Below are 72089 nucleotides of genomic sequence, written 5' to 3'. Positions count from 1 at the left end.
GAGCTGCGGCTGTTTGGCACTTTAGCCTGGGCTGCTTAGTTTTGTAGGATGGAAGGGTTGTATGCCCTACACTGCTGGCAGCAAGTTTTACAAAATTGGTGGCTGACTACATTGAGTACTCGCAACGTGTCTTTAAGCCTCGTCCCAACTTCACTCGATTAGGTCCAGCAAGGTGGTCTTCCCCCTCATCACGTTACATTAAGGTGAATGCGGATGCTAATATTGTGAGTGAGGCCGGGGTTGGTCTGGGTGCTGTGCTACGGGACGATTCTGGTGCACCTGTGGCAGCTAAAGTAAAGAGATTGAAGGCACGATGGAGTGTGGAACAGGCGGAGGTGGAAGCAGTGAAGTACGGTATGCAGTTGGCAAACAGGCTGGGATTCGCTAAGGTGCTAATGGAGTGTGATGCAGTGACTGTAGTCCAAGCAATCAACAACAATTACAAAGGCTATTCTCCTCTGCTGCTGTACTACGAAGACATAGCTAGGATGAAGCTTAGTTTTGATACTTTTCAATGTTCCCATGTTCGTAGAGCCGGTAATACTTTGGCCTATCTTGTAGCAAGATGGAGTACAAATGAGATGGAGTTTGTATGTTTGGACAATTTTCCCCAAAGTCTAATAACTTTGGCGGAACTTGAATTACTATAATAAACACCGCCTAACGTTTCCCTCAAAAAAAAACTGACTGCTCTTGCTTGTACTCAGCAACTGCACCTCAAACTTGCAATCAAAGCACAAAAAAAGAGAACTAGGCTGCAAACCAGACATTAGCAGACCCGAGGCTCTGACTCAGCTAGCAGCAACCACGACATTGTTAATTTACCATTGCAAAGGTAAGTATTAACTAGTATTAAATACCCCTTCAACAACTTGGTGTGAATATCCCTTCCTTAAAACATCCTCCAGATACTCTGCCTGCTTATTATTTTGTAGCAAAACTTGTCACAAAACATGTTAAATTCTTAAAACTGCGTGCTGTAATTTCAGGTTTTGGAATGTTGTGACCTCGAACATCAATGTTGTTCTGCACCTACATGAATTATGAACTTGTGCAATTAAAGACCTACAATAATGTACCATATAACTGTCATATTGTTGGTGCTGCTACATTTCCTTACTTTCACAGTAGATATATTAAAACTGTTCTGTTACATTTGCTGTTACATTAACAACAAATCAAGGAACTGCTGTCGGCTTTTTATTTACTTTTCAGCTTCTTTAATTTACTTTTGAGTTTTTTTAATTTACTTTTTAGTAAACCTATGTAGGATTTGAACCTACATCCATGTGCAATGACACATTGCTCTACCGTTTGAGCTAATAGGTTTTCTTTTTGAAAAAAAGTTAAGAAAAAATTACGATTGAACTCCATTATTATTAACTTTACTTTTAGAGCGATTTAGTTTACTTTTGCACAATTTTAGTTAACTTTAACATCTTCACGAATTTAATTCTGATCTTAATTGACTTACTTTTACCAAACTTCGATCTACTTTTGAAATAGGATTAAAGAATACTTGATGCGAGACTCTAGAAAACTCAAAAGCAGACCAACATCAAAGCCGAGAAAAACCATGCTGCAAAACAGCCCCTAGCAGATCAAAATGTACACCCGGGCAGCAACTAAACAACTAACCCATAACAATTAATGTCGGTCTACTCAGGCATAATAAGAAGAAACTACAACTGCAACCTTATTGAACAAACCAACTTGCTACACCACCAAACAACATTTAGCAACCAAACCAAAAGCAGACCAGAACCAACCAACCATCTCAAACCCACACCAACCCAACACCTAAACTCCTTCAGGATATAGCAAACAAGCTGCAGCACCTAACAAAGAGAACACAACTCTCTGACTATAAGCTAACAACAATTAAAAAAATTACGCAAAGATCCTTGATGATCAAGCATCCAGGTTCGTAGAACACAAGAAAATAGGTTGCAGAAGAACTCCAGTCCAAACGACATTAGGCCACCACAAGAATAGATCAACTATCCACCAAAAAACACAAGGCAACACTGGCAACAGTTTGTTATTATTGATTTACTTTTAGAGAGGTTTTGTTTACTTTCATAGAGATATTGTTTACTTTGTAGAACAAATCAGTAGATCCAATCTAATTGAACTAAATTGGCAGCCTATACTTGAGAAATTAGGAATTGAGTCACAAAATAAGTGTGAAAAATCACATAAACATTCACTCAAAAAACAAAATTAGAACAAAATCGAGCTCCAAAATTCATTAAAAAATCAGGTAAAATAATTGAAATAGAAAACAACCAATTCGTTCGCAACTTATTGTTCAATAGCTTCGAATTTTTTGCTAAAAAATCAATGAAACGTAGAAAATTTCAATTAATACCTGGCTTCGAGCTTGAATATGCAGTTACGTGGGAGGAATTGACCATCGCAAATGAAATTGTAGTCAAAAGTTTGATGGAACCCCAAAATTGCAGTAGGAAATTACAATAAAATGTCAGTAAAATTGATTTTGCTAAAAATCGAGTGAAATTGTACAATATAAACCCTAATTCGATCAAATCAAAATTTAGAAATTTAAATCAACTAAATTCATATCTTTTACCTCTATCTTTGATAAATTTTGCAGAAAATTCATCAAATTCTGCAAGAAGCGTGCGAATTAGCAGATAATTCTTAATGAACACCGAATTCGAAGAAAAATTGATGAAAATTAAGGTGAGGAATCTGAAAAATGTTTCGAAGGGAGAGAAGTTTGTTCATTAGCTTTTCTGGGTGAGAAAGAGGTAGAGAGAGAAAGTTACGTAACAAGATTAGGACGGGGGAGGATTAATCGCAGCGGTTGATCTTCTCATGATCCGACGGTTCTCATATTAGGAGTGGTTCTCATCTTAAGAGAACCTGGTCCTATATATATATATATATATATATATATATATATATATAAAAGCGCGAAACCAATAGCGTACCTCCTCTAAAACTATTAAAAAAAATGTAACAGATCTAAACTATAGAAGTAACATACCTAAACTAAAAAAGTACCTCCTCTAAAATTATAAAAAAAAAATAACATGTCTAAACTATAGAAGTAACATACCTAAACTAAAAATGTACCTCCCCTAAAACTATTCCGTATAAAAAAAAAAGTAACATGTCTAAACTATAGAAGTAACATACCTAAACTAAAAAAGTACCTCATTAAAATTATATATAAAAAAAAATAACATGTCTAAACTATAGAAGTAATACATAAACTAAAAAGGTACCGTCTAAACTATAGAAGTAACATACCTAAACTAAAAAGGTACCTCCCCTAAAACTACTCCGTATAAAAAAAAGTAACATGTCTAAACTGTAGAAGTAACATACCTAAACTAAAAAAAATACATCCTCTAAAATTATTAAAAAAAAGTAACATGTCTAAACAATAGAAGTAACATACCTAAACTAAGAAGGTATCTCCCCTAAAACTACTCCGTATAAAAAAAGTAACATGTATAAACTATAGAAATAACATACCTAAACTAAATAAAGTACTTCATCTAAAATTATAAAAAAAAAGTAACATGTATAAACTATAGAAGTTACATACCTAAACTAAGAAGGTATCTCCTCTAAAATTATAAAAAAAAGTAACATGTCTAAACTGTAGAAGTAACATACCTAAATTCGCAAGTGTGAACTGGTCTCACCATCAGTTGATGGTGAGGACAGTCTCATATAAGAATTATATACGAAGTATATATATAGATTTACACTCAAATGAGATGGGAGCTTAAAATGAGAAGAATGAGAAGCAATCTCGTACGTTCGCTATGATCAGATCTAACAGCTCCTAAGTGTCTACTACCGCGTTTTAGTAATGGCAAAATTGTAAATATTTAAAACAAATGAGAAATATTTTCACTCCCGTTCTCTCTCCTCGTGCTTTACTCTACAGCTCCATATTCTCTCTCCTCCATTTTCGCTCACTCTCTCCTTCGTGATTCTCTTCCCATCGCTACCGTTTCCTCACCTGCTGCAACCACCGCGTCGCCACCGTCTCCACGCTGCCATCATCCACGATTCGCCTCCTCTTCTGCAATTTGTGAGTTTTTTTGCTGATTTTTGTAAATTTTAGGGTTAAGCAATTAATGAGAGTTAACTTAGATCGAATCCTATTTGATTTTCTGTCGAATTTAGTGCAATTAAGTAGGTGTTGTGATTGATTTTCGTAGTAAGTTTGAATAATTATTTGCAACTCGAATTGCATAGTAAATTCAAAGTTTTTTTTTGCAGTGGTTAACTTAGGTCCAATTGTATTTGATTTCCTGTCGAATTTTGGTGCAATTAAGTAGGTATTGTGATTGATTTCGTAGTTATGTTTAAATCGAATTGGATAGTAACAGGAGAGCCCACCAATTTCGTAGTTTGGTGCAATTTCATACTTTGGTTTTAAGCCTTTAACTTTTATCAATGGCTTCTGCCCTACCCTCAGCTGGATTGATGAACAGCCCACCAATATCTTTCCTAAAAATCAGAGCCAACTTCAATAAATCTCCATCCTTTGCTAATTTTGCACAGAAAAGCCCCAAATTTCTGAATTTGGTAAATCTGAAAAGGGTGATTAGAGCATCAACTTCAAATGGGTCTCCTGGGCTTTACTCTTCCAAGCAATTGGAGTTAACAGTGAAGAACGTTGACCTGGTTTTGGAAGATGTACGACCTTATCTCATTTCTGATGGTGGAAATGTTGATGTTGTGTCTGTTCAAGATGGAGTCATAACCCTTGAACTTCTAGGTTTCCTCTTCTCTTCTATTCTTTTTCAATTGAAAATACCTTCTTTTTTTGCATATTTGGTTTTTGATTATCAATTTTTCTTTTAACCCCATATGATAAGCTGCTGATTATCATTAAGTTTATTGCCTTTTTAGTTTTAGAATTGTCATACTATTATATATGGGTGTGAGCAAAGGTGAAGTCTTTGATCATGATTATGTGTTTGCTGTTGTTAATTTATCCAACTTCTTTGATTAAGGGTTATGGTGTTAGGTTTTTGTTAACTACACTTGCCTATTCAAGGTTCCTATTTGGGTTTGATTATCAATTTTTCTTTTAATCCATTTGGTAAGCTGTTGATCGTCATTGATTTAATTGCCTTTATAGTTTAGAAGTTGACATACTATTATATATGGGTGTGTGCAAAGGTGAAGTCTTTGATCATGATTATGTGGTTGCTGTTGTTAATTTATCCAAGTTCCTTGATTAGGGGTTATGGTGTTAGGTTTTTGTTAACTTAACTTTCCTATTCAAGGTTCATTTTTAGGTTTATATGTGCGAAATTTCTTCTGCTATTTGAAAGCATTCCATAATTTGCAGGCAATGTGATATACTTGTTTTTGGCTGCCTATTTCATGAAAAGGTATTTGACCTTGGCGATTTGAGGTGTTAGTTATAGGAGGAGAGTGTATGGTGCTCATTGACATTTGAGAGTATAGTAATGAGATGCAATGGACAAGCAATTAGGACGAGTGATTAAGCGGTTGGATCCTATAACATGAACAAGTAGATTATTAATTGTAATTGGATTACTTTTATGAATACATGAGTACATACATTTATATATAACTGTTGCAGGGGGCCTACTGTGCAACAGATTAACAACCCGATTGATGTCAGATTGTCCTATTTGTTATGTGATACAGAATTTTCAGAAATGTCAACTGATTTGTTTTGTTAATTACCTCCTTTGAGCATCATCAAGGATGTTAATTTGTCCTATTTGTTTATGCTAATTGTATGAATCAGTGCGCTGCATTTTCTTGACCAATAACTTGGAGATTTTAACCTTTCTTGGACATTCTTCTTCATCTACTAGAGAGACTATGGAGTTGTTATGGGCTTTGTAGTCAGAAGTGTTTCTATGAAGACAAGGGTCTCTTTTTAACTAGACTAGCATCTTTTCCTCAAAATTGAACAGCGAAGATTGGCTTCAAATGTTCAGTTATGCTGGGTTTTTTTTTTCCTATCTTCGCCTTTTCTTCCCTTCTTCGCCTTATTAAGGCTTTAGTTGTTTTTGTCTATAGGAATTGGAACTCGCCCTGTAGTCATGGAATTCATGAAGCAAATTGGTCTAGTAAGTCTATTATGGCCCCAAATTATTTTCATGGTCTTGCACTCCACTAAATTGTGTGCAGCTATGATGTGGATATTTTGTTTTATTGGTTGGTTATATGGCAGACTAACGGACATGACTAATATCGAGAAAAACAGCTAAGATCACCATACATAGATTGTAATCAGCATGAAACTGCTCAAGAGTTGTGCAGTTCTCTAAGCTGTCAAAGCACACCAGTGAAATAATTTAGAGAGCTTGTTCTGAATAATATCGAGAAAACCAGATGGTTGAAAATAGGAAAACTCGATAGGCAATTCATCTTCTAGGTAGTTACCAGAAAGATCAAGAACCTCCAACACGTCCTACTTACTTACCAATGGACTACGATATTGATTTACTTTTTTCTGGGTTTTTGCTTTACTTTTGCTGATTCTATTTTAAAACAATATCCTACTAGCTCAATAGGTAGAGCATTGTGCAAAGGCACAAAAGATGTGGGTTCGAATCCCACGTAGGTTAATCTTTACTTTTTGTATTTTTTTTATTTACTTTTGGATTAGTGTTATTTACTTCTTATCAATTCATGTTCTTTTTGAGCTATTATGTTTTTTTATTTGGTAAATTAGAAAACTTTATTACAAAAAGGTAGAAAATAGCAGAATCCAAGCAAAGAAACAACAAACAACAAAAAGGGTGCACAGTTCGCAACGATAACAAAACAACACAACTAGCAGATGCGAGAGAGGAGCCAGTAGCACAAACAAGAATCAACAAGACCAAACTGCAGCAGAACTCAGCATAACAAGTCACTCCGCAATAGCAGCCCTAACAACTAGCAGCTGCTAGACAAACAGAAGCAATAGCTGCACTTGAAACAACCTGCAATCAGCAGAACAACCCAGCAACATAAAGTAGGAGCTGCAACAAACAATCATACTCATACTGCACACTGTAGAATCACAGCATATCTACAGCAGCAGGCAACAACAAAAGAAGCAACAACTACAACGAACAAACCATAAACTACAACATCAGACCGCAACAACCGTTATCAGTACAAACATCCTGCAAACACCTCTTATACTGAGCAAAATTTTTAAATCGAAACTATAATATTTGCTCATTAAAAAACAATGAGTAAAATTTTAAAGTCCACAACCAGAATAGGTGCAGGAAAGATATAATATTTGCTCATTTAGATACAATGAACAAGCTAAGGCTAGGTGCAGGCAAGATATAATATTTACTCATTTAGACACAATGAGCAAAAGTTTAAGTTCACAACCAGAATAGGTGTAGGCAAGATATAATATTTGCTCATTTAGATAAAATGAAAAAGCTAAGGCTAGGTGCAGGCAAGATATAATATTTGCTCATTTAGACACAAATGAGCAAAAGTTTAAAGTTCGGGTTTTAATATTTGCTCATTTAGACACAATGAGCAAATGTTTAAAATCCGAACTTTAATATTTACTCATTTAGACACAATGAGAAAAAATTTAAAATCGAAACTATAATATTTGCTCATTTAGATACAATGAACAAAATTTTAAAATCGAACTTTAATATTTGCTCATTTAAAAACAATGAGCAAATATTTAAAATCCGAACTTTAATATTTGCTCATTTAGACACAATGAGCAAAATTTTAAAATCCGAACTTTAATATTTTCTCATTTAGACACGATGAGCAAAAGTTTAAAGTTCGAATTTTAATATTTGCTCATTTAGACACAATGAGCAAAAATTTAAAATCTAAACTATAATATTTGCTCATTTAGACACAATGAGCAAAAGTTTAAAATCGAACTTTAATATTTGCTCATTTAAAAACAATAAACAAATGTTTAAAATCCGAACTTTAATATTTGCTCATTTAGACACAATGAGCAAAAATTTAAAATCGAAACTATAATATTTGCTCATTTAGACACAACGAGCAAAAGTTTAAAATCGAACTTTAATATTTGCTCATTTAGACACAACGAACAAAAATTTAAAATCGAAACTATAATATTTCCTCATTTAGACGCGATGAGCAAAAGTTTAAAGTTCGAATTTTAATATTTGCTCATTTAGACACAATGAGCAAAAATTTAAAATCGAAACTATAATATTTACTCATTTAGACACAATGAGCAAAAGTTTAAAATCGAACTTTAATATTTGCTCATTTAAAAACAATGAGCAAATGTTTAAAATCCGAACTTTAATATTTGCTCATTTACACACAATGAGAATAAATTTAAAATCGAAACTATAATATTTGCTCATTTAGACACAATGATTAAAAGTTTAAAATCGAACTTTAATATTTGCTCATTTAAAAACAATGACCAAATGTTTAAAACCCGAACTTTAATATTTGCTCATTTAGACACAATGAGCAAAATTTTAAAATCCGAACTTTAATATTTGCTCATTTAGACACAAATGAGCAAAAGTTTAAAGTTCGGGTTTTAATATTTGCTCATTTAGACACAATAAGCAAATGTTTAAAATCCGAACTTTAATATTTGCTCATTTAGACACAATGAGAAAAAATTTAAAATCGAAACTATAATATTTGCTCATTTAGATACAATGAGCAAAATTTTAAAAGTGAACTTTAATATTTGCTCATTTAGACACAATGAGCAAATATTTAAAATCCGAACTTTAATATTTGCTCATTTAGACACAAATAGCAAAATTTTAAAATCCGAACTTTAATATTTGCTCATTTAGACACGATGAGCAAAAGTTAAAAGTTCGAATTTTAATATTTGCTCATTTAGACACAATGAGTAGAAATTTAAAATCGAAACTATAATATTTGCTCATTTAGACACAATGAGCAAAAGTTTAAAATCGAACTTTAATATTTTCTCATTTAAAAACAATGAGCAAATGTTTAAAATCCGAACTTTAATATTTGCTCATTTAGACACAATGAGCAAAAATTTAAAATTGAAACTATAATATTTGCTAATTTAGACACAATGATTAAAACTTTAAAATCGAACTTTAATATTTGCTCATTTAAAAACAATGAGCAAATGTTTAAAATCCGAACTTTAATATTTGCTCATTTAGACACAATGAGCAAAATTTTAAAATCCGAACTTTAATAATTTCTCATTTAGACATAAATGAGCAAAAGTTTAAAGTTTGGGTTTTAATATTTGCTCATTTAGACACAATGAGCAAATGTTTAAAATCCGAACTTTAATATTTGCTCATTTAGACACAATGAGAAAAAATTTAAAATCGAAACTATAATAGTTGCTCATTTAGATACAATGAGCAAAATTTTAAAATCGAACTTTAATATTTGCTCATTTAAAAACAATGAGCAAATATTTAAAATCCGAACTTTAATATTTGCTCATTTAGACACAATGAGAAATATTTTAAAATCCGAACTTTAATATTTGCTCATTTAGACACGATGAGCAAAAGTTTAAAGTTCGAATTTTAATATTTGCTCATTTAGACACAATGAGAAAAAATTTAAAATCGAAACTATAATATTTGCTCATTTAGACACAATTAGCAAAAGTTTAAAATCGAACTTTAATATTTGCTCATTTAAAAACAATGAGCAAATGTTTAAAATCCGAACTTTAATATTTGCTCATTTAGACACAATGAGAAAAGATTTAAAATCGAAACTATAATATTTGCTCATTTAGACACAATGATTAAAAGTTTAAAATGGAACTTTAATATTTGCTCATTTAAAAACAATGAGCAAATGTTTAAAACCCGAACTTTAATATTTGCTCATTTAGACACAATGAGCAAAATTTTAAAATCCGAACTTTAATATTTGCTCATTTAGACACAAATGAGCAAAAGTTTAAAGTTCGGGTTTTAATATTTGTTCATTTAGACACAATGAGCAAATGTTTAAAATCCGAACTTTAATATTTGCTCATTTAGACATAATGAGAAAAAAAAAATTAAAATCAAAACTATAATATTTGCTCATTTTGATACAATGAGCAAAATTTTAAATTCGAACTTTAACATTTGCTCATTTAGACACAATGAGCAAATACTTAAAATCCGAACTTTAATATTTGCTCATTTAGACACAATGAGCAAAATTTTAAAATCCGAACTTTAATATTTGCTCATTTAGACACGATGAGCAAAAGTTTAATGTTCGAATTTTAATATTTGCTCATTTAGACACAATGAACAAAAATTTAAAATCGAAACTTTAATATTTGCTCATTTAGACACAATGATTAAAAGTTTAAAATCAAACTTTAATATTTGCTCATTTAAAAACGATGAGCAAATGTTTAAAATCCGAACTCTAATATTTGCTCATTTAGACACAATGAGCAAAAATTTAAAATCGAAACTATAATATTTGCTCATTTAGACACAATGAGCAAAAGTTTAAAATCGAACTTTAATATTTGCTCATTTAGACATAATGAGCAAAAATTTAAAATCGAAACTATAATATTTGCTCATTTAGACACAATGAGCAAAAGTTTAAAATCGAACTTTAATATTTGCTCATTTACAAACAATGAGCAAAAATTTAAAATCGAAACTATAAAATTTGCTCATTTAGAAACAATGAAAAGTTTAAAATCGAACTTTAATATTTGCTTATTTAAAAAACAATGAGCAAATGTTTATAATCCGAACTTTAATATTTGCTCATTTAGACACAATAAGCAAAAATTTAAAATCGAAACTATAATATTTGCTCATTTAGACACAATGAGTAAAAGTTTAAAATTAAACTTTAATATTTGCTCATTTAAAAACAATGAGCAAATGTTTAAAATCCGAACTTTAGTATTTGCTCATTTAGACACAATGAGCAAAATTTTAAAATCCGAACTTTAATATTTGCTCATCTAGACACAATGAGCAAAAGTGTAAAGTTCGGATTTTAATATTTGCTCATTTAGACACAATGAGCAAAAACATTTATCATACTTTTGCTCATTTTGATTTTGATTTTTTCTCATTTTTTATTTTTACTTATTTAGTTTAAAACATGTACGAAGTACTTGCTATTTAGAATAGGTATTTTTACGAACAACATTTCTAATAAAATATGATGAATGTTTTTCCAACCAAGAATTCGGACCATTCAAGTAATTTGCTCATTTAAAAAAAAATTTGCTCATTTAAACTTTTTTTTTTTGCTCATTTTTTTTCTTCTCATTTGACTTTTTTTTTTTGCTCATTTCGAAAAAAATGAGCATAATACTTCGTATGTTTTTTATGCTTATGAGCACAATGAGTAAAATTTTCATTCTCTTCTTTCTCTCAATTCTCTTCATTCAAAAGAGACAACCAATATTTGGTAATCAGTTAATCACTCCATAACCTTCTAGAATTACCCACCAAACAACAATACAATTATGCAAACACATAGACGAATTGAGGAAAAACAATACTCCAATTTCACAGCTTAAAGAGAAAAAATAGGGGAAAAAAAAAAGAATAAAGAAAGATAACACATGGGTTTTCCTTCTCCCTTCCTTGATGTCAGCTTTACTTGCTTAGTTGCTTAGATAATTAGAAGGAGTAAGAGACAATTGAAGAAACAACTACAGGGGTTCAAAATCAAACTAAAATCTAGCTTTAAATTCATGCTAAATCGACAAAGTCCAATCCAAATTTCCGATAATCCACTTCCAATTTACAGAAATTCTTGTTGCAAACACATTTGTAATGTTGTTCGATTTGATGATGAAGCTAGCAAGCAGTCGGTGTGTATCAAACAACGATCTCTATGGAAGAAATTGTAAGCATCTGATGCTTTGCTCTAGCTGCAGTAGAAACACGGCAGAGATCGATTTGGTCTGATTTTCTTCAATCACATAATCGAAAAATTGAAAATAAAATGACAACCATTCAACAGAATGAACTGAGAGCCACAAAGAGAGAGGAGAGAGAAAGGGGTAAAATATGAAGGAGAGAGAAAGAGTGGTGTGGGTACTGGGGTGGGATTTTGTTTAATTACTTATGCGCAACTTTCTTATGTTTCTGGCGAATTATTTGGCGAATTTTTGGACGTTGGATTTAATTACAATACACGGTTAAGACTCTTTCCTATTCTTCTCATTTTAAACATCTTCTCATTGGAGGGGACTATATATATATATATATATATATATATATATATATATATATATATATATAGAATCGAGATCTGGTGAGAACCACCCCTTAAGATGAGAACCTACCTTATAATGAGAACCTCTAAAAGTAAACACAACATCATAAAAAGTAAACACTATATAATCAAAAGTAAACATAACATTGAGTAAAAGTAACACAAGATCAGAAAAAGTAAATACATTATAGAGTAAAAGTAAACATTAGATCAGAAAAAGTAAACACAACATTGAGTAAAAGCAAACACAATTTCAGAAAAAGTAAACAAAGCATCAAGTAAAAGTAAACACAAAATCAGAAAAAGTAAACACAACATCGAGTAAAAGGAAACACAAGATCAGGAAAAAAAAAACATCAAGTTTTTTGTAAACACAAAATCAGAAAAAGTAAACACATCATCGAGTAAAAGTAAACACAAGATCAGAAAAAGTAAACACAACAAACCTAAAACATTTCATACGAAAACCCAAAAAATCATGCAAAATTTCATACGAAAACCAAAAAAAGTAAGATTCAATTACCTAAAGAGGAAAATCTTAGAGAAATTTCAAAATAATTGTGAATTTTTTTTCACAAATCCGAACTCATGAAACGCAGAAGAGAGAAAGAGAGAGAAAACTGAATGAGGAGAGAGAAAGCTAACTGAAGAGAGAGAAAGAATTATGGGAATCCCTTGTGTGGAAAGGAGGTCATTCAACGACGTAATTTACCAAAATACCCTTAATGAGCTGATTTGAGCCGTGTGATTGAATTGATCCGACGGTTATAAGAGGTTCTCATTATAAGGTAGTTCTCATTGAACCTATATATATATATATATATATATATATATATATATATATATATATATATATATATATATATATATATATATATATATATATATATATATATATATATATATATATATATATATATATATATATATATATATATATATATATATAGAAGAAGGCTCACGTGAAAGAAGTGCTCATACGGTGAGAAACGTGAGAAGCGTGTATAGCCCTACGATCAACTGAATTGAACGGTAAAAAACAGGCGCGTGTAATTAATGGCAAATTGATAATTCAGAAATTTTTATTCCCAAGCTTCCAACTGTCACGTTGTTGTACCCACAAAGTTCCACATAGAACCATTTTCTTCTTTCTCTCTCCTCAAATATGAGCTGCCCACTTCTCTCTCCTGCACTTTTATCTCCTCCAAAACCAGACAACTAAAGAAAATCATCTTTGCAATCCTATCAACCTCTGTAGTTCATCGAAATCCATCATGATTGATTGATTGCGATCAAAATAAACTACTCGAATCTCATAAATTGCTAGCCCATCTTTGTGACCTTGAAGAATGAAGAGATTACTCGATCAATACTTATGGTAAAAAATTTAGTTTAATTTGGAGTTCTACTAATTTAGTGGATTTAGTTAAGAGTGCAATGGTGCTTTAGTAGGAGTTAGGAATTCCAATTATTTTTTTGATTTCTTTTCATAATTGTATCTCTAGTATAAGGATGATGTATCACTAGTACGTTACCGATGTATCTGTACTACATTTGTTGATGTATCTCTAATATGCAACCAATTTATCTCAAAATTTCCTGATTCATTTTATCATAAACCACTACCGAGATAACTCTATGTGTGATTCTTTATCTTTCCTCTAAATGAATCTCGAACAACTTGTATTAGTAAGAACTTGAATTGATCGGATTCGTCATACTCTACATCAAGTGCCACCGATACGTCTTTTGGCACCTCCTCTCACCCATTTTTTTCATATTCAATTTGAATGCAAATGTGAAATCCATATTTAAATGGAGATGCAACAGATTTTGAGCCAAATAATGGAGAAAATGTCAATTGATTATATGGATTTTCCAGGATCTTTTTTTATTAAATGAAATGATACTAGTGTATCTCGAAATTATTTTCAATGTATCTATAATGTCCTCGTGATGTATCTGCTGTGGATGAATGTTGTATCTACCATGGATGAATGTTGTATCTGTCATTGAAAATTGGGAGGATGAAGAAAATGGAAAACAAGAAACTCCATCTTATCGTGACCATACCATATTTTATCCAAGGAGAGCAGAGGTTGCCTGCTAAGAAAGAGGTGGCCAGCTTTTCATAATATTTGATGAAGAATAACCACGGGAGTAAAAATTTAATCTGGACCGTATATTTTCTAATCTGACGGATAATGTTATTTCTCACGCTTCTCACCACAAAAGCACTTCTCACCGGATCCTAACTATATATATATATATATATATATATATATATATATATATATATATATATATATATATATATATATATATATATATATATATATATATATATATATATATATATATAACTTCCTCCGTTCCGAAAATATTGCACCATGGTTGACTTTTCCTTATTTATCCATTACTTTGACTCTTAATATATCAAATCGTATACAAATAAAAATTATAAAAAAATAATATTTAGAAAATATATATCAATACGAATCTAACAAGACGCTACCTGACTAAAATTTCCTTACGTATGAATCACAAAAAATGGTCAAAGTCGTAGTGCGAATAGTGTAAAAAATAAATGGTGCGATATTTCCGGAACGGAGGAAGTATTAGATTTGATAAATACAACTATACAAGTAATAAATTATGTAATCCCTCTGTTTTATAATTATATTCTAATTAAGAATTTGGACACTATTTACAATTGAAGATAATTTTCAAAATTATTTCCAATACATAAAAAACACATTTGTGTTGGTTCTTGTTTGATTCGTATTGATGGTATGATTATTTTAATAATATCAAAATTTATATCTTTTTGCTAATGTATATTTAGAGATATAAAAGATATAAAATATGGATTGACAAACATGAAAAGTATAAATCAAAACATCATTACAAAACAGATAGAGTAAGATCGAACCAATGAGGTATTAGCTTGGTGGTTAGAAATGAAGTCTCCATACCATAAGTTTCAGATTTAAAAAATACCCGCTCTACCATTTATAATTTTTATTGTCCTTATAGTTAAAAAATAGGGCCCCTTTAAAACTTGTGGTGATGAATGTTTAAGGGCAATTGCAACTTGCAAGGTCCACGTTCTACTAAGAGTACTAAGACTACTAATGTGACAAATAAAGATAAGGAAGTTTGAACAAACTCTATATATATAGAGAGAGATACATGATCATTTTGTTATACACACAAGTACACAACACAACACAACTAGCTTTAGCTTTTCTCCAATATAATCATGGATATTTTAACTGTAATATTCTTCATACTCTTTGCTCATAGTATCATATTGAGTCCTACTACCGTAGAGTCATGCAACGCCATTGATAAAGAGGCGTTACTTCAATTCAAGCGTGCGATCAAACACGATGGTGGCGGCCATCTCTCCACATGGATCCCGAACAACGACTGTTGTACTAAATGGAATAAGGTCGAATGCGACCCTGCCACCGGAAGAGTAATTTCGATCTCTCCATTTCACATTACGGATCCGTTTGAGTCCGATATCTCTTACTTAATAAACGGTACACTCTCCCCTTACCTTGGTAATATTACCTATCTTCAATCACTTGACCTTTACCATATTAACACAGAGTACTTTATGTATAACATCCCGAGCGGGTTAAGAGGTCCCATCCCACCCGAACTAGGTCTGTTATCACATTTAACTTACCTTGGTTTATCTTTTAACATTTTTACCGGTCCAATACGTACCCACTTCATTTGCTAACCTTCGACGCCTAAAGATATCGACCTTAGCTATAATTCTTTCTCCGGTGATGAGATTTTAAAAAGTATTGTCAAACTAAAGCAGCTCACTGGTATAAATTTGTCACATAACCGGATTGGAGGGGTGATACCGAATTCTCTAGGTAAACTGTCCAATTTGAGATACATAAACCTTAGCCATAATAAATTCATGGGAACTATTCCGGCCAAAATGTTGAATTTGAAATCGCTACAGAATTTTGATGTCTCTAATAATCAACTCAGTGGAAGAATTCCACAACATAATTCAACTAAAATTCCTGATTCCGCATTTTCAGGAAATTCTGATTTATGTGGTGCCCCGTACCCTCCTTGTAAGCGTTAGTTTGTGATACCTGCTTATTTATTTTCAGTGTTTTCTAAAGCGCCTGTAATCGACCCAATTGGGCATGCCCCGCCCCATGAATAAAATATGATATAAGTTTTTATTAAATGTAAAGCACTGAAATGAGTGTGAAAACTATTATAGGCGGATCCAAAGGAGGCATATCTACCATTACTTTGGTTTTCCAAGCTAAGGTTGTTGTCAGTGGTTTCTAGATGATTGAGTTCAATGCTGCACATCAACCTTATATTTATGTTGAGTAGAACTTGGTACTTTTGGGTTTGAAAGTTTGTTGCTCGATTAATTATGCAATGGTGAAAATATTATCTACGTTGAGGTTGTTGGGTTCTTGTAATGGTGGTGATGTGTGGTTTTTTGAATTGTTTGACTAAGAATCTAAGATGGTAAACGATAGCTTCTTTTATGCTTGAAATTGGGTAATTTAACTGCATAGTTTGGTTTCCTTATCCTTTCATTTTTCTCTCTCTCTAATTTTTTTTCTCCCTTATCCCTTCAACCACTAGTAGAAAAAACCCCTTTTGCAGCCCCCTTGTTGCAGCGTACAAGTATTAATACGCTTCAACAACCAGTCGGTCAACGCGGGTCAAACCCTTTAAAGGGTTATTGCAGCGTACAAATTAATTGCCCCCTGCAAAAGAGATTTTTGCAGCGTACGTAGTAAAAGCCCCCTGCAATAGGCCTTTTATTTTGCAGCGTACATGGTAAAATCCCCTTGCAATAACATGTTTGTAAATTTTTTTCGCTGCAACTTTAACTCAGACCAATCATTTCTATCATTTCTATCTCAAACCTCGTGACTAATTTCGAAATTCATATCCCACTCTCAATAGTCCCTTCTTCTTCTCTCGGCTTTCCCTGCGTCTCGCTGGTGGTTCTCACCAGTGGCCGTCGCCGCTGGGTCTCTCCCGTCGCCGGTGGCACTCCAGCAAGAGTCTAATTCCTCGCCTCTCACTGGTGGTTCTCTGCTCGAAAACCCCCAGAAAGAGTCTATTTCAGCCCGCGCGCACCGTAGACCTGGCCCTTCTTCTTCGATCTTCACTCAGCTCTACCGGAAACACCGCAGACCTTGCCCCTTCTTCTTCTTCGATCTTCCTCGCTGGCCGCCTTCTTCTTCCCTCTGCGTTTTTCTCTCTCCTCTGCTTCTCAAAAAATTAGGGTTTGTGAATTAGAATTTGGGGATTTGGGAGTTAGGGCTTTTCGTATCGGTGGCAGAGCACCACTCAGAACCACTCCACAGCAGCGGCATGAGTGACTGACGACAGCCCACAGTGGTGGTCGACGGAGCAAGCCGAGATTACTTGAGAGTTGAGACGAAACGGAGAGGCAAGTAATATAAGCAACTTAGTAGGTTTAATTATTTTCTTGTGGATTGATTTGTCTTTAATACTTAGCAGTTTTGGAAATTCGCATCATCCGGATTCACTTAGCTTGCTGGTAATTTCCCTATACTCAAAGATTTGTTTCAATCAGTTGTTTGCAGTTTGTTTTTATTAAATCTTGCTGTTTTTTTTTAATTAAGAAGTATAAGTTAGATTGTTCTGGATTTGAGAATCTGATAACATGATAGATTGAAGAATGATGATGGTTTTGGGTATAATTTGTTAGGAAAATGCCTTTCTGGGTTATGTTGCTAGTATTTCGTGGGTCTTGATCATCTAATATTCATCGTATAAATCAACAGGGTAAACGAATCGATCGTTGCTGCTAGCCTTTTGCCCTTTTACTTCGAAATGAATCATTGTTTTTAGTTTCAGTCGAGTTATTGTTAACGATTAGTCACAACATATATAAAATAATAGAAGGTCTTATTCATGTTGGCATATGTTGAAAAATACTTGTTGCTTTCTTTCATCAAGTTATTTATTAAGCTTAATAGAAGCATATCCGATCGACCTTTTATGGTAATTGTGATATATGGATCATATAAATGAATCTAACTTGAAATTTTGGTAGACATGTACGATGGAAGCTCGTCCTTTTCAACTGGTGAAAGAACGACGTGTTAGGTTATGATACATATGACAATTCATAAATCATGCGGAAAAACCATAAAGCCAGGAAAACATATTATTTACACATAATCATTTAGCATAGTTTAGATGCATACTCTTTGTTGCGTGCCTTCCCTAGCTGCGCCCGAACCGAACAAGAACAAGTCTTTAGGACTCCAAGTGTCGTCCCTCCGTAGATAGTCCACAGCACGTCCGGATCCGCCTTAAGATTGACCAACTAGAATCGCCCTTAAGGTACTACTTATTTTCGGCACTTTATAGGCAATTATGTAATTGAATTTTGCTCTCAAAAACTCACTTTGAATACTTTTATTCTCTATGTAAATATGTGACCCTAGGCACCTATTTATAGAGTTATGGAAAAGGATTTGGAATCCTATTAGGATACTAATTTATTTAATTATAATCCTACTAGGACTCTAATTAAATAAACTAAATCTTTTAGGATTAGATTAATCATATGAAAAATCCCGGCAGCTTTAGGATTCGAGTAGCACACAAACACACACGCACGCACAGCAGCCCACGAGGGGCGCCATGCGCGCGCGCGCAGCCCGCGAGCTCGCAGCCCACTGCCGCAAGCCCACACGCTGCCGTAGCCTTGGCGCGCGCTGGGCCTGCCTTGCGGTGGGCCTGGCGCAACCTTGGCTGGTGCGTTTGTGGCGCGCTGGCTTGCTGGGCGATGGCCCGGCTTCGTGCTGGGCCTTCGTCTGGCAGGCCTCGTCCGATGCTAATTCGTACGATACGCTTCCGATTAATTTCCCGATTCCGGAATTCATTTCCGATACGAACAATATTCAATATTTCCGATTCCGGAATCAATTTCCGTTTCGAACAAATATTTAATATTTCCGTTTCCGGAATTATTTTCCGATTCCGATAATATTTCCGATTCTGACAATATTTCCGTTTCCGGCAATATTTCCGATTCCGGCAATATTTCCATTTCCGATAATATTTTCCGATACGTACCATGTTTCCGTTTCCGGCAACATCTACGACTTGGATAATATTTATATTTCCGATACGATCCATATTTCCGTTTCCGGCAATATCATCGTTTCCGGAGTATTCATTTCTTGCCTGTGACGATCTCAGCTCCCACTGAAACCAAGATCCGTCGATTCTGAATATCCATAGATGGAGTATTTAATGCCATTAAATACTTGATCCGTTTACGTACTATTTGTGTGACCCTACGGGTTAAGTCAAGAGTAAGCTGTGGATTAATATCATTAATTCCACTTGAACTGAAGCGGCCTCTAGCTAGGCATTCAGCTCACTTGATCTCACTGAATTATTAACTTGTTAATTAATACTGAACCGCATTTATTAGACTTAACATTGAATGCATACTTGGACCAAGGGCATTATTTCCTTCAGTCTCCCACTTGTCCTTAGGGACAAGTGTGCATTTCCTAATTCCTTTGTCGCTCGATGCTTGCTCTTGAACATAAGGTAAGAGTTGTCATCCTTATTATGTCCAGAGGTGTTTCTCGGTTTCAAAGTTCAACTGATCAAATAAACAGATAATCATAGCCTATGATTCATCCGAGCACGGCCATGCATTTCACAGTTTCTAGCTCTCCGAGTGGCCTTGTACAACTTTTAAGCATCTCATCCCGATTTATGGGAGGACAATCCCAATCTTGTGATCTTGAGATTAGACTTCGTTTGATAGGTGATTACCTGAGCGTTGCCTTTATAGCCTCCTTTTACGGTGCGACGGTTGGTCAACGTCAAAGCAACCAGTTCTCAAACAAGTAATCTCAAATCACTCAGGTATTGAGGATTTAGTGTCTAATAATTTTAATGAAATTTACTTATGACAGATTTTCATCTCTTACAGTAAAGTTTCATAGGTCTTGTCCGATACTAGTCTTCCCAAAGTAAGTATCTATGCAAATGATTATGACATTGCCATGTCCACATAGTTCAAGAAACAGAACTACTAGTCATCTTGCATTCTATTCGTCTAACGTTTTCTATGCGTCCAATTTTATAGAAAACTCCGACTAGGGACCATTTTCAACCTTTGACATTCAAGTCCACTTGATAGACATTTCTTAGTCACAGGACTGGTCCTGACAGTCTATCTTGAATATATCGTCAAATTGAAGGGACTCATCATTTAATAAACCACAAATTAAATGGAAAAATGAATTCTTTTCATTTATTGTGAATGATTAACCAATAATGTTTTACAAAGATTTAAACTCTAAAACTTTAAAACATTAAACAGGGTCATCAAAGCCATTCTTCAATATGCTTGATTCCCATAGCTGCAGTGTGCGAGTTGTGCTTCGCCTGCGGCAGAGGTTTAGTCAATGGATCTGATATGTTGTCATCAGTTCCAATCTTGTTTATCTCGACTTCTTTTCTTTCAACGAACTCTCGTAGAAGGTGAAATCTACGAAGTACATGCTTGACTCTCTGGTGGTGTCTAGGCTCCTTTGCCTGTGCAATAGCTCCGTTATTATCACAATACAGGGCTATTGGTCCTTTAATGGAGGGGACTACACCAAGTTCACCTATGAACTTCCTTAGCCATATAGCTTCCTTTGCTGCTTCATGTGCAGCAATGTACTCCGCTTCAGTTGTAGAATCCGCAATGGTGCTTTGCTTAGCACTTTTCCAGCTTACTGCACCCCCGTTGAGGCAGAAGACAAACCCAAACTGTGATCTGAAATCATCTTTGTCGGTTTGGAAACTTGCGTCCGTATAGCCTTTAACAATTAATTCATCATCTCCACCATAGACCAGGAAGTCATCTTTGTGCCTTTTCAGGTACTTCAGAATATTCTTGGCAGCAGTCCAATGCGCCTCTCCTAGGTCTGACTGGTATCTGCTCGTAGCACTGAGTGCGTACGCAACATCCGGGCGTGTACATATCATAGCATACATTATTGAACCAATCAATGATGCATATGGAATCCCATTCATTCGTCTACGCTCATCAAGTGTTTTTGGGCACTGATTCTTACTTAGAGTCATTTCATGAGACATGGGTAGGTAGCCTCGCTTGGAGTCCGCCATCTTGAACCTATCAAGTACCTTATTGATATAAGTGCTTTGACTAAGTCCAATCATCCTTTTAGATCTATCTCTGTAAATCTTGATGCCCAATATGTACTGCGCTTCTCCTAGATCTTTCATCGAAAAACATTTCCCAAGCCAAATCTTGACAGAGTTCAACATAGGAATGTTATTTCCGATAAGTAATATGTCGTCGACATATAATACTAGGAAAGCAATTTTGCTCCCACTGACCTTCTTGTATACACAAGATTCGTCTGCGTTCTTGATGAAACCAAAGTCACTGATTGCTTCATCAAAACGTATATTCTAGCTCCTGGATGCCTGCTTCAATCCGTAGATTGACTTCTTTAGCTTGCATACCTTTTTAGCATTCTTTGGATCCTAAAAACCTTCAGGCTGTGTCATAAACACAGTTTCTGTTAAAACGCCGTTTAAGAAAGCAGTTTTGACATCCATCTGCCATATTTCGTAATCGTAATATGCAGCGATTGCTAACATTATCCGAATAGACTTTAGCATTGCAACTGGTGAAAAGGTTTCATCGTAATCCACACCGTGGACATGCCTGTAACCTTTTTCAACCAATCTAGCTTTGAAAATTTCAAGTTTCCCATCCTTGTCCTTTTTCAGTTTGAAAACCCATTTGCTTCCAATGGCTTGGTAGCCATCTGGCAAATCGACCAAATCCCATACTTGGTTTTCAGACATGGAGTCTAATTCAGATTGCATGGCTTCTTGCCATTGCTTGGAGCTAGGGCTCGTCATAGCTTGTTTGTAAGTCCCAGGTTCATCACTTTCAAGTAATAGAATGTCATAGCTCTCGTTCGTCAAAATACCTAAGTACCTTTCCGGTTGAGATCTATATCTTTGCGATCTACGCGGGGTAACATTTCTAGATTGACCATGATTCTCACCAGATTCTTCTAAAGATCTCTGAGTTTCATCCTGAATGTCATCTTGAGCATTCTCTAGAGTTTGTTGTTCGACTCGAATTTCTTCGAGGTCTACTTTTCTCCCACTTGTCATTTTGGAAATGTGATCTTTCTCCAAAAAGACACCATCTCGAGCAACAAACACCTTGTTCTCAGATGTATTGTAGAAGTAATACCCCTTTGTTTCCTTTGGATAGCCCACAAGGATACATTTGTCAGATTTTGGATGAAGTTTGTCTGAAATTAATCGTTTGACGTATACTTCACATCCCCAAATCTTCAGAAAAGACACATTTGGAGGTTTTCCAAACCATAATTCATATGGAGTCTTTTCGACAGCTTTAGACGGAGCTCTATTTATAGTGAGTGCAGCTGTATTTAGTGCATGTCCCCAAAATTCTAATGGAAGTTTGGCCTGACCCATCATTGACCTGACCATGTCTAGCAAGGTTCTGTTCCTCCGTTCCGACACACCGTTCCATTGTGGTGTTCCAGGAGGAGTCAATTCTGATAGAATTCCACATTCTTTCAGATGGTCATCAAATTCATAGCTTAGATATTCACCGCCTCTGTCAGACCGCAGTGCCTTAATCTTCTTGCCTAATTGATTCTCTACTTCACTCTGAAATTCCTTGAATTTGTCAAAGGATTCAGACTTATGCTTCATTAGGTAGACATAACCATATCTACTGAAGTCATCAGTGAAAGTGATAAAGTAGCTGAAACCACCTCTAGCATTTGTACTCATTGGTCCACATACATCTGTATGGATTAAACCCAATAGTTCATTTGCTCTTTCTCCAACTTTAGAGAAAGGTTGCTTTGTCATTTTGCCAAGTAAACATGATTCGCATTTACCATAATCCTCTAAGTCAAATGGTTCTAGAATTCCTTCCTTTTGAAGTCTTTCTAAGCGTTTCAAGTTTATATGGCCTAATCGACAATGCCACAGATAGGTGAGATATGAATCATCCTTTTTGGCCTTTTTGGTATTTATGTTATATACTTGTTTGTCGTGATCTAATAAATAAAGTCCATTGACTAATCTAGCAGATCCATAAAACATCTCTTTAAAATAAAACGAACAACTATTGTCTTTTATTAAAAAGGAAAATCCCTTAGCATCTAAGCAAGAAACTGAAATGATGTTTTTAGTAAGACTTGGAACATGGAAACATTCTTCCAGTTCCAAAACTAGCCCGGAGGGCAACGACAAATAGTAAGTTCCTACAGCTAATGCAGCAATCCGTGCTCCATTTCCCACTCGTAGGTCGACTTCACCCTTGCTTAACTTTCTACTTCTTCTTAGTCCCTGTGGATTGGAACATAAGTGTGAGCCACAAACTGTATCTAATACCCAAGAAGTTGAATTAGCAAGTATACAGTCTATAACGAAAATACCTGAAGATGGAACGACTGTTCCGTTCTTCTGATCTTCCTTTAGCTTCAAGCAATCTCTCTTCCAATGCCCCTTCTTCTTGCAGTAGAAGCATTCGGATTCAGAAGTGGGTTGACTGACTTTCCTCTTTACAGATTTGGCGCCAGTTTGCTTAGTTGGGCTGGCCTTGTTTCCACCTTTCTTAGCATTCCTCTTCTTTCCAGATTTCTTGAACTTGCCCCCACGCACCATAAGCACATCCTGCTTATCACTTTTGAGCGTCTTTTCAGCGGTCTTCAGCATACCGTGAAGCTCAGTGAGCGTTTTGTCCAGACTATTCATACTGTAGTTCAGTTTGAACTGATCATACCCGCTTTGAAGAGAATGGAGGATGGTGTCTATAGCTATTTCCTGAGAAAATTGCTGATCCAGCCGACTCATATTCTCAATGAGTCCAATCATTTTGAGAACATGTGGACTTACGGGCTCGCCCTGTTAGGTTATGATACATATGATATTACATAAATCATGCGGAAACAACCATTAACCCAGGAATACATATTATTTACACATAATCATATAGCATAATTTAGATGCATACTCTTTGTTGCGTGCCTTCCCTAGCTGCGCCCGAACCGAACAAGAACAAGTCTTTAGGACTCCAAGTGTCGTCCCTCCGTAGATAGTCCACAGCACGTCCGGATCCGCCTTAAGATTGACCAACTAGAATCGCCCTTAAGGTACTAGAATTTTCGGCACTTTTGAGCAAGATGTGTGATTGAATTTTTCTCTCAAAAACTCACTTTGAATACTTTGAAACTCATTTTAAATTGTGATCCCAAGCCACATATTTATAGGGGTATGGAAAGAGAATTGGAATCCTATTCAGATACAAATTAATTAAACCTAGAATCCTACAAGAACTCTAATTAATTAATTTATCAAATAGAATTAGGAATTTAATCATTAACCGAACTCTGCATGTTCTAGGAATCGTGCATGAACACAAACACTCACGCACACACACACGGCAGCCACGATGGGCCGCCCATGCGCGTGCGTGCGAGCAGCAGCCCACGCAGCGAGGCCTACGCGAGCTACAAGCCCACGTAGCTCCTGCGCGCGCTGCGCGCGCTGTGCGCGCTGCCACGGCCTGCTGGGCCTGGCCTTCCGCTGGGCCTGGCGTGGCCTTGGGTGTTCGTGTGGCGCGCTTGGCTTGCTGGGCGATGGCCTGGCTTCGTGCTGGGCCCTCGTCCGGCAGGCCTCGTCCGATGCTTATTCGTACGATACGCTTCCGATTAAATTTCCGATTCCGGAATTCATTTCCGATACGAACAATATTTAACATTTCCGATTCCGGAATTAATTTCCGTTTCGAACAAATATTTAATATTTCCGTTTCCGGAATTATTTTCCGATTCCGATAATATTTCCGATTCTGACAATATTTCCGTTTCCGGCAATATTTCCGATTCTGGCAATATTTCCATTTCCGATAATATTTTCCGATACGTACCATGTTTCTGTTTCCGGCAACATCTACGACTTGGATAATATTCATATTTCCGATACGATCCATATTTCCGTTTCCGGCAATATCATCGTTTCCGGAGTATTCATTTCTTGCTTATGACGATCTCAGCTCCCACTGAAACCAAGATCCGTCGATTCCGAATATTCATAGATGGAGTATTTAATGCCATTAAATACTTGATCCGTTTACGTACTATTTGTGTGACCCTACGGGTTAAGTCAAGAGTAAGCTGTGGATTAATTTCATTAATTCCACTTGAACTGAAGCGGCCTCTAGCTAGGCATTCAGCTCACTTGATCTCACTGAATTATTAACTTGTTAATTAATACTTAACCGCATTTATTAGACTTATCATAGAATGCATACTTGGACCAAGGGCATTATTTCCTTCAGTCTCCCACTTGTCCTTAGGGACAAGTGTGCATTTCCTAATTCCTTTGTCGCTCGATGCTTGCTCTTGAACATAAGGTAAGAGTTGTCATCCTTATTATGTCCAGAGGTGTTCCTCGGTTTCAGAGTTCAACTGATCAAATAAACAGATAATCATAGCCTATGATTCATCCGAGCACGGCCATGCATTTCACAGTTTCTAGCTCTCCGAGTGGCCTTGTACAACTTTTAAGCATCTCATCCCGATGGACAATCCCAATCTTGCGATCTTGAGATTAGACTTCGTTTGATAGGTGATTACCTGAGCGTTGCCTTTATAGCCTCCTTTTACGGTGCGACGGTTGGTCAACGTCAAAGCAACCAGTTCTCAAACAAGTAATCTCAAATCACTCAGGTATTGAGGATTTAGTGTCTAATAATTTAATAAAATTTACTTATGACAGATTTTCATCTCTTACAGTAAAGTTTCATAGGTCTTGTCCGATACTAGTCTTCCCAAAGTAAGTATCTATGCAAATGATTATGACATTGCCATGTCCACATAGTTCAAGAAACAGAACTACTAGTCATCTTGCATTCTAGTCGTCTAACGTTTTCTATGCGTCCAACTTTATAGAAAACTCCGATTAGGGACCATTTTCAACCTTTGACATTCAAGTTCACTTGATAGACATTTCTTAGTCACAGGACTGGTCCTGACAGTCTATCTTGAATATATCGTCAAGTTGAAGGGACTCATCATTTAATAAACCACAAATTAAATGGAAAAATGAATTCTTTTCATTTATTGTGAATGATTAACCAATAATGTTTTACAAAGATTTAAACTCTAAAACTTTAAAACATTAAACAGAGACATCAAAGCCATTCTCCAATATGCTTGATTCCCATAGCTGCAGTGTGCGAGTTGTGCTTCGCTTGCGGCAGAGGTTTAGTTAATGGATCTGATATGTTGTCATCAGTTCCAATCTTGCTTATCTCGACTTCTTTTCTTTCAACGAACTCTCGTAGAAGGTGAAATCTACGAAGTACATGCTTGACTCTTTGGTGGTGTCTAGGCTCTTTTGCCTGTGCAATAGCTCCGTTATTGTCACAATACAGGGCTATTGGTCCTTTAATGGAGGGGACTACACCAAGTTCACCTATGAACTTCCTTAGCCATATAGCTTCCTTTGCTGCTTCATGTGCAGCAATGTACTCCGCTTCAGTTGTAGAATCCGCAATGGTGCTTTGCTTAGCACTTTTCCAGCTTACTGCTCCTCTGTTGAGGCAGAAGACAAACCCAGACTGTGATCTGAAATCATCTTTTTCGGTTTGGAAACTTGCATCCGTATATCCTTTTAACAATTAATTCATCATCTCCACCATAGACCAGGAAGTCATCTTTGTGCCTTTTCAGGTACTTCAGAATATTCTTGGCAGCAGTCCAATGCGCCTCTCCTGGGTCTGACTAGTATCTGCTTGTAGCACTGAGTGCGTACGCAACATCCGGGCGTGTACATATCATAGCATACATTATTGAACCAATCAATGATGCATATGGAATCCTATTCATTCGTCTACGCTCATCAAGTGTTTTTGGGCACTGAGTCTTGCTTAGAGTCATTCCATGAGACATGGGTAGGTAGCCTCGCTTGGAGTCCGCCATCTTGAACCTATCAAGCACTTTATTGATATAAGTGCTTTGACTAAGTCCAATCATCCTTTTAGATCTATCTCTGTAAATCTTGATGCCCAATATGTACTGTGCTTCTCCTAGATCCTTCATCGAAAAACATTTCCCAAGCCAAATCTTGACAGAGTTCAACATAGGAATGTTTTTTCCGATAAGTAATATGTCGTCGACATATAATACTAGGAAAGCAATTTTGCTCCCACTGACCTTCTTGTATACACAAGATTCGTCTGCGTTCTTGATGAAACCAAAGTCACTGACTGCTTCATCAAAACGTATATTCCAGCTCCTGGATGCCTGCTTCAATCCGTATATTGACTTCTTTAGCTTGCATACCTTTTTAGCATTCTTTGGATCCTCAAAACCTTCAGGCTGTGTCATAAACACAGTTTCTGTTAAAACGCCGTTTAAGAAAGCAGTTTTGACATCCATCTGCCATATTTTGTAATCGTAATATGCAGCGATTGCTAACATTATCCGAATAGACTTTAGCATTGCAACTGGTGAAAAGGTTTCATCGTAATCCACACCGTGGACTTGCCTGTAACCTTTTGCAACCAATCTAGCTTTGAAAACTTCAAGTTTCCCATCCTTGTCCTTTTTCAGTTTGAAAACCCATTTGCTTCCAATGGCTTGGTAGCCATCTGGCAAATCGACCAAATCCCATACTTGGTTTTCAGACATGGAGTCTAATTCAGATTGCATGGCTTCTTGCCATTGCTTGGAGCTAGGGCTCGTCATAGCTTGTTTGTAAGTCGCAGGTTCATCACTTTCAAGTAATAGAACGTCATAGCTCTCGTTCGTCAAAATACCTAAGTACCTTTCCGGTTGAGATCTATATCTTTGCGATCTACGCGGGGTAACATTTCTAGATTGACCATGATTCTCACCAGATTCTTCTAAAGATCTCTGAGTTTCATCCTGAATGTCATCTTGAGCATTCTCTAGAGTTTGTTGTTCGACTCGAATTTCTTCGAGGTCTACCTTTCTCCCACTTGTCATTTTGGAAATGTGATCCTTCTCCAAAAAGACACCATCTCGAGCAACAAACACCTTGTTCTCAGATGTATTGTAGAAGTAATACCCCTTTGTTTCCTTTGGATAGCCCACAAGGATACATTTGTCAGATTTTGGATGAAGTTTGTCTGAAATTAATCGTTTGACATATACTTCACATCCCCAAATCTTAAGAAAAGACACATTTGGAGGCTTTCCAAACCATAATTCGTATGGAGTCTTTTCGACAGCTTTAGACGGAGCTCTATTTATAGTGAGTGCAGCTGTATTTAGTGCATGTCCCCAAAATTCTAATGGAAGTTCGGCCTGACCCATCATTGACCTGACCATGTCTAGCAAGGTTCTGTTCCTCCGTTCCGACACACCGTTCCATTGTGGTGTTCCAGGAGGAGTCAATTCTGATAGAATTCCACATTCTTTCAGATGGTCATCAAATTCATAGCTCAGATATTCACCGCCTCTATCAGACCGCAGTGCCTTAATCTTCTTGCCTAATTGATTCTCTACTTCACTCTGAAATTCCTTGAATTTGTCAAAGGATTCAGACTTATGCTTCATTAGGTAGACATAACCATACCTACTGAAGTCATCAGTGAAAGTGATAAAGTAGCTGAAACCACCTCTAGCATTTGTACTCATTGGTCCACATACATCTGTATGGATTAAACCCAATAGTTCATTTGCTCTTTCTCCAACTTTAGAGAAAGGTTGCTTTGTCATTTTGCCAAGTAAACATGATTCGCATTTACCATAATCCTCTAAGTCAAATGGTTCTAGAATTCCTTCCTTTTGAAGTCTTTCTAAGCGTTTCAAGTTTATATGGCCTAATCGACAATGCCACAGATAGGTGAGATCTGAATCATTCTTTTTGGCCTTTTTTGGTATTTATGTTATATACTTGTTTGTCGTGATCTAATAAATAAAGTCCATTGACTAATCTAGCAGATCCATAAAACATCTCTTTAAAATAAAACGAACAACTATTGTCTTTTATTAAAAAGGAAAATCCCTTAGCATCTAAGCAAGAAACTGAAATGATGTTTTTAGTAAGACTTGGAACATGGAAACATTCTTCCAGTTCCAAAACTAGCCCGGAGGGCAACGACAAATAGTAAGTTCCTACAGCTAATGCAGCAATCCGTGCTCCATTTCCCACTCGTAGGTCGACTTCACCCTTGCTTAACTTTCTACTTCTTCTTAGTCCCTGTGGATTGGAACATAAGTGTGAGCCACAACCTGTATCTAATACCCAAGAAGTTGAATTAGCAAGTATACAGTCTATAACGAAAATACCTGAAGATGGAACGACTGTTCCGTTCTTCTGATCTTCCTTTAGCTTCAAGCAATCTCTCTTCCAATGCCCCTTCTTCTTGCAGTAGAAGCATTCGGATTCAGAAGTGGGTTGACTGACCTTCCTCTTTACAGATTTGGCGCCAGTTTGCTTAGTTGGGCTGGCCTTGTTGCCACCTTTCTTAGCATTCCTCTTCTTTCCAGATTTCTTGAACTTGCCCCCACGCACCATAAGCACATCCTGCTTATCACTTTTGAGCGTCTTTTCAGCGGTCTTCAGCATACCGTGAAGCTCAGTGAGCGTTTTGTCCAGACTATTCATACTGTAGTTCAGTTTGAACTGATCATACCCGCTATGAAGAGAATGGAGGATGGTGTCTATAGCTATTTCCTGAGAAAATTGCTGATCCAGCCGACTCATATTCTCAATGAGTCCAATCATTTTGAGAACATGTGGACTTACGGGCTCGCCCTGTTAGGTTATGATACATATGATATTACATAAATCATGCGGAAACAACCATTAACCCAGGAATACATATTATTTACACATAATCATATAGCATAATTTAGATGCATACTCTTTGTTGCGTGCCTTCCCTAGCTGCGCCCGAACCGAACAAGAACAAGTCTTTAGGACTCCAAGTGTCGTCCCTCCGTAGATAGTCCACAGCACGTCCGGATCCGCCTTAAGATTGACCAACTAGAATCGCCCTTAAGGTACTAGAATTTTCGGCACTTTTGAGCAAGATGTGTGATTGAATTTTTCTCTCAAAAACTCACTTTGAATACTTTGAAACTCATTTTAAATTGTGAGCCCAAGCCACATATTTATAGGGGTATGGAAAGAGAATTGGAATCCTATTCAGATACAAATTAATTAAACCTAGAATCCTACAAGAACTCTAATTAATTAATTTATCAAATAGAATTAGGAATTTAATCATTAACCGAACTCTGCATGTTCTAGGAATCGTGCATGAACACAAACACTCACGCACACACACACGGCAGCCACGATGGGCCGCCCATGCGCGTGCGTGCGAGCAGCAGCCCACGCAGCGAGGCCTACGCGAGCTACAAGCCCACGTAGCTCCTGCGCGCGCTGCGCGCGCTGTGCGCGCTGCCACGGCCTGCTGGGCCTGGCCTTGCGCTGGGCCTGGCGTGGCCTTGGCTGTTCGTGTGGCGCGCTTGGCTTGCTGGGCGATGGCCTGGCTTCGTGCTGGGCCCTCGTCCGGCAGGCCTCGTCCGATGCTTATTCGTACGATACGCTTCCGATTAAATTTCCGATTCCGGAATTCATTTCCGATACGAACAATATTTAACATTTCCGATTCCGGAATTAATTTCCGTTTCGAACAAATATTTAATATTTCCGTTTCCGGAATTATTTTCCGATTCCGATAATATTTCCGATTCTGACAATATTTCCGTTTCCGGCAATATTTCCGATTCTGGCAATATTTCCATTTCCGATAATATTTTCCGATACGTACCATGTTTCTGTTTCCGGCAACATCTACGACTTGGATAATATTCATATTTCCGATACGATCCATATTTCCGTTTCCGGCAATATCATCGTTTCCGGAGTATTCATTTCTTGCTTATGACGATCTCAGCTCCCACTGAAACCAAGATCCGTCGATTCCGAATATTCATAGATGGAGTATTTAATGCCATTAAATACTTGATCCGTTTACGTACTATTTGTGTGACCCTACGGGTTAAGTCAAGAGTAAGCTGTGGATTAATTTCATTAATTCCACTTGAACTGAAGCGGCCTCTAGCTAGGCATTCAGCTCACTTGATCTCACTGAATTATTAACTTGTTAATTAATACTTAACCGCATTTATTAGACTTATCATAGAATGCATACTTGGACCAAGGGCATTATTTCCTTCAGTCTCCCACTTGTCCTTAGGGACAAGTGTGCATTTCCTAATTCCTTTGTCGCTCGATGCTTGCTCTTGAACATAAGGTAAGAGTTGTCATCCTTATTATGTCCAGAGGTGTTCCTCGGTTTCAGAGTTCAACTGATCAAATAAACAGATAATCATAGCCTATGATTCATCCGAGCACGGCCATGCATTTCACAGTTTCTAGCTCTCCGAGTGGCCTTGTACAACTTTTAAGCATCTCATCCCGATGGACAATCCCAATCTTGCGATCTTGAGATTAGACTTCGTTTGATAGGTGATTACCTGAGCGTTGCCTTTATAGCCTCCTTTTACGGTGCGACGGTTGGTCAACGTCAAAGCAACCAGTTCTCAAACAAGTAATCTCAAATCACTCAGGTATTGAGGATTTAGTGTCTAATAATTTAATAAAATTTACTTATGACAGATTTTCATCTCTTACAGTAAAGTTTCATAGGTCTTGTCCGATACTAGTCTTCCCAAAGTAAGTATCTATGCAAATGATTATGACATTGCCATGTCCACATAGTTCAAGAAACAGAACTACTAGTCATCTTGCATTCTAGTCGTCTAACGTTTTCTATGCGTCCAACTTTATAGAAAATTCCGATTAGGGACCATTTTCAACCTTTGACATTCAAGTTCACTTGATAGACATTTCTTAGTCACAGGACTGGTCCTGACAGTCTATCTTGAATATATCGTCAAGTTGAAGGGACTCATCATTTAATAAACCACAAATTAAATGGAAAAATGAATTCTTTTCATTTATTGTGAATGATTAACCAATAATGTTTTACAAAGATTTAAACTCTAAAACTTTAAAACATTAAACAGAGACATCAAAGCCATTCTCCAATATGCTTGATTCCCATAGCTGCAGTGTGCGAGTTGTGCTTCGCTTGCGGCAGAGGTTTAGTTAATGGATCTGATATGTTGTCATCAGTTCCAATCTTGCTTATCTCGACTTCTTTTCTTTCAACGAACTCTCGTAGAAGGTGAAATCTACGAAGTACATGCTTGACTCTTTGGTGGTGTCTAGGCTCTTTTGCCTGTGCAATAGCTCCGTTATTGTCACAATACAGGGCTATTGGTCCTTTAATGGAGGGGACTACACCAAGTTCACCTATGAACTTCCTTAGCCATATAGCTTCCTTTGCTGCTTCATGTGCAGCAATGTACTCCGCTTCAGTTGTAGAATCCGCAATGGTGCTTTGCTTAGCACTTTTCCAGCTTACTGCTCCTCTGTTGAGGCAGAAGACAAACCCAGACTGTGATCTGAAATCATCTTTGTCGGTTTGGAAACTTGCATCCGTATATCCTTTTAACAATTAATTCATCATCTCCACCATAGACCAGGAAGTCATCTTTGTGCCTTTTCAGGTACTTCAGAATATTCTTGGCAGCAGTCCAATGCGCCTCTCCTGGGTCTGACTGGTATCTGCTCGTAGCACTGAGTGCGTACGCAACATCCGGGCGTGTATATATCATAGCATACATTATTGAACCAATCAATGATGCATATGGAATCCCATTCATTCGTCTACGCTCATCAAGTGTTTTTGGGCACTGAGTCTTGCTTAGAGTCATTCCATGAGACATGGGTAGGTAGCCTCGCTTGGAGTCCGCCATCTTGAACCTATCAAGCACTTTATTGATATAAGTGCTTTGACTAAGTCCAATCATCCTTTTAGATCTATCTCTGTAAATCTTGATGCCCAATATGTACTGTGCTTCTCCTAGATCCTTCATCGAAAAACATTTCCCAAGCCAAATCTTGACAGAGTTCAACATAGGAATGTCATTTCCGATAAGTAATATGTCGTCGACATATAATACTAGGAAAGCAATTTTGCTCCCACTGACCTTCTTGTATACACAAGATTCGTCTGCGTTCTTGATGAAACCAAAGTCACTGACTGCTTCATCAAAACGTATATTCCAGCTCCTGGATGCCTGCTTCAATCCGTAGATTGACTTCTTTAGCTTGCATACCTTTTTAGCATTCTTTGGATCCTCAAAACCTTCAGGCTGTGTCATAAACACAGTTTCTGTTAAAACGCCGTTTAAGAAAGCAGTTTTGACATCCATCTGCCATATTTTGTAATCGTAATATGCAGCGATTGCTAACATTATCCGAATAGACTTTAGCATTGCAACTGGTGAAAAGGTTTCATCGTAATCCACACCGTGGACTTGCCTGTAACCTTTTGCTACCAATCTAGCTTTGAAAACTTCAAGTTTCCCATCCTTGTCCTTTTTCAGTTTGAAAACCCATTTGCTTCCAATGGCTTGGTAGCCATCTGGCAAATCGACCAAATCCCATACTTGGTTTTCAGACATGGAGTCTAATTCAGATTGCATGGCTTCTTGCCATTGCTTGGAGCTAGGGCTCGTCATAGCTTGTTTGTAAGTCGCAGGTTCATCACTTTCAAGTAATAGAACGTCATAGCTCTCGTTCGTCAAAATACCTAAGTACCTTTCCGGTTGAGATCTATATCTTTGCGATCTACGCGGGGTAACATTTCTAGATTGACCATGATTCTCACCAGATTCTTCTAAAGATCTCTGAGTTTCATCCTGAATGTCATCTTGAGCATTCTCTAGAGTTTGTTGTTCGACTCGAATTTCTTCGAGGTCTACTTTTCTCCCACTTGTCATTTTGGAAATGTGATCCTTCTCCAAAAAGACACCATCTCGAGCAACAAACACCTTGTTCTCAGATGTATTGTAGAAGTAATACCCCTTTGTTTCCTTTGGATAGCCCACAAGGATACATTTGTCAGATTTTGGATGAAGTTTGTCTGAAATTAATCGTTTGACGTATACTTCACATCCCCAAATCTTAAGAAAAGACACATTTGGAGGCTTTCCAAACCATAATTCGTATGGAGTCTTTTCGACAGCTTTAGACGGAGCTCTATTTATAGTGAGTGCAGCTGTATTTAGTGCATGTCCCCAAAATTCTAATGGAAGTTCGGCCTGACCCATCATTGACCTGACCATGTCTAGCAAGGTTCTGTTCCTCCGTTCCGACACACCGTTCCATTGTGGTGTTCCAGGAGGAGTCAATTCTGATAGAATTCCACATTCTTTCAGATGGTCATCAAATTCATAGCTCAGATATTCACCGCCTCTATCAGACCGCAGTGCCTTAATATTCTTGCCTAATTGATTCTCTACTTCACTCTGAAATTCCTTGAATTTGTCAAAGGATTCAGACTTATGCTTCATTAGGTAGACATAACCATACCTACTGAAGTCATCAGTGAAAGTGATAAAGTAGCTGAAACCACCTCTAGCATTTGTACTCATTGGTCCACATACATCTATATGGATTAAACCCAATAGTTCATTTGCTCTTTCTCCAACTTTAGAGAAAGGTTGCTTTGTCATTTTGCCAAGTAAACATGATTCGCATTTACCATAATCCTCTAAGTCAAATGGTTCTAGAATTCCTTCCTTTTGAAGTCTTTCTAAGCGTTTCAAGTTTATATGGCCTAATCGACAATGCCACAGATAGGTGAGATCTTAATCATTCTTTTTGGCCTTTTTTGGTATTTATGTTATATACTTGTTTGTCGTGATCTAATAAATAAAGTCCATTGACTAATCTAGCAGATCCATAAAACATCTCTTTAAAATAAAACGAACAACTATTGTCTTTTATTAAAAAGGAAAATCCCTTAGCATCTAAGCAAGAAACTGAAATGATGTTTTTAGTAAGACTTGGAACATGGAAACATTCTTCCAGTTCCAAAACTAGCCCGGAGGGCAACGACAAATAGTAAGTTCCTACAGCTAATGCAGCAATCCGTGCTCCATTTCCCACTCGTAGGTCGACTTCACCCTTGCTTAACTTTCTACTTCTTCTTAGTCCCTGTGGATTGGAACATAAGTGTGAGCCACAACCTGTATCTAATACCCAAGAAGTTGAATTAGCAAGTATACAGTCTATAACGAAAATACCTGAAGATGGAACGACTGTTCCGTTCTTCTGATCTTCCTTTAGCTTCAAGCAATCTCTCTTCCAATGCCCCTTCTTCTTGCAGTAGAAGCATTCGGATTCAGAAGTGGGTTGACTGACCTTCCTCTTTACAGATTTGGCGCCAGTTTGCTTAGTTGGGCTGGCCTTGTTGCCACCTTTCTTAGCATTCCTCTTCTTTCCAGATTTCTTGAACTTGCCCCCACGCACCATAAGCACATCCTGCTTATCACTTTTGAGCGTCTTTTCAGCGGTCTTCAGCATACCGTGAAGCTCAGTGAGCGTTTTGTCCAGACTATTCATACTGTAGTTCAGTTTGAACTGATCATACCCGCTATGAAGAGAATGGAGGATGGTGTCTATAGCCATTTCCTGAGAAAATTGCTGATCCAGCCGACTCATATTCTCAATGAGTCCAATCATTTTGAGAACATGTGGACTTACGGGCTCGCCTTTCTTAAGCTTGGTCTCAAGAATTTGCCTATGAGTCTCGAATCTTTCGACTCGAGCCAGATCTTGGAACATGTTCTTCAACTCACTGATGATTGTGAAAGCATCTGAGTTGATGAATGTTTTCTGCAGATCCGCACTCATGGTGGCGAGCATTAGACATTTCACATCCTTGTTGGCATCAATCCAACGATTGAGGGCTGCCTGAGTGACCCCGTCGCCTGCAGCTTCGGGCATCGCCTCATCTAGGACATACTCCCTTTCTTCCTGCATAAGAACTATTTGCAAGTTCCTTTGCCAGTCAAGGAAGTTTTTCCCGTTCAACTTCTCCTTTTCGAGAATTGATCGAATGTTGAATGAATTGTTGTTTGCCATATTAAAAACTACAATTGAAAAGAATAAACAAATAAATAACCATTCACAGTTTCTCTTAATAAACTTAAATTCTAGCATACATGCATAATTCAATGTTTATTAAGCATTTTATTCAAGTTTTGTGTTCCGGCAGGTGTGAATAAAATGATTCCAAGATCCTAAAATCATTGAAGAACTAAGCACAGTTTGTCGACTTAATCCTAGAACATCTTAGGTAAGCAAAAGCCTTTTGCTAATAGTCTAGAAACTACTCTTGGTTGATAGGTACGTCTAAGAAGTTATTAGGTAAACCTATCGATTTTGCCACGACATAAAAGGACTCCTTACTTATATCGTTGAGTTTCACCAAAACTAACATGTACTCACAATTATTTGTGTACCTTGCCCCTTTAGGACCAATAAGTAACACCTCGCTGAGCGAAAACTATTACTAGATTGATGTAAAGGATATCCAAGCAAGTGTATATTTTGGCATGGCACCTTTTAACTCAATTTTTAAGTTTGGAACTTAAGGCTCTTACTATGTTGGTTAGATTTTAAGTGAACTAAAATCCTTAATCATGCAACATAATCAAGCTTTTGATCTCATGCATTTTAAGACATATTTAAAGGCAATAAATAACTTAAACATGCATAAGATAAATGTGATCTAGTATGGCCCGACTTCATCTTGAAGCTTTGACTTCAAAGTCCGTCTTGAAAATCTCCGTGGGAGGCACCATTTTCTTCAAATAGGATAAGCTATAACTAATTACAACTATTTGATGGTTCGCAGACCATATTTGAATTGAAAAATAACTTTGGTACTTTAGACCAATTACATTCAAATTAATGGTACGCAGACCATATTTTCTATCCTATTTGGGCCATACTAGTCACTTCATAACCTGCAAAACAGTACATATACAATATATACCATTCACCCATTCATTATCATGAATGGCCCACTTAGCTGGTTAGTAAAACACATTATGCATCACGTAAATATTTGCAGCAATTAATCAAGGGCACCAATAATCTACCAATTATTCAGTCCTTATTAATTCTAATCAAGTTGTTTTAACCTTAAGGATTTGTAGACCTAATCAAGAGTTTATGACTAAAAAGCGCTCCCACTTAAACCAATAAATTCATATGCTTTACTAATTTTAAACATAAAAATGTATTTCTAGTCTAACCGGAAACATACAATTTTAATTAAAATTTAAAGCTCATATAAATTTATAATTGAATCCAAAAAGTTTAATTTAATTTCAGTCGTTATTTAAATTAATTCATGATTTTATTTTTAGTAAAATAATTAGAATAAATAACATTTATTATAATTACAATATTCAAAATTAAAATCCAAGAAAATAATTTAAATTATTAATTTTAAAATTAATTAAAATTACGCGAACTGAAATTTTCAAATTAAACATTCAAAACGATCTAATCGTAACGCAAACACCCTACGCATTGCACGCCCATGGGCCGCACGCATACAGCCATTGCTGGCCATATGCGCGCAGCCCATGCGCTCGTCGCATAGCTGCTGCTCTACCAATCGCAAGCCATCGCACGCTGTGGTGCTCGCTGCGCGCGCGGGCCATTGCTCGCTGGGCGCGCGACATCGCTCGCTGGGCGCGCGACATCGCTCGCTCTGCGCGCGAGCCATCGCTCGCTGGGCGCGCGACATCGCTCGCTGTGCGTGCGAGCCACGCTGGGCGCAGCGCTCGTGGCACGCGAGCTTGCGCTCGCTGCGCGCGAGGCTGCGCGCTCTTGCGCGAGGCAGTGCGCGTTGTGGCGCAGCTCGCTTGCTGCCCACACGCGACTGCCTTGGCTTGCGTTTCGCCCATGCCCATTTGTTCATAGCTCGTGGCACACGACACAAGGCAGGGCTGCTGCCTTGTGCTCGTGCACTACGCCCTTGCTCATTGCATTCGTGCCGCACGGGCGACGAGCTCCCTTGCTCGTCGTCGCATGCCCGCACTATACAACACCCCTTAAGGGTAACACGAAGCGTCCATTGCTTTGTGCGTGCAAGTTATATGAACGAATCGCATAAAATTTAAAATTTATATTTAAAATTAATGACAAATTAATAAATAATATTAATTTCATAATTTTAGGGCGAAAAAATCGAAAATTTATTATTCAATTGATTTCCGATTTACATGGATTCAAGTCTAGGTCATAAAAATTTAAAATTTATCATAAATTTACAATTTTTATGGTGGTTTTTAATAATAGGTTTCTAATTAAATTATAATTAATTATGAAAATTAAATTAATTCTAAATTATTCTAATTTTCAACAAATTAATCATAATTACAAATTAGATTGCATAATTAACAAGGCTAGGCATTCAAACTTGTTAAACATATACAGTAGGTCAATTAAAAATTCAAGATTTATCAACAAGAATCGCAAATATTTAATTTAACATCTTAAATTTACGAAATTTTGCATTCGAAAAACTAAAACCTTTGAAAAGTCATAGTTAGGCTTCGAATTTGAGAATTCTGGGTTCGGCAGAAAAATACTTTTTTTGTCAAAATTTTAGAATGCCTTTTACATGCGGAATTGACACAAAAATCACTCGATTTGGATGAGTAACGAAGAAACTGCCGAAAAACTGCGTACGTATAATTAAATAAACGCAATTTGCAACTAATTAACAATTACGAAAATTAATCACCCCTTTTAATTCTTGCAAATTTGTAATATTTAACCATGTTCATGCAATTAGATTATGAAAATAATAAGGGGCTCGTGATACCACTGTTAGGTTATGATACATATGATATTACATAAATCATGCGGAAACAACCATTAACCCAGGAATACATATTATTTACACATAATCATATAGCATAATTTAGATGCATACTCTTTGTTGCGTGCCTTACCTAGCTGCGCCCGAACCGAACAAGAACAAGTCTTTAGGACTCCAAGTGTCGTCCCTCCGTAGATAGTCCACAGCACGTCCGGATCCGCCTTAAGATTGACCAACTAGAATCGCCCTTAAGGTACTAGAATTTTCGGCACTTTTGAGCAAGATGTGTGATTGAATTTTTCTCTCAAAAACTCACTTTGAATACTTTGAAACTCATTTTAAATTGTGAGCCCAAGACACATATTTATAGGGGTATGGAAAGAGAATTGGAATCCTATTCAGATACAAATTAATTAAACCTAGAATCCTACAAGAACTCTAATTAATTAATTTATCAAATAGAATTAGGAATTTAATCATTAACCGAACTCTGCATGTTCTAGGAATCGTGCATGAACACAAACACTCACGCACACACACACGGCAGCCACGATGGGCCGCCCATGCGCGTGCGTGCGAGCAGCAGCCCACGCAGCGAGGCCTACGCGAGCTACAAGCCCACGTAGCTCCTGCGCGCGCTGCGCGCGCTGTGCGCGCTGCCACGGCCTGCTGGGCCTGGCCTTGCGCTGGGCCTGGCGTGGCCTTGGCTGTTCGTGTGGCGCGCTTGGCTTGCTGGGCGATGGCCTGGCTTCGTGTTGGGCCCTCGTCCGGCAGGCCTCGTCCGATGCTTATTCGTACGATACGCTTCCGATTAAATTTCCGATTCCGGAATTCATTTCCGATACGAACAATATTTAACATTTCCGATTCCGGAATTAATTTCCGTTTCGAACAAATATTTAATATTTCCGTTTCCGGAATTATTTTCCGATTCCGATAATATTTCCGATTCTGACAATATTTCCGTTTCCGGCAATATTTCCGATTCTGGCAATATTTCCATTTCCGATAATATTTTCCGATACGTACCATGTTTCTGTTTCCGGCAACATCTACGACTTGGATAATATTCATATTTCCGATACGATCCATATTTCCGTTTCCGGCAATATCATCGTTTCCGGAGTATTCATTTCTTGCTTATGACGATCTCAGCTCCCACTGAAACCAAGATCCGTCGATTCCGAATATTCATAGATGGAGTATTTAATGCCATTAAATACTTGATCCGTTTACGTACTATTTGTGTGACCCTACGGGTTCAGTCAAGAGTAAGCTGTGGATTAATATCATTAATTCCACTTGAACTGAAGCGGCCTCTAGCTAGGCATTCAGCTCACTTGATCTTACTGAATTATTAACTTGTTAATTAATACTGAACCGCATTTATTAGACTTATCATAGAATGCATACTTGGACCAAGGGCATTATTTCCTTCACGCCCTTCTTAAGCTTGGTCTCAAGAATTTGCCTATGAGTCTCGAATCTTTCGACTCGAGCCAGATCTTGGAACATGTTCTTCAACTCACTGATGATTGTGAAAGCATCTGAGTTGATGAACGTTTTCTGCAGATCCGCACTCATGGTGGCGAGCATTAGACATTTCACATCCTTGTTGGCATCAATCCAACGATTGAGGGCTGCCTGAGTGACCCCGTCGCCTGCGGCTTCGGGCATCGCCTCTTCTAGGACATACTCCTTTTCTTCTTGGATAAGAACTATTTGCAAGTTCCTTTGCCAGTCAAGGAAGTTCTTCCCGTTCAATTTCTCCTTTTCGAGAATTGATCGAATGTTGAATGAATTGTTGTTTGCCATATTAAAAACTACAATTGAAAAGAATAAACAAATAAATAACCATTCACAGTTTCTCTTAATAAACTTAAATTCTAGCATACATGCATAATTCAATGTTTATTAAGCATTTTATTCAAGTTATGTGTTCCGGCAGGTGTGAATAAAATGATTCCAAGATCCTAAAATCATTGAAGAACTAAGCACAGTTTGTCGACTTAATCCTAAAACATCTTAGGTAAGCAAAAGCCTTTTGCTAATAGTCTAGAAACTATTCTTGGTTGATAGGTACGTCTAAGAACTTATTAGGTAAACCTATCGATTTTGCCACGACATAAAAGGACTCCTTACTTATATCGTTGAGTTTCACCAAAACTAACATGTACTCACAATTATTTGTGTACCTTGCCCCTTTAGGACCAATAAGTAACACCTCGCTGAGCGAAAACTATTACTAGATTGATGTAAAGGATATCCAAGCAAGTGTATATTTTGGCATGGCACCTTTTAACTCAATTTTTAAGTTTGGAACTTAAGGCTCTTACTATGTTGGTTAGATTTTAAGTGAACTAAAATCCTTAATCATGCAACATAATCAAGCTTTTGATCTCATGCATTTTAAGACATATTTAAAGCAATAAATAACTTAAAGCATGCATAAGATAAATGTGATCTAGTATGGCCCGACTTCATCTTGAAGCTTTAACTTCAAAGTCCGTCTTGAAAATCTCCGTGGGAGGCACCATTTTCTTCAAATAGGATAAGCTATAATTAAAAACAACTATTTGATGGTACGCAGACCATATTTGAATTGAAAAACAACTTTGGTACTTTAGACCAATTACATTCAAATTAATGGTACGCAGACCATATTTTCTATCCTATTTGGGCCATACTAGTCACTTCATAACCTGCAAAACAGTACATATACAATATATACCATTCACCCATTCATTATCATGAATGGCCCACATAGCTGGTTAGTAAAACACATTATGCATCACGTAAACATTTGCAGCAATTAATCAAGGGCACCAATAATCTACCAATTATTCAGTCCTTATTAATTCTAATCAAATTGTTTTAACCTTAAGGATTTGTAGACCTAATCAAGAGTTTATGACTAAAAAGGGCTCCCACTTAAACCAATAAATTCATATGCTTTACTAATTTTAAACATAAAAATGTATTTCTAGTCTAACCGGAAACATACAAATTTAATTAAAATTTAAAGCTCATATAAATTTATAATTGAATCCAAAAAGTTTAATTTAATTTCAGTCGTATTTAAATTAATTCATGATTTTAATTTTAGTAAAATAATTAGAATAAATAAAATTTATTATAATTACAATATTCAAAATTAAAATCCAAGAAAATAATTTAAATTATTAATTTTAAAATTAATTAAAATTACGTAAACTGAAAATTTCAAATTAAAATTTCAAAACGATCTAATCGCAACGCAACAACCCCACGCAACGCACGCCCATGGGCTACACGCACACAGCCATCGCTGGCCATGTGCGCGCAGCCCATGCGCTGCCTTGCATCGCTGTTGCTCACCATCGCAAGGCATCACGCATGGTGCTCGCTGCGCGCGCCAGCGCTCGACGCACGCGAGCCATCGCTCGCTGCGCTCGCTCGCCAGCGCTCGCTTCATGCGAGCCAGCGCGCGCTCGCCAGCGCTCGCAGCGCGCGCTCGCCAGCGCTCGCCAGCGCTCGCTGCGCGCGCTTGCTAGCGCTCGATCCTGCGAGCCATCACTCGCTGCGTGAGGCATCGACGCTGGGCGTAGCACTCGTGGCACGCGAGCTTGCGCTCGCTGCGCGCGAGGCTCTGCACGCTTGCACGAGGCAGTGCGCGTTGTGGCGCAGCTCGCTTGCTGCCCACACGCGACTGCTGTGCCTTGCTTTCGCCCTCGCCCATTCGTCCATTGCTCACAGCCCACGACACAAGGTAGGGCTGCTGCCTTGTGCTCGTGCACCATGGCCTTGCTCATTGCATTCGTGCCGCATGGGCGACGAGCTCCCTTGCTCGTCGTCACATGCCCGCACTATACAACACCCCTTAAGGGTAACACGTAGCGTCCATTGCTTTGTGCGTGCAAGTTATATGAGCGAATCGCATAAAATTTAAAAAATTTATATTTAAAATTAATGACAAATTAATAAATAATATTAATTTCATAATTTTAGGGCGAAAAATCGAAAATTTATTATTCAATTGATTTCCGATTAACATGGATTCAAGTCTAGGTCATAAAAAATTTAAAATTTATCATAAATTTACAATTTTTATGGTGGTTTTTAATCATAGGTATCTAATTAAATTATAATTAATTATGAAAATCAAATTAATTCTAAATTATTCCAATTTTCAACAAATTAATCATAATTACAAATTAGATTGCATAATTAACAAGGCTAGGCATTCAAACTTGTTAAACATATACAGTAGGTCAATCAAAAATTCAAGATTTATCAACGAGAATCGCAAATATTTAATTTAACATCTTAAATTTACGAAATTTTGCATTCGAAAAAGTAAAATCTCCGAAAAGTCATAGTTAGGGTTCGAATTTGAGAATTCTGGGTTCGGCCGAAAAAGACTCTTTTTGTCAAAATTTTAGAATGCCTTTTACATGCGGAATTGACACAAAAATCACTCGATTTGGATGAGTAACGAAGAAACTGCCGAAAAACTGCGTACGTATAATTTAAATAAACGCAATTTGCAATTAATTAACAATTACGAAAATTAATCACCCCTTTTAATTCTTGCAAATTTGTAATATTTAACCATGTTTATGCAATTTAGATTATGAAAATAATAAGAGGCTCGTGATACCACTGTTAGGTTATGATACATATGACAATTCATAAATCATGCGGAAAAACCATAAAGCCAGGAAAACATATTATTTACACATAATCATTTAGCATAGTTTAGATGCATACTCTTTGTTGCATGCCTTCCCTAGCTGCGCCCGAACCGAACAAGAACAAGTCTTTAGGACTCCAAGTGTCGTCCCTCCGTAGATAGTCCACAGCACGTCCGGATCCGCCTTAAGATTGACCAACTAGAATCGCCCTTAAGGTACTACTTATTTTCGGCACTTTATAGGCAATTATGTAATTGAATTTTGCTCTCAAAAACTCACTTTGAATACTTTTATTCTCTATGTAAATATGTGACCCTAGGCACCTATTTATAGAGTTATGGAAAAGGATTTGGAATCCTATTAAGATACTAATTTATTTAATTATAATCCTACTAGGACTCTAATTAAATAAACTAAATCTTTTAGGATTAGATTAATCATATGACAAATCCTGGCAGCTTTAGGATTCGAGTAGCACACAAACACACACGCACGCACAGCAGCCCACGAGGGGCGCCATGCGCGCGCGCGCGCAGCCCTCGAGCTCGCAGCCCTCTGCCGCAAGCCCACACGCTGCCGTAGCCTTGGCGCGCGCTGGGCATGCCTTGCGGTGGGCCTGGCGCAGCCTTGGCTGGTGCGTTTGTGGCGCGCTGGCTTGCTGGGCGATGGCCCGGCTTCGTGCTGGGCCTTCGTCTGGCAGGCCTCGTCCGATGCTAATTCGTACGATACGCTTCCGATTAATTTTCCGATTCCGGAATTCATTTCCGATACGAACAATATTCAATATTTCCGATTCCGGAATCAATTTCCGTTTCGAACAAATATTTAATATTTCCGTTTCCGGAATTATTTTCCGATTCCGATAATATTTCCGATTCTGACAATATTTCCGTTTCCGGCAATATTTCCGATTCCGGCAATATTTCCTTTTCCGATAATATTTTCCGATACGTACCATGTTTCCGTTTCCGGCAACATCTACGACTTGGATAATATTTATATTTCCGATCCGATCCATATTTCCGTTTCCGGCAATATCATCGTTTCCGGAGTATTCATTTCTTGCCTGTGACGATCTCAGCTCCCACTGAAACCAAGATCCGTCGATTCCGAATATCTATAGATGGAGTATTTAATGCCATTAAATACTTGATCCGTTTACGTACTATTTGTGTGACCCTACGGGTTCAGTCAAGAGTAAGCTGTGGATTAATATCATTAATTCCACTTGAACTGAAGCGGCCTCTAGCTAGGCATTCAGCGCACTTGATCTCACTGAATTATTAACTTGTTAATTAATACTGAACCGCATTTATTAGACTTAACATTGAATGCATACTTGGACCAAGGGCATTATTTCCTTCACGGCGATGATGGTTCTAATTTAGTTTTCAAGGGGTGGATTGATGAGCAGACTCTCTCTCCTTCAACACCTGAAACTGGAACGGCTGTTTCTTTCAAGAACCTTAAACATGAAGGTTTCCAGGGTGACAAGGAGTATTGGTTGGTAATGTTTTGCTACCTTTCTATATTCGTTCATTTGTCATTGACTCTTCCTAGCTGGTCTATTTCGATTCCTTATAGCACGTACGCTTATTTGAAGCAATCAGAGTTAAACTATATTGGTCAACTGCATCATCCTAATCTGGTGAAACTGTTTGGATACTGCCTTGATGGCCAAGATTGGTTTCTGGTGTACGATTTTTTGGCCAAAGGAAGACTAGAAAACCACTTGTTCGGGGGTAAGTAAGTAGCTCACTTCTTGTTTGTTTTATGACTGTATTTATTCCTGAAACCACTTCTTGTTTGTTAATTTGGTGCATTAATTTTTCAAATTGTTTGATTCATATGTTAATTTAATGAATTCATTGGTTTATTTCATAATATCTTGGTTGCAATTTGGTTTATTTCATAATATCTTGGTGATGTTATTCTTTTAGTGTGAATTGATCTTTGTGAATATTTTCACTGTATTTGGGCTTGTTGCGGGGTTGGAATTATTGGGTTTACCTTATGGTAATTTTCTTGATTCTAGGGCTTCCAAGAAACCTGCATTTTAGCATCGTCTTTCTAGAGAACCGCAAACTCATTGGCGATCGGCGTCGACTTCTCCGGCGAGGTATTCCCGTCTCTTAATCTCTCTCCTTCCATTTCTTCTGCCTCACCCCTCATGCTGCTTATGATTTCTTCCCTTTTCTCAAATATTTTATATTGTTTGAGTTGTGTACTTATCGAGTCTGTTTTTTGGTTTTTTTATGTATTATTTGGATGTAAATGCTTTTGTTATGAATTGTATTTTCTTGTGGGCCAAATCTGTTGGTGGATTATTTCGGAGATTGTTTCAGAGATTTACTCTTTTCTCTGTGTGTCACTAATAAGAACTTCCAACAAAAATTAGGAAGGAAAGATGAATTAAGGTAGTGTTTTGGTTTAGCAGAGTTTCGGTGAGATTGATATTATTAGAATAATGTCAGATTGTCAGGGTGCTATAAGCCACATTTTTAGAGATTTTGGTGGATTTTCTGTGCGTTTTAGCTCTTTTTGCTGGCTAAAGATAAAAATAGTGTCTCAGCCAGGGAACCAAGGCCTGTGGATATTGTTTGGTTTACATAGTGTGTTAACGTCCATTGATTCCTTCAAGAATTTACTTTTATCAGTACTAGTGTTTAGGTAATACAATGTGGTACTTCATTGTCTTTAAGTTACCTGTAATTGCTATTGATTGTTTTAGTTTAGTATTTGGCACAACTTGTATTTAACTATTCTTGTGCTTTGCATCAGTCATTTTAGTCTTTCTTATTTTAGTTTTCTACTGGCCTCATTGTAGTTCTAGTAAGTGCCAAATAAGTCATTGCAGACAACAATGTTCTAACCTGCTAATAAAGCAGCCTTCTCCTGGAAAAAACCAGCTAATAATCACTTTTTATTATCGGTATTTCGCTCTGTGGTCTGATATATCACTGTCACCATCATGCTGGATTGCAGGTATGCCTAGTAATGTCAGAAAAAGACTATTACTCATATCCTTGTACTGTTGTACACTTACTTCCATTGATGGCTCTTAGTTTCCCATGATTATTTAGGGATATAGGGTGGAAATTGTAACTAGTTGTTTATGTTATTGTTTCATTTGAAGGTTTATGCTTTAGATGCAAACCGCAGCAAGTTCTGAAAATTAAAATAGCATTGATATTCTGCTTCTGACAGATTCTAACATTGGTGTTATTGGATCTTCCTAGACTTCTGTTTTTCTCCACATATACTCTCCTTGTCCTCTTTTGGGCAGAGATCGATCATCAGGTAGAGTGTAATCTGATGTTGCCTTTCTTACATTTGAAAATGACAACATTTATTTCATCTTCACTCCTTTTCCGCCTAACAAGTGCCTACTTTTTCAGGCTAGATATCTACCAACTGATAAGCTGAGGCTTGTTTACATATTGCTAAACGCTGGAATTTACTTCATACAAGTTTATTACATCTCATGTTTACTTTATCTTTCATGTCAGTGATTCGTTACCAGTTTATTTTCGAAGGGTTTGAATCCATGATAGTTATATTTTATGCTTTAGGTTTGTATCTGGATTTTTCTCTGGTTGTATAACAATGAAGCATTGGAAACCGTAGGACGGATCTTTATTGCAGGTTCGTTTCTGTTATTGATGATGATTTTGAAGGAAATAATGCCCTTGGTCCAAGTATGCATTCTATGTTAAGTCTAATAAATGCGGTTCAGTATTAATTAACAAGTTAATAATTCAGTGAGATCAAGTGAGCTGAATGCCTAGCTAGAGGCCGCTTCAGTTCAAGTGGAATTAATGATATTAATCCACAGCTTACTCTTGACTGAACCCGTAGGGTCACACAAATAGTACGTAAACGGATCAAGTATTTAATGGCATTAAATACTCTATCTATGGATATTCAGAGTCGACGGATCTTGGTTTCAGTGGGAGCTGAGATCGTCACAAGCAAGAAATGAATACTCCGGAAACGATGATATTGCCGGAAACGGAAATATGGATCGTATCGGAAATATAAATATCATCCAAGTCGTAGATGTTGTCGGAAACGGAAACATGGTACGTATCGGAAAATATTATCGGAAATGGAAATATTGCCGGAATCGGAAATATTGCCGGAAACGGAAATATTGTCAGAATTGGAAATATTATCGGAATCGAAAAATAATTCAGGAAACGGAAATATTAAATATTTGTTCGAAACGGAAATTAATTCCGGAATCGGAAATATTAAATATTGTTCGTATCGGAAATGAATTTCGGAATCAGGAATTTAATCGGAAGCGTATCGTACGAATTAGCATCGGACGAGGCCCGCTAGACGAAGGCCCAGCACGAAGCCAGGCCATCGCCCAGCGAGCCGCACGCACCAACGCACGCCTCGACCAGGCCCAGCGCAAGGCCAGGCCCAGCCAAGGGCGCGCGCGCGCGAAAGCATTGCAGCGTGGGCCGAGCGCTGTGCGCCTGTCGTGGGCCGCAAGGCTTGCGCGGGTGCACGGCTCGTGCAACGCTTGTGCGGGAAATCCTAATCCTATTAGGATTTGTGCAAAGATTAAATCCTAATCCTAATAGATTGGTTTTGTTATTTAGAGTCCTAATAAAGTTCTAAATAGCAAATCCACATCCTAGTAGGATTACAATTCCTTTTCCATACCCCTATAAATAGGTGCCTAGGGTCACAATTAATGGGTATGATTGAAGTATTCAAAGGGTAAGTTTTTGAAATAAAAATCAGCCATACACTTGCAAACACATAGCCGAAAATTCCTAAGCACCTTAAGGGCGATTCTAGTTGGTCTAACTTGAGGCGGATCCGGACGTGCTGTGGACTATCTACGGAGGGACAACATTTGGATTCCTAAAGACTTGTTCTTGTTTGGTTCAGGCGCAGCTAGGGAAGGCACGCTACAACATGTATGCATCTATTCTATGCTAAATGATTATGTGTAAATAATATGTTTTCCTGGCTTTATGGTCTTTCCGCATGATTTATGAATTGTCATATGTATCATAACCCAAAATTGTTTTTCAATTCAAATATGGTCTGCGTACCATCAAATAGTTGTAATTAGTTTAATTATAGCCTATCCTATTTGAAGAAAATGGTGCCTCCCACGGAGATTTTCAAGACGGACTTTGAAGTTGAAGCTTCAAGATGAAGTCGGGCCATACTAGATCACATTTATCTTATGCATGCTTTAAGTTATTTATTGCTTTAAATATGTCTTAATTATGCATGAGATTGCGGCTTGATTATGTTGCATGATTAAGGATTTTAGTTCACTTAAAATCTAACCAACATAGTAAGAGCCTTAAGTTCCAAACTTAAAAAATTGAGTTAAAAGGTGCCATGCCAAAATATACACTTGCTTGGATATCCTTTACGTCAATCTAGTAATAGTTTTCGCTCAGCGAGGTGTTACTTATTGGTCCTAAAGGGGCAAGGTACACAAATAATTGTGAGTACATGTTAGTTTTGGTGAAACTCAACGATATAAGTAAGGAGTCCTTTTATGTCGTGGCAAAATCGATAGGTTTACCTAATAAGTTCTTAGACGTACCTATCAACCAAGAATAGTTTCTAGACTATTAGCAAAAGGTTTTTGCTTACCTAAGATGTTTTAGGATTAAGTCGACCAACTGTGCTTATTTCTTCAATGATTTTAGGATCTTGGAATCATTTTATTCACACCTGCCAGAACACATAACTTGAATAAAATGCTTAATGAACATTAAATTATGCATGTATGCTAGAATTTAAGTTTATTAAGAGAAACTGTGAATGGTTATTTATTTGTTTATTCTTTTCAATTGTAGTTTTAATTATGGCAAACAACAATTCATTCAACATTCGATCAATTCTCGAAAAGGAGAAGTTGAGCGGGAAAAACTTCCTTGACTGGCAAAGGAACTTGCAAATAGTTCTTATGCAGGAAGAAAAGGAGTGTGTCCTGGAAGAGGCGATGCCCGAAGCCGCAGGCGACGGGGTCACTCAGGCAGCCCTCAATCGTTGGATTGATGCCAACAAGGATTTGAAATGTCTAATGCTCGCCACCATGAGTGCAGATCTGCAGAAAACGTTCATCAACTCAGATGCTTTCACGATCATCAGTGAGTTAAAGAACATGTTCCAAGATCTGGCTCGAGTCGAAAGATTCGAGACTCATAGGCAAATTCTTGAGACCAAGCTTAAGAAAGGCGAGCCCGTAAGTCCACATGTTCTCAAAATGATTGGACTCATTGAGAATATGAGTCGGCTGGATCAACAATTCTCTCAAGAAATGGATGTAGACACCATCCTCCATTCTCTTCATAACGGGTATGATCAGTTTAAACTGAACTACAATATGAATAGTCTGGAAAAAACGCTCACTGAGCTTCACGGTATGCTGAAAACCGCTGAAAAGACGCTCAAAAGTGATAAGCAAGATGTGCTTATGGTGCGTGGGGGCAAGTTCAAGAAATCTGGAAAGAAGAGGAATGCTAAGAAAGGTGGCAACAAGGCCAGCCCAACTAAGCAAACTGGCGACAAGTCTGAAAAGAGGAAGGTCAGTCAACCCACTTCTGAATCCGAATGCTTCTACTGCAAGAAGAAGTGGCATTGGAAGAGAGATTGCTTGAAGCTAAAGGAAGATCAGAAGAACGGAACAGTCGTTCCATCTTCAGGTATTTTCGTTATAGACTGTATACTTGCTAATTCAACTTCTTGGGTATTAGGTACAGGTTGTGGCTCACACTTATGTTCCAATCCACAGGGACTAAGAAGAAGTAGAAAGTTAAGCAAGGGTGAAGTCGACCTACGAGTGGGAAATGGAGCACGGATTGCTGCATTAGCTGTAGGAACTTATTATTTGTCGTTGCCCTCCGGGCTAGTTTTGGAACTGGAAGAATGTTTCCATGTTCCAAGTCTTACTAAAAACATCATTTCAGTTTCTTGCTTAGATGCTAAGGGATTTTCCTTTTTAATAAAAGACAATAGTTGTTCGTTTTATTTTAAAGAGATGTTTTATGGATCTGTTAGATTAGTCAATGGACTTTATTTATTAGATCACGACAAACAAGTTTATAACATAAATACCAAAAAGGCCAAAAAGGATGATTCAGATCTCACCTATCTGTGGCATTGTCGATTAGGCCATATTAACTTAAAACGCTTAGAAAGACTTCAAAAGGAAGGAATTCTAGAACCATTTGACTTAGAGGATTATGGTAAATGCGAATCATGTTTACTTGGCAAAATGACAAAGCAACCTTTCTCTAAAGTTGGAGAAAGAGCAAATGAACTATTGGGTTTAATCCATACAGATGTATGTGGACCAATGAGTACAAATGCTAGAGGTGGTTTCAGCTACTTTATCACTTTCACTGATGACTTCAGTAGATATGGTTATGTCTACCTAATGAAGCATAAGTCTGAATCCTTTGACAAATTCAAGGAATTTCAGAGTGAAGTAGAGAATCAATTAGGCAAGAAGATTAAGGCACTGCGGTCTGATAGAGGCGGTGAATATCTGAGCTATGAATTTGATGACCATCTGAAAGAATGTGGAATTCTATCAGAATTGACTCCTCCTGGAACACCACAATGGAACGGTGTGTTGGAACGGAGGAACAGAACTTTTCTAGACATGGTCAGGTCAATGATGGGTCAGGCCGAACTTCCATTAGAATTTTGGGGACATGCACTAAATACAGCTGCACTCACTATAAATAGAGCTCCGTCTAAAGCTGTCGAAAAGACTCCATATGAGTTAAGGTTTGGAAAGCCTCCAAATGTGTCTTTTCTTAAGATTTGGGGATGTGAAGTATACGTCAAACGATTAATTTCAGACAAACTTCATCCGAAATCTGACAAATGTATCCTTGTGGGCTATCCAAAGGAAACAAAGGGGTATTACTTCTACAATACATCTGAGAACAAGGTGTTTGTTGCTCGAGATGGTGTCTTTTTGGAGAAAGATCAAATTTCCAAAATGACAAGTGGGAGAAAAGTAGACCTTGAAGAAATTCGAGTCGAACAACAAACTCTAGAGAATGCTCAAGATGACATTCAGGATGAAACTCAGAGATCTTTAGAAGTATCTGGTGAGAATCATGGTCAATCTAGAAATGTTACCCCGCGTAGATCGCAAAGATATAGATCTCAACCGAAAAGGTACTTAGGTATTTTGACGAACAAGAGCTATGACGTTCTATTACTTGAAAGTGATGAACCTGCGACTTACAAACAAGCTATGACGAGCCCTAGCTCCAAGCAATGGCAAGAAGCCATGCAATCTGAATTAGACTCCATGTCTGAAAATCAAGTATGGGATTTGGTCGATTTGCCAGATGGCTACCAAGCCATTGGAAGCAAATGGGTTTTCAAACTGAAAAAGGACAAGGATGGGAAACTTGAAGTTTTCAAAGCTAGATTGGTTGCAAAAGGTTACAGGCAAGTCCACGGTGTGGATTACGATGAAACCTTTTCACCAGTTGCAGTGCTAAAGTCTATTCGGATAATGTTAGCAATCGCTGCATATTACGATTACGAAATATGGCAGATGGATGTCAAAACCGCTTTCTTAAACGGCGTTTTAACAGAAACTGTGTTTATGACACAGCCTGAAGGTTTTGAGGATCCAAAGAATGCTAAAAAGGTATGTAAGCTAAAGAAATCAATTTACGGATTGAAGCAGGCATCTAGGAGCTGGAATATACGTTTTGATGAAGCAGTCAGTGACTTTGGTTTCATCAAGAACGCAGACGAATCTTGTGTATACAAGAAGGTCAGTGGGAGCAAAATTGCTTTCCTAGTATTGTATGTCGACGACATATTACTTATCGGAAATGACATTCCTATGTTGAACTCTGTCAAGATTTGGCTTGGGAAATGTTTTTCGATGAAGGATCTAGGAGAAGCACAGTACATATTGGGCATCAAGATTTACAGAGATAGATCTAAAAAGATGAGTGGACTTAGTCAAAGCACTTATATCAATAAGGTGCTTGTTAGGTTCAAGATGGCAGACTCCAAGAGGGGCTACCTACCCATGTCTCATGGAATAACTCTAAGCAAGACTCAGTGCCCAAAAACACTTGATGAGCGTAGACAAATGAATGGGATTCCATATGCATCATTGATTGGTTCAATAATGTATGCTATGATATGTACACGCCTGGATGTTGTGTACGCACTCAGTGCTACGAGCAGATACCAGTCAGACCCAGGAGAAGCGCATTGGACTGCTGCCAAGAATATTCTGAAGTACCTGAAAAGGCACAAAGATGACTTCCTGGTCTATGGTGGAGATGATGAATTAATTGTTAAAGGCTATACGAACGCAAGTTTCCAAACCGACAAAGATGATTTCAGATCACAGTCTGGGTTTGTCTTCTGCCTCAACGGAGGTGCAGTAAGCTGGAAAAGTGCTAAGCAAAGCACCATTGCGGATACTACAACTGAAGCGGAGTACATTGCTGCACATGAAGCAGCAAAGGAAGCTATATGGCTAAGAAAGTTCATAGGCGAACTTGGTGTAGTCCCCTCCATTAAAGGACCAATAGCCCTGTATTGTGATAATAACGGAGCTATTGCACAGGCAAAGGAGCCTAGACACCACCAGAGAGTCAAGCATGTACTTCGTAGATTTCACCTTCTACGAGAGTTCGTTGAAAGAAAAGAAGTCGAGATAAGAAAGATTGGAACTGATGACAACATATCAGATCCATTAACTAAACCTCTGCCGCAGGCGAAGCACAACTCGCACACTGCAGCTATGGGAATCAAGCATATTGGAGAATGGCTTTGATATCCTTGTTTAATGTTTTAAAGTTTAAGAGTTTAAATCTTTGTAAGACATTATTGGTTAATCATTCACAAAAAATGAATAGAATTCATTTTTCCATTTAATTTGTGGTTTATTAAATGATGAGTCCCTTCAATTTGACGATATATTCAAGATAGACTGTCAGGACCAGTCCTGCGACTAAGAAATGTCTATCAAGTCAACTTGAATGTCAAAAGTTCAAAATGGTCCCTAGTCGGAGTTTTCTATAAAATTGGACGCATAGAAAACGTTAGACGACTAGAATGCAAGATGACTAGTAGTTCTGTTTCTTGAACTATGTGGACATGGTAATGTCATAATCATTTGCATAGATACTTACTTTGGGAAGACTAGTATCGGACAGACCTAAACTTTACTGTAAGAGATGAAAATCGGTCATAAGTAAATTTCATTAAAAGTATTAGACACTAAATCCTCAATACCTGAGTGATTTGAGATTACTTGTTTGAGAACTGGTTGCATTGACGTTGACCAACCGTCGCACCGTAAAAGGAGGCTATAAAGGCAACGCTCAGGTAATCACCTATCAAACGAAGTCTAATCTCAAGATCGCAAGATTGGGATTGTCCTCCCATAAATCGGGATAAGATGCTTAAAAGTTGTACAAGGCCACTGGGAGAGCTAGAAACTGTGAAATGCATGGCCGTGCACGGATGAATCATAGGCTATGATTATCTGTTTATTTGATCAGTTGAACTCTGAAACCGAGAAACACCTCTGGACATAATAAGGATGACAACTCTTACCTTATGTTCAAGAGCAAGCTTCGAGCGACAAAGGAATTAGGAAATGCACACTTGTCCCTAAGGACAAGTGGGAGACTGAAGGAAATAATGCCCTTGGTCCAAGTATGCATTCTATGTTAAGTCTAATAAATGCGGTTCAGTATTAATTAACAAATTAATAATTCAGTGAGATCAAGTGAGCTGAATGCCTAGCTAGAGGCCGCTTCAGTTCAAGTGGAATTAATGATATTAATCCACAGCTTACTCTTGACTGAACCCGTAGGGTCACACAAATAGTACGTAAACGGATCAAGTATTTAATGGCATTAAATACTCTATCTATGGATATTCGGAATCGACGGATCTTGGTTTCAGTGGGAGCTGAGATCGTCACAAGCAAGAAATGAATACTCCGGAAACGATGATATTGCCGGAAACGGAAATATGGATCGTATCGGAAATATAAATATTATCCAAGTCGTAGATGTTGCCAGAAACGGAAACATGGTACGTATCGGAAAATATTATCGGAAATGGAAATATTGCCGGAATCGGAAATGTTGCCGAAAACGGAAATATTGTCAGAATCGGAAATATTATCGAATCGGAAAATAATTCCGGAAACGGAAATATTAAATATTTGTTCGAAACGGAAATTAATTACGGAATCGGAAATATTAAATATTGTTCGTATCGGAAATGAATTCCGGAATTAGGAATTTAATCGGAAGCGTATCGTACGAATTAGCATCGGACGAGGCCCGCTAGACGAAGGCCCAGCACAAAGTCAGGCCATCGCCCAGCGAGCCGCACGCACCAACGCACGCCTCGACAAGGCCCAGCGCAAGGCCAGGCCCAGCCAAGGGCGCGCGAGCGCACAGCAGCGTGGGCCGAGCGCTGTGCGCCTGTCGTGGGCCGCAAGGCTTGCGCGGGTGCACGGCTCGTGCAACGCTTGTGCGGGAAATCCTAATCCTATTAGGATTTGTGCAAAGATTAAATCCTAATCCTAATAGATTGGTTTTGTTATTTAGAGTCCTAATAAAGTTCTAACTAGCAAATCCACATCCTAGTAGGATTACAATTCCTTTTCCATACCCCTATAAATAGGTGTCTACGGTCACAATTTATGGGTACGATTGAAGTATTCAAAGGGTAAGTTTTTGAAATAAAAATCAGCCATACACTTGCAAACACATAGCCGAAAATTCCTAAGCACCTTAAGGGCGATTCTAGTTGGTCTAACTTGAGGCGGATCCGGACGTGCTGTGGACTATCTACGGAGGGACGAAATTTGGAGTCCTAAAGACTTGTTCTTGTTCGGTTCGGGCGCAGCTAGGGAAGGCACGCTACAACATGTATGCATCTATTCTATGCTAAATGATTATGTGTAAATAATATGTTTTCCTGGATTTATGATTTTTCCGCATGATTTATGAATTGTCATATGTATCATAACCCAACAGATTTTTTTGTTATGGGACCACTATTTTCAGACTGTCTAAACTTCTTTATATTCTGTCAGTTGTCTCATTTGTTGCTGCAATCAGTTTCTTGTTTTACGGACGAAGGTCAGTTTTTGAATGTTTGAGTAGTTTGATCGTCTATAACCGAACAACAATGCAAATTTGGTATACAAGTATACTTCGTATCTTTATTTACTTGTCATGTTTCTATGAACGACTCCAGATTGTTTGTAATGCTGAGACAGCTCCCAATTGAATCTAAAGGAAGAAGTAAAAAGTTATACGAGGTTTGTCTTCTTTCCTGAAACATTTTTAGTCCAGTTTCCCGCGTAATTTCTAAGTTCTAACCTGCTAACAAAGCAGCCTTCTCCTGGAAAAAACCAGTTAATAGACAACGCCTAAATGAGTTTAAAGCCAATAAAACCTAGGGTCATGTTAGCTCTCCTCAAAGCTGGTCTCATTTATCAGGCCATTATCCTGAGATAAACCAGTTTAAAGCTAGTAAAACCCTTTAAACAGGAATCAAAGTGTACTGCCGTTATATACAACACCCATGAACAACCTAAATATGACCTATAGAAACAAATAAGAGCACGGGAGAAAACAACACTGTTATTTCATAATAGAGTCTGGACTCAATCGACGAGGTAATACCCCTCTTCTCTCTCTTTCTTCCCCCCAACCCTGCTTGTAATAGATTTCCTGTGTGACCTGGCTACTGCTCACAAATTCATCAGATAAGATCTGATAACTTCTCAATATTTGAAGATAGGTCTTTAAAATTTTAGTTTGGCCTAATAATTCATCTGTTGAGGAATCTGTAATTGTGGAGTCACTTGTATTCTTATAAATATCATATGAGATGAGAGCAGTTTATATCATGCCTGTAATTTCACATTTTGTTTTATTGCGTACGCAAAAATATATGTATAACTAATACCTGATATTATACCCCGCAACTCGAGCACTGAATTTGTAAAGTTACCATCATGGAATCAGTATAGAGAGAATCTGACAGTAAAAGAGGAGGCAAGTACTTCACCAAAAGGCAAATTGTACCACCACTCTAAAGTTCTTTTCATCTTTCTCTCTTACACAATTCTACATTTCTGCTCAACTCAAACAATAACCAATTAAATTTATATGGTTGAATCTAGTAGTTTTGATGATTGAATTAAAATTGTTGAGATGGCAGTAATTGAATTCAGCTGAATTATTGTGAGTGTTATAATGAGGGAACAAAAACATGATCATGAATCTATATTTACTTTTACACCAGCAGGAACATGTTCACATTTACTTGAACTTGGTACTAAAAGTTTTCAAATTTTCATTGAAAATTTTGTATAGCAGGGACTTTTGGAAGTCCTTCACTAATTGTGAATTGGAGCTTTCTTTTCCTGAGAAACCAGTTTAGTGACTTGCATAGCTAACCCCATAATCGGTTCATTCGTTTCAAAGATAGATTGCATTATTTTTCTTTCTTTTTTTCTTGGTTGTAAGTGAGTATTATATCCTTCTTAAAAATAAACAACCCAAGGAGACAGTTAACAACCAGTTTCTTTCTGTCAGAAGCAGAAACTTTACAAGACAAGATACTAGGAACTCTATATTTTACATCGTGTTTTATCCTATTTACAAGAGTTTTAGGGATATTTCTTTCTTAGTTGCTTGAATGTTAAAATGTAACATTTCATTTGCATTTAATCTAATGCTCCCTACAAATTTTTGTTTTTGTAAAGGTCTATACTCCGAGGAATGCGCCTTATGCTAGTGAGGAAATTGATGTGGTTCGTGAGCAATGGGATAAGTTTTTACCAGCAAGTATTTTATTATTGGCCTGAGCGCGCTTGATCGAGTTGGTTTAGATGTTATAGAACAATCTTTTATATTAAAATGTATGCGTACGTTGAAATTGGGACGTACATATATTTAAATGTAGTACGTGCACTTTGGTTTTATGATATATACAAAACACCAGTTATTGTTTTTATATTTGTTATACAATTTGAGATATTATTATGGTTGTTACAGGTTTCTATATTTGGTGCAAGGCACTCTAGCTATCCCTAAATAAAATTAATTTTTTTTTCCGCCAAAAGTGATTTGTTGCAGCGTACATATATATATGTACGCTGTAACAAGGCTGTAAAATTTGGCAAAAATCATGACCTGTTGCAGCATACAAATAAATGTTCGCTGCAACAGGATGGGTTTTTTTGCAGCGTACACCAATTTGTACGCTGCAACAAGTCTTGATTTTGGCAAAATTTTACACACTTGTTGCAACGTACAAATATATGTACGCTGCAAAAAAGCACTTTTCGCAGCGAACAATGTACGCTGCAACAAGTTTAGACTTGTTGCAGGCCCCCCAGTTGCAGCATACGATGTACGCTGTAACAGGGGTCTAAAAGCCCGCTGCAATAAGGGTTTTTTCTACTAGTGAACCCACCACCTCATCAGCCTCTTCATTTTTTTCCTCTTTCTCGCCGGCGATCGGTGATTTTAGATCGCCATTGTCGGAGAGATCTGTATTTAGGTAGTTGTTTTCCTTTCAAGCTTGCTGCCCGTCAGCCTCATGGTGCTCTCAGAAGGCTTTCACGGCCCGGTCTCACCTCGGTTTGCTAATGGGTTTTAATTTTCTTTGTTCTTGGTTATGGGGTGGTGGTTAGCACCACCCTTTACATCGTCGTCGGTGGCCCTGTTGATTCTCAGGTTGTTTGGGATGGTTGTCTCTCTCCTTGATTTGTCGGCGTTTTGTTGGGTAGGCAGCGATCCGATTGGTTCTGAATCTGGTTGGGTGTCTTCGTCGGAAGCGCGGTGGTGTCAGTTGGGTTTCGGGATTTTTTCTTGGTTCCTCGGTCCGATTCTCTTCTTCACCGTATCCTCCGCCCTTTCTGTGAGGTTGCTTCTTTCAGGCGTCCTGACGGGAGGTTTTTCTGACCGTTGTTTTGCTTCCGATGGGTTAGTAAGTATTCTGTTTTTATGTGTGTTTTTTTGTTGTTTTAAATTCCATGCTTTCGGATTTTTCTTGGTATGGTGTTTCTCGTATGTTTGTTTGGGCTCTTCTTCTCGGATCCTGGCTGGTTATACCAAATCGATTTTGGTATGTAGGGGCGATGTGTTTAAAGGTGGGGTTTCAGGTTTCCTAGTGATTTAGGTTGTTTTATGAGCTTATTTGAGGGGGTGGAAGTTGCTGGGGTGTGTTTGGGATTTGCGACGGCAAGTGTTCCGGCTCTCCAGATGGAGTAGTCGGATTTCTTGGTTTTCTAAGAAGTGGTTTGATTGGGTTTGCTTAGGAATTTGGTTGATTGATTGGTTTGAAAAGAATCCATGTTTGGGTTCTCAAGCCACAATTCAGATTTCATTGGTTTGGTTTGTTGGGAAGATTGTGTTTGTTGTGCCTGTTGTTGGTCTAGTGTCGGGTGGGGTTGGCTCAATGTCAGTCAATTTTGTCCTGGTGATGACTTCAGTCATCGCTGTTAAAAATATCATCTTGAAGGAGACTCCCCAACTTCAATGCTTGGGGCAAGCAAAGCTCTCCAGTTTCCTGTTTTCTCTTGTTGTGGGATTGCAGGATGTCCTGCACTCTGATGCAGGCGTGTCCATTGTGGATTCACTAAGGAATGTGGCTCCCTTGGCAGTGTCTCAAGACTCTCAGGATGTGCATTTCGATCCCTGGGAGTGGTTAGTAGTTGTCCAGTGTCTGATCAACATGGTATGGCATTCAAGTGCGATCTCTCATATTCCTTCATCAAAGTTTAGTTATGTTGCCTTCGCGTGGTTTAGGCCTCTTCTCCGGCGTCATTGTCCCTTCTTTGCTCTGTTTCAAGTGACCCCGGGAATTCATCATCTGAATCCTTTGGCAGAAGTTTTGGTAAGTAGTTTGTTGTGCAGGGTTCGAGTTAGTGGTTTGTAGCTGCAAATCAATAAGGTCTTGGTCTTGAATTCCGGTTGCGGTTTGGTTTTTAATGTTTGTAATTTCTTACAGCGGGTAGTTTGTATGTTAGTTACTTTCTATTTTCCTAGATATAGGTTGTAATACGTTTCTTCGTTTAATGTACTCCTTGTCAAAAAAAAAAAAAAACTGCATAGTTTTGGCGATAGTTCTGGTGAATATGAATATTTTGACAATTTTGATCACATGTTATCTTTGAGTATTGATAACTGAAATTTTGAAGTGTACCTGTGCGTGACTAAGAACTATTGAATGGATCTAGAGTTGTCTTGTGCTTATCTTATTGAATTACTCCCTCTATATTTATTTAAGAGATAAACTTGGCCTGACACGAGTATTAAAAAGAAAAATGGAATGAAATAAAAGTATTAAAATAAGTGGGGTTGGATAAATATTTTAATAAGTAAAACAAGTAAGAACCATGTTATTTTAGGGGGGTGGGGGTGGAGTGGGGTGTAGATAGATTATTTAATTAGATGGTGGGGTTGATAAGTTACTAAAAATGACAAGTATATCTCTTAACTAAATACGTCGGAAAAGATAAGTGTATCCCATAAATAAATACAGTGGGAGTACTCCGTATATGCATGCGATGTCGAAAAACCGGTATGGATTAGCAAAGAAGTAATAGCGATTCACTGATTCGATTGGTGAAATAATGATTTAAGAAAATGAGAAGGGAACTAGTGTAATTGATTACCGAGTTACTACTTTGTTAATTTCTCACTTTGTATCTTTCTTGGCTTTTATGCTGTACGTATGAGATGGATTTCGGTTCATTGGAGACCATTCAATTCTTGATTGATTTTTATGCATGTCTATACATTGATACAAACTTTTAGAAAAGACGGTCTAACGGTTAGACCACTTTTATACATGCACTTTAACTAATTAGTTAACCGGTGAAACTAATTAGTTAAATTTGAAATTCAATTAGTTAAGCAACGAAACCAGTTAGTTATGCAACCGAACCTATTAGTTAAACAATGAAACTGATTAGTTAATCAATGAGATCAATTAGTTAAGATTTTATGAGTTTTAGTTATTAATAAGTTTGTTCGAAAATATTAACTATTCGACTCATAAATTTAACTATTTGTCTTTATACCTTAATTATTTTGTTATTCAATTAGTTATGATTTTATTACTTTTAGTTATATTTTACACTAATTTAGTTAGTACCAAAAAAAGTGGTCTAACCGTTAGACGGTCTTACACAAAAGCTTTTGATACATTGATTGGTTGACGGGGTATTCATTACTTCCCCTGTTCATGAATACTGGCAACGTTTGATATTTTTAAACTAGTCACATATTTCACTTTGACTATTGTTAATAATTTCTATGTCAAATAAAACATATTCATGTGGGATCTTGTTAGATTTGTCTCAATACATATTTTTAAAACATCAATTTTTTTTATAATTTTTGCTTAAAGGGAATTTAAGATATTGACAATCTAAATTGTGCATTGGCATACGTAAAAGTGAAAAACGTTGCAAGTATTTATGAACGGAGGAAGTATTTCATTCGTTGCTTAAGATTGAGGCTTGGATAGGGTTTTGGTCTTAAAATCATGTCTCAGTCATGAGAAAACACCTCCGTGATAATGTGTTCATGTAATTATCAATGCTTAAGCCTTCATGGTTGCATTTACTGTTTCAAACATTGTAATGTCTATATATCTATTTGAAGGAAATATGTCCTTCACACAAGGTACATTAGTCTAATACCAAGGTTAAGATTAATTACGAACAATTAATTCAGTGAGATCAAGTGATCGGAACAGGTAGCTGGAGCAATGCATCCGATTAGTGAGTTCTAATCTATATTAGACTCACAACTTACTCTTGACTGAACCTATAAGGTCACACCAATGGCATGTAACAGATCACCGGATTAAATGAATCGGAAATTCATTTAACAGCTTTCCGGGAATTAGTTCGGAAAAACATAATATACGATATGACATTGGATCTGAATCGTATATTGTATTACGAATATTCGTAAGCTGGGCGAAACGAATAATCGTATCGTACGACGGTGATTCGTCGTGTATGATACGATAAATAATAGCCGTAAGGTGTTCGTCGCGAATACGAGCCGCAACTGAGCTGCCGGACCATCGAGCCAAGCGCGCATGCGCGCAAGGCCCAACGAGCCAGCAACTCGCATGCAACAAGCATCCAGCCCGCTGGCACAGGACATGCGCGCAACAATGGGCATCAGTGCAGCGAGCAAAGTAGTGAGGCCCAAGCCCACGGCTGCGATGCTCGGCTGCTGTTGGGCTTCGGTGAGTGTGGGCATGCGTGTGGCCGGTTAAGGCCTTGTGCCTTGGCCGATTACACAATATAACCTAAGGGTTATATTCCACACTCCAACTTATGTTTTCCAACCCTAACCTAATTCTGAAAAAAATTACTTACGTTCAGTTTTTGCTCTCCGCTCTAAACTGTTCTTCCCAAAAAGCAAACACTCTTGAGCCAATATCTAAGCTACGAATCTCAAGACGGATCTGAACGTGTTGGTGAACGAAATAGAGGAACGACGATTGGAGTTCTTTGTTCATGTTCGTGAATCATAAACTCGGGAAAACACGCTTCGAATGTAAGTTTGCTTAATCCGTGCTTTATACATGTTTCATGGCTTTGGGGATTGTTTCTGCACATGTTATTATGTTTAACTGTATTCCCCTACAGTGGTATCATGAGCCTTATGTATTAAAGTATTTATTAGCATGATTTATATGTTTTTGTATGCTGTTGAATTTTTTCAGATTTTTTGTTGAAGTTACGAAATATTGTGGATTATTGGATGAATCGTATAATATGTTCTGAATTCAAAAAGTTTCAAAATTTCGATTTTTCTGACCCTAATCTGGCTGAAAACGATTTTCTAAGATCAACTCATGAGAACAGCATTGCAAACCAGGCCTCAAAGTATGAGTTTTTGGGCGTTTTTGTTAATTAACGAATTAAAATTAACAATTTTGAAAGTATTTCAATTAATTGGTCGACCTAAACTACTCAGAATTGATTGAAAATTTTCCCTACTGTTCTTGGGTATATTTTAAAATTATGGTAAAATTTTCGGCCATAAATTTTAAGTATAAACCCTAATTTCACTTTCCCCAAATTTGTAATTTTTAGATCGCAAATTGATATTTTTTAAAAATAATTTAGATCTGGAAATTTGGTTAATTAGGAAAGGGAATATAATTTCATATAAAGTGGCAGTTTTTAAAAATTATTGGATTAAAATTTTGATTAGATTCGTTAATTTTAATCGTCACTTAAACCAATTGGTAAAAATCTGAATTTTGAATGTTTAGAACGATTTAAAATTTTAGATTCGATTATCAAAATGTTCAATTTTTTGTTGAAATTGATCGTTCGTTAAATTTGAATATTGTTAGCCTAGATTTAATAAATTTTGCAAAATCAGATTGTTGTAAAAATTAATTAAATCGCAAACTTGTTATTTTTCGAAAATAAAAACGATTAATTTGTTAATTTTATGAAAAATAACTAATGCAAATATGGTTTCGTGAAATTGATTTTTTTAATTAGTTGGTTTGCATGGCACGAACCAAAGGCACGAGACAAGGGGTGTGCGGTGCGTGTGGCTCGGCGTAGCCCATGTCCGCTGCCTCCCCGCAGCACAGGCGCAGCGACGCGGGCAGCCAGCAAGCGAGCTGGCGTGCCAGCGCGCGCTGGCCGAAGGAGCGAGCAAGGCCGGCCACTGCCTTGGCTTGCGAGCAGCAAGCAAGCAGCAACAATGCTGCGTTGCCTTGCGAGCAGCGCGAGCACATCGACAGGTCCACAACATCGATGGCTGCGAGGGAGTGCGATGGGGCTTGCGAGGCAGGGGAAATATGCCTCGAGGCCTCGTACGGCCACCGCGCACATGGCAGTGCTGGGCTGGGCGCAAGTCTAGCCCGCATTGCACAAAATTTGGCAATTTTTGTTCGTTGGGCTTTAAAAATTAATATTTGCATTAAAATGGCTAACGGGGATAATTAATTAATTATTTTATTTAACTTGGGTCGGGCCGTGAGTTTAATTAAATATTTAATATTAAATTATCCAAAATAAAATATTTGTTTGACTGGGAGCCGCTTAATGAAATTACAATGAAATAATTATTTTAATTATTTTCGTAGGGCACTTTATTTTATTTTAAATTAAATTAAATTTTGATTAGAATAAAGTCTAAGGATTAATAATTCGGAATTGATTAATCTTTTAGGACGCGTTTTTTGTGAGCGTGATTTTTAAATAAATCATGTAAATACTTGCATATTTAATTGGGCCATTCGTTTTAGGATACGAATTGATGAATGCATAGAATATTATATTTTATGTAATGCAGGTACTCAAAGTGACTAGTATGGCCAATCTAGGATAGTTAAATACGGTATGCGAACCGTTTTATTTTTGAATGTAAATTTTTAAATATGGTCTGCATACTATTGAAATTTTGATGTAATTTTTTTAATTATTTCAAGTATTTCTAGTTTAGAACTTTAAGTTAGCATTGAATGAAGTTCAAGACGATGCCAAGCTGACAAGGTGGTGAAGAAGATTAGATGGTTCAAGACAAAAGTTTTGGGCCATACTAGTTCACCAAATTATTTATGCTTTTATATATTGGTATATGTATATTATGCATGATGCGCTGTTTGTATGTTTGATTATGATTTAGTTCACTAAGTAATCAAACCAACATAGAAACAACTAGGTCCAAAGTAATATTAAGTTTATAATTGCCTTCCAAATCAAGCACTTACAAATATCTAAGGACCTAAGATAGTAGGTTTCCGCCAAAGCGAGGTGCTATTTTAGTAGACTTAGATGGTAAGGCATCCCAAATGAGCACGTTGATTGTGGTTGTAACTCAAATAACAAAGGCATATGTTGTGGCAATGGGATAAATTATGGTATTAATTTATTAGGAAAATTTGTAATTATTAATCCAACCTTTGCCCGATTTTCTTTAATTAAGCCTACCTATGCGATATTTCTAAATAATCCAACCTTTATGACCCAACTACTATTATTAAGCCTGGATGACCGGTTACCTGCTACAAAGTCAATGAAAATTTGTAATTATTAATCCAACCTTTGCCCGATTTTCTTTAATTAAGCCTACCTATGCGATATTTCTAAATAATCCAACCTTTATGACCCAACTATTATTAAGCCTAGATGACCGGTTACCTGCTACAAAGTCAACGTTTAAAACGTTGACAACCTAAAGTTGGTTTCCCTCCTAAAATATTGGACACGTCATCATCACTTGCCACCCAAACAAGGATTTCAATTTTTTTTCAAAAAACCCTTAACCCTTCTCTTCACTGTACCGTGTTTCAATCCCTCTCTCCTGAAGGAAATAATGCCCTTGGTCCAAGTATGCATTCTATGTTAAGTCTAATAAGTGCGGTTCAGTATTAATTAACAAGTTAATAATTCAGTGAGATCAAGTGAGCTGAATGCCTAGCTAGAGGCCGCTTCAGTTCAAGTGGAATTAATGATATTAATCCACAGCTTACTCTTGACTGAACCCGTAGGGTCACACAAATAGTACGTAAACGGATCAAGTATTTAATGGCATTAAATACTCCATCTATGGATATTCGGAATCGACGGATCTTGGTTTCAGTGGGAGCTGAGATCGTCACAGGCAAGAAATGAATACTCCGGAAACGATGATATTGCCGGAAACGGAAATATGGATCGTATCGGAAATATAAATATTATCCAAGTCGTAGATGTTGCCGGAAACGGAAACATGGCACGTATCGGAAAATATTATCGGAAATGGAAATATTGCCGGAATCGGAAATATTGCCGGAAACGGAAATATTGTCAGAATCGGAAATATTATCGGAATCGGAAAATAATTCCGGAAACGGAAATATTTTTTTTTTGGCAAGTAATAAGATTTTATTAATTACCAAGAGGGCAAAAACCCCACCACCAAAACAACCAAACCACAGCCACACCAGGCCAAGGAGCAACTAGCTATTACAAGCTACCCTAAACAGAATTCTGTTTACAATAATTAAGCTACTGTCTAACTGGTTAGAAAACACTTTAGAGTTCCTAGCTAGCCAGATAGAATACACAGTTTCACAAAACAAACTATTACACATTCTAGCATTACTTCTAGTACTCCTGCTTGCTTTCTGCACCCACTGCACTTCATCATTCCAAGCTCCAACAGTTCTATGAATGCCACTTCTCTGCAGAACCTGATTCCAAATATCAGCTGCAAAACTGCAGGCAAAGAAAAGGTGATCCCTACTTTCATCTGTGCTGTGACAAAGGCAACACACACTATTAGCTATAACATTCCATCTTCGCAGCCTTTCCTTAGTTGCAAGTCTATCCTGCAGGGCCAACCACACAATAAAAATACTTTTAGGGCTAGCATGACTGTTGCAAACAATTCTCTTCCACCCCACAGACTCCCCTTGTTGTCTCAAATGATTATACATTCTCTGAATCTTAAATCTTCCTGCAGTTACAAACTGCTGCAAATCACCAGAGCTACTCAGAGTCTCCCTTTGCTGCCAAATCTTCTTCAAAGACCAAGACAGCCCATTAGGGATTGGCATGGTCCAAAAGTCTTTATGCTTCACATAGTAGGTGTGAATCCATTTCACCCATAGCTTATCAGCTTTCAAAGATAAAGCCCAACAATGTTTAGCAACAGCTGACTTGTTCCACACAGGTAAATCTTTAAGATTCCAACCCCCACAATTGATCCCAAGCAATAAGAGCTTTCTTGGAATTCCCTTCAGCTCCAGTCCATAGAAAACATCTACAAATTCTTTGAATTTCTTTCAACACCTTCTTAGGCATAATGAATATCTGGCACCAGTACAACTGGATGCCAAATAAAACTGATCTAATCAGTTGCAACCTTCCAGCATAACTAAGCAGCTTAGCAGACCAACTTTTTACCCTTGCTACAGTCTTCTCAATCAGGGGCTTGCAGTCTGTAAAGCTCAATTTCTTAGTTGAGAGAGGGACACCAAGGTATCTAAAAGGAAAAGAACCCCTAGGTATGCCAATCTTAGCTAGAATATTGAGTGCTACAGAATCAGGCACACCGGCCAAATACAGTTCACTCTTCATCATGTTAGCTTCCAACCCAGAAGCAGCAGAAAACTTAGAGAAAGCTTCAAAAAGGAGAGAAACTGAAGCATCATCTCCCCTAGCAAACATTAGTAAATCATCTGCAAACATCAAGTGAGTCAGATCAATTCTTTTACATCTTGGATGAAATTTGAACTCTTTGGATTGTCCAAGTAAGGATAAGCATCTAGACAGGTATTCCATTCCTATTGCGAACAGGAATGGTGACATTGGATCACCCTGTCTCAACCCTTTCTTAGCAGGAATTGGCTTGGAAGGAAAACCATTCACCAGAATAGAATAAGACACTGAACACAAGCAAGCCATAACCCATTTGACAAACTTATCAGGGAATCCCAGTTCTTGCAACATGCTTCTCAAAAAAGGCCATTCTAGGGAATCATAGGCCTTTTTAAGGTCAACTTTTATCATACATCTGGGGGACACATGTTTCCTTGAATAGCATTTTACCAACTCAGTAGCCATGATGATATTATCAGAATGACTCTCCCTGGTATAAAACCAGATTGTGCTGAACTTACAATTTCCCCAATGACTGGCTGCATTCTATTTGTCATAATTTTTGAAATCAGCTTGTAAATCATAGTACAGCAGGCAATAGGTCTGTAATCTTTAACTTGAGTTGCATTCTGAATCTTAGGAACCAAAGTAACCACTGTATTATTCACTTGCCTTAGCATATGACCTGTCTGAAAGAAATGAATAACAGCAGCATATACATCCTCCTTTACTATAGTCCAAGCTTTCCTAAAGAAGAGACCATTTAGGCCATCAATACCAGGAGCCTTGTTCACATCAATGCTTTTAAGAGCTTCATCTATCTCTATGGGGGTAACAGGTTGAATCAGACTTTCTGCAGCAAGGGGAGAGAGTTGTTTTCCCTTTCTAACAAGCTCTATATCAATACCAGTGAGGTTAGGGGCTGCAGTACCAATGAGATTCACATAGAAATCTTTAATTTCTGCTTTAATGTCTTCTGTAGTAACTAATTTGTCACCAGCAGCATTGTAAAGTACATCAATGCTGTTCCTTGAAATTCTCTCTTTCATGGCACTAAAGAAGAATTTAGTGTTTGCATCTCCCTCTTTAATCCACTGAATTCTAGATTTTTGCCAGTATGCACTCTCCTGAATTTTCAAAAATTTCTTCAGTAATCTATTACAGGATGATTCTTTTTGCTGTAATTCAGTGTCAGTACTGTCAATAGCTAACTTGCTTTGCACCTCATCAAGTTCCTGTCTTATCTGCTCAATTTTATCATCTAGTATGGCAAACTCTTTATGGTGAAGAGTTTTCAGCCCACCCTTGATCACCTTTAATTTCTGCCACACAGAAAACATAGGAGATCCAACACACCTCTGAGCCCAACCATCTTGCACAATTTTCAGAAAGTCCACATGGGTGGCCATATAGTTGAAAAATTTGAAAGGTCTTCCTCCAGTTGTGCCCTCCACTTTACAGTTCAACAACAAAGGTGAATGATCTGACAACCCAGGGTTCAGAAAATCAACCACTGCATCAACATATTTAGTATGCCAGTCAATGCTACCAAGAGCTCTGTCAATTCTAGAAGAAATTCTAGCATTCCCTTGCCCCTTATTACTCCAAGAAAAGAAGTGCCCACAACTCTTAATTTCAGCTAAATTAGCCACATCAATACACCCCTGAAAATCTCTGGTTTCAGCATCATGAACAGGATTGCCATTGATTCTATCCCCTGAATAAAGCACTGCATTGAAGTCACCCATTATTAGCCAAGGACCAACAGTACTACTACTCAACTGAATCAAATCAGCCCACAAAGGTCTTCTGGTGTCAACTGAGTGCAAACCATACACTGCAGTAAAAGCAGTTTGAAACTTTCCAGATTTAGCTAAAACATCACCATGTAACAATTGCTCAGTGCATTTTGTGACATGAACTGTCACCACTTGGTGTTTCCACCCCACCCATATCCTTCCCCTTGGAGAAGCAATATAGTTCATTTCCCATCTCCATGTTGGCCCAAATTTCTTCTGAATTTTTAGATGATTATTACTTTTCACCCTTGTTTCGAGTAAAGCAAAAACAACAATATTATTGGCAGCAGCAAACTTTTTCACCTCCCCCACCTTTGAGGGGTCATTGAGACCCCTAATGTTCCAAGAACAGATATTCATGGAGGAAACTCCTCACCCTCCCCCTCACTTCCACCCTCCTCTTCTGAAATTCCTGCAACAGCTGCATGGACTTGGGCTAGGCCAAGAAAGGTGTTTGGGGTTTTAGCTTCCTTTCTCCTCCTTGAAACCACTCTCCAACCATCATCCAGAGCAACTGTGGTGTCTGTTTTTGGAGTGTAAACATCACCAGCAGGAACAACTTTTTCAATTACAGATGGTATAACCAATTCCTGCATTACCTCAGGTGTAGGAACTACAACTTCTTGCTCAACAACTTTCTTAGGTCTCCATACTTTCTGAGTTTTCTGCTGTGTTGGTCCAGTTGTAGCAGGTTGTAATCTAGCACCCACATTCTTCTTTACTCTACAGTCATGGCCAACAGCATTACAATCTTTACAAAAAGGTGGGAGCCAATCATACTCCACCTTCTGCTTGATGGTTACACCTAAGTGATCTTGAATCAGGACTTCCTTAGGAAGCTCCTTAGTTACATCAACCTCAATCAAAAGTCTAGCAAATGATATCCTTAATTGTTTCGAAGTGCAGTCATCAGCAAACAATGGCACTCCAATCAAGCTCCCAATTCTACTAAGAGAATCACTCCCCCAACAACATAAAGGGAGATTAGGCAACCTCACCCACACAGGAATGACACGAAGGATTTCATCTTGAAAACTAAATCCAGAGGACCATGGTTTTGTTATCATAGGTCTGCCATAAAAGGTATAAGGTCCAGCTTTCAGAACATCATCTCTATCTTTTTTTGAACTAAATTTTATCACAAAATAGCCTTCATCATGTAAGAAGACACTGGGCTTAGCAACATGTTTCCACTCATTGGCAATAAATCGAATTACAGCCCCAATAGTTGGTTTATCCCCTACAACATACATGATTAAAGCAGCTTCCCATATTGCAGCCATTTTGTTCACATCAACAATGTCTAACATAGCAACAGGACATCCATCTGAGACTGTAGGAGCAATGAATGAGAGAGATGTACCTTTCCCCGTCATTTGGTTACCTTGAAAAAGGTTCAGCCATGGAGTTTTCGGGTTCGTATTTCGAGCCGCAGCATTCTCCCCCACCTTCGTCTCTCCTTGCAAGTTTACTTGCTCTGTTTCAATCACATTCCCAGGGTTGGCTTTCTCCTTCCCATTCCGCCCAGATCTCATCATCTCCAATACCCCATTGACACTCTGCATAATTTCAGTCATTTTAGAGCTCAACAAGCTCTCATTTTGGATCACACCCTCCCTCTTTTCCACAAGGGTTTCCGTACTATTTTCCAGATCTAACACAGGATTCACATTTTCTATTATCCCTCTCCCTTCTTCCAGTACAGAACCACCCATCCTCCCACTCTCCTGATCTCCCTCCATACCTCCAACAATCTCGGAGATACTGCCCCTGTTTTCCGATTGAAAAGGGGAGTAATGAATAGCAGCATGATATGCTGCAATAGCTTCCTGAGTGTGCGGCGACAGTGGTCCAGCAGATGGATGCGACGGAAATGGGGATCGAATCACCGGCGGCACTCGAACTTCATCACCATTGCTGGGTATGGAGTTTCGCAACTGGTGTTGGTTCATCGGGCGCAAAGAGGCAATATGAAGAAGCGTTGAAGCCTCTTCATTGATCTCACGAACTTCTTGTTTCTGAGTCTTCTTCTTCCTCGCCATTTCAATGGTGGGTGAACGATAGCTGTTGTACCTTATCGTGCGCTACACCATGGAAAGAGAGAGCGTGTACTCAATAACGGAAATATTAAATATTTGTTCGAAACGGAAATTAATTCCGGAATCGGAAATATTAAATGTTGTTCGTATTGGAAATGAATTCCGGAACCGGGAATTTAATCGGAAGCGTATCGTACGAATAAGCATCGGACGAGGCCTGCCGGACGAGGGCCCAGCACGAAGCCAGGCCATCGCCCAGCAAGCCACACGCATCCAACAACACGCCAATGCCTCGACCAGGCCCAGCGCAAGGCCAGTCCCAGCCAAGGCTGGCGCGCGCGCACAAATGGGCTGCGGGCAGTGGGCCTGTGCGCCGTGCGCACAGCGTGGGCCGCAAGGCTTGCGCATGGGCGTGCGATGCTCGTGCGGTGCGTGTGTACGTGCTATACGAATCCTAAAGCTATCGGGATTCGTGCATAGATTAAATCCTAATCCTAAAAGATTAAAATTAATTATTTAGAGTTCTAATAGGATTCTAATTAATTAATTAGTATTCTAACAGGATTCGAAAACCTTTCTAAGGTTCTATAAATATATGCCTAGGGTCATAAATTTATACACAAGTTTTCAAGTATTCAAAGCTAGGATTTTTAAGCAAAAAAAATCAGCCATAACTCTTGCCCATTTAGCCGAAAATAAGTAGTACCTTTAGGGCGATTCTAGTTGGTCAATCTTAAGGCGGATCCGGACGTGCTGTGGACTATCTACGGAGGGACGACACTTGGAGTCCTAAAGACTTGTTCTTGTTCGGTTCGGGCGCAGCTAGGGAAGGCACGCAACAAAGAGTATGCATCTAAACTATGCTAAATGATTATGTGTAAATAATATGTTTTCCTGGCTTTATGGTTTTTTCCGCATGATTTATGAATTGTCATATGTATCATAACCTAACATCTCCTCCATTACTGCTGCTTCAACCACAATTGTACTGGTTCATGCGTCATCAGCGATTTTCTTGTGGAAATAGGTGACTTCATCCACGCAGATTCAAATTTCGTCTCCAAAATCGTACAATTGAAGGTGAACTTACGAACCTTAGCGTTTTTGTTCCTTTTTTGGTAAATTTTGAATTTTGGGCTTCCTTGATGGTCAGTAAAAACCCGAGTTGTTGCAATAATATAGTTTTTTTTTATGCTGTGGAATGTTGGTTATTGTGGTCTTGTTGAAAATTTAGAAAGAAAAAAAACCTTGAATTTGAAGAAGACCCAGATCCAATAGGCAATTGCTTTACCCCAGCCA

General features: G+C 37.7%; 1 long non-coding RNA gene across 2 annotated transcripts; it reads left to right on the top strand.

Annotated features, from left to right (window-relative positions):
• Positions 1-15439: 15439 nt before the first annotated feature.
• On the top strand, positions 15440-47439 carry LOC110795854 (uncharacterized). 2 transcript variants are annotated; one of them, XR_008927014.1, is made up of 4 exons: positions 15440-15770; positions 45824-45907; positions 46996-47088; positions 47187-47439. It is a non-coding gene; the product is annotated as an uncharacterized lncRNA (long non-coding RNA). The 2 variants fall into 2 exon arrangements; XR_008927015.1 differs by lacking the exon at positions 15440-15770 and adding an exon at positions 44731-45530.
• The last annotated feature ends 24650 nt before the right edge of the window (positions 47440-72089 follow it).

Source organism: Spinacia oleracea, chromosome 2 (assembly GCF_020520425.1).
Source record: "Spinacia oleracea cultivar Varoflay chromosome 2, BTI_SOV_V1, whole genome shotgun sequence".
Taxonomy (NCBI): Eukaryota; Viridiplantae; Streptophyta; class Magnoliopsida; order Caryophyllales; family Amaranthaceae; genus Spinacia; species Spinacia oleracea.
Note: the sequence above shows the minus strand (reverse complement) of the source record. Positions and strands in the feature narration are given on the sequence as shown.